We start from the raw sequence: 72,089 nt of genomic DNA, 5'->3' as shown, positions 1-72,089 counted from the left end.
AAGCCAGATTGCAATGACACAGGAGAATTAGTGCCTACTGAAGGGAGAGGACCTGTGAAGACAGTTTCAGGAATGTTTCCAGCACAAGCAGGTATCCGTGTGTCTGAATACACACAGGTTGAACCTCCTAGTCACACACTGTAATACGTCAAGCCACCCACAGCACACACTATGACTTTCTTTGCTCACGTGAGGTAAAAGGTCAGGAATCTCTGATGTGATGTAACTATAATGAAAGCAAGCTTTCTCCTTCCAAGTTCCTCCTCTCCCTCTCCCTCACCTCCATCCCTGGAATTAGCCATGGAAACCTGCCCTGCATTTGAAACGCCTGTTTGCGTTTGTGCTACGGTGTGTGTGTTTGCTTTCCTTCAATGCACTTTGATTAATGATTAAAACAAAACCATTGTGGCTGTTTTTAAGTGCCTCCTTCAGCAGGGAGGAGAACCTGCAGTAAGCCTGCTCTGGTGGCACAACTCCTACTGCTGCTGCCAGCACCACCCTGGACGTACAGACTACGGCCCCGCTCCAGGGCTGAGTCCTGTGAACTCACTGCAGGCCCTGCTGGGGACGCTTTGGTCTGCAAGTCCATTCACGTTGTGTTGGGAACAAGATTTTGCTTGTAACACAGAGATTTTTCAGTCGTAGTCCTCTGACTTGTTGGGGGTAATTATGGTAGGTTTCGCTTTTAATGATGTAAAACTGTTTTGAGCTCCATAGCAATGGGATGCTCCAACTTCAGTGGCTAAAATCCACTTCTGCTGCGCTGCCGTTTGGAAAGATGGAAGGAGGTACAGTTAGATTATGCTGCTTTAAAGGTTATAAAGCTCTTCTTCCTCCTGGCAATGACAATATTTGCCTTTCTGACTAAATGACTGACTTCTTGATGGAATAGCTGCTTTGCTCCTAACAGGAAATGTAAGTCACTCAATAAAACAAGTGTTTACAGTTATAAGATTACAAATGTTGTTTGTTTTTGTATTTTTTTTGAATGTATGAGATGTGTACTTGTCTTGATTGCCCGACTGGGCGATAAAAGTTCTCTAATCAGTTCAGTGAAAATCTTGATTGGTACAGGACTGCTGTAGTTGCTTCTTTGTAATGAGACGTAGCATCTCCCAAAAGGGTTTATTATGAGACATCTATAATCTTCTCAAGAGAAGGCAATTTAAGTGGTAACTGGTGGGAAAGAACATGCCATTTTCCAGTTCAATTCGCTTTGACCTTTGTCTGAAGGCAGGAAGTGGTGTCGCATTCCTACATCTGCTTTACATATGGCTTGATTTAAATGAGCTCCCACCTGACGTCTGAATCAGAGAATCAGAAAGCCGCCGCCATGCTTAGAGTCAGGCTGTGCTTAAAGAAGAGGCGCTGTACTACCGCTGAGCAAACCCCGTGCTGGAAGGAGAGGCTCTACTGTCACCCTGGTTCTCTCACAGCCCTGGAGAGGACCTGTAACCTCCTCTCTTCCCTGGTCTGGTGAGGAGTGGGGACGTGGGAGCAGTTCTCTGCTTCTGCGGGTTGAGCTCCCTACACGAGCACACCCTGAGTTTGGGCTCGTGCCCACAGCAGGGCACAGAGGCAGCCCCGGGGAAGGACAGGAGGGGGGGTGGGAAAGCCACCCGCTGTGTGCTGCATGTTTGTGGCATGGTGCGAGCCTGATACAGCCGCAGGTGCCGGCTGTACGCTCAGACCGAGAGGATCAAAATGGGATGGAATTGCAAAGTCCAGCCTTTTGTGAGCAGCACTCCATGACAACTCAGCACTGGCTTATCTAGAGCTGTTAGCCAAGGAGTGCCCTTTGATTCTGAAGCTGGAGCGTTAGCAAGCCAACTGGGCAACTTCAGCTGGGGCCAGGCTGGAGATTCTTCCTCAGAGCTGTCTCGGCTTCTTACCTTCCCTGAAATTGTTTACCAAGACAAGCCTTAAGCAATTTTTCTGGATCATGAATGTTGTTCTTTGGAGCTCCTTTTGATCTGCTCAGTGTGGCAAGGCAGAATAGTGTGCTGTACTGAGCTGACCATTTTTAATGCACTCTTCTCCCACATCCTGCAATCACACATGCTTATACTGAAGTGCTTCACGTTTGTCTTTGTCTCTCCATGAACCTACATTAAATCATAAAGATGAAATAGAATGTGTGTGTGTATATATATATATATTTTTAAAAAGCCTCTGTGTATCAGTATATATGCTTGGGAGAATTTTTGTCAAAACATTTCAATGTGTTTGTCAAAAATCAAGACGTTGAAAGAAATTTATGTACTTTAAACATATTCTTTGGTGGGAGAAAGAGTTGAGACAACAAATAAGTATGGGAACATTTCAAACTTTTCTCTGAATGCTAATGATGAGTAACAATAAATAAGAAAATATACTTCATAATTCCTTTTCTGTAATCACAGTATGGCTGAGGCTGGCAGGGACCCCTGGAGGCCACCTGCTCCAAGCCCTGCCCAGGCAGGGACACCCAGAGCAGGCTGCCCAGGGCCGTGCCCAGGCGGCTTCTGAAGATCTCCAAGGAGGAGACCCCACAGCTCTCTGGGCAGCCTGTGCCAGGGCTCCTCACCCGCACAGCGCAGAAGGGCTGCCTGGTGCTCAGAGGGAGCCTCCTGTTCTCCAGTTCATGCCCGCTGCCTCTTGTCCTGGCACTGGGCACCACTGAGAAGAGCCTGGCTCTGTCCTCTTTGCACCCTCCCTTCAGGCATTTACAGACACTGATGAGATCCCCCTGAGCCTCCTCTTCTTCAGGATGAACAGTCCCAGCCCTCTCCTCCTTTCCTCACAGGAGAGGTGCTCCAGTCCCCTGAGCACCTTCGTGGCCCTTCATTGGACTCTCCCTGGTATGTCCATGTCTCTCCTGTGCTGGGGAGCCCAGAACTGGACACAGCACTCCAGTGCCGAGTAGAGGTGATCACCTCCCTCAACCTGCTGGTAATGCTGGCAATAATTATAACAATTGAAATTCTTCATTTATTTTCACAAATAAAGTTATTTAGAAGGATGATATGAAATGATTTTTTGGATGAAAAGCATTTGACATTTATTTTTTCTGTGAACTTAAGCATTAAACCAGAATTGCCAGCTATGACACTCATGAATAAATAAGAAGTGATTTTGAAGGGAGATCTAGTCTGGATGAAGAAGGACAGGTAAGTACCCTAGAAATGGTATGCATTGCATAATGTTTCTACAGTCATAATCTAATACCTTGGTAACCATCCCTGCAGCACATCTAAAACATTTCAACCACACAGTAGTCATGTAATCAGTTTGTGTCACTCGAACCATTTCTGTGAGAAGGAGAGGGTCTTTGATTTGGGAGGAACAATATTCAATATTCATATGACATTAATTTTCCAGCTGTCACTGAATAGCAATGAGAATATTTTTCATGTAAAACATGCAAGCTACAATAAAATAATCAAAGTCTGATCTTAATGGGTGAAAAATTATATAACAGGTATAAATATGACAAACAAGATGGTAAATATCATTCCATTATAAACAATGAGTCAGGAGACAAAAGCAAAACACCTAAAAATGCACCCTTGCAACTACCTTGAAACTACCGTTTCCTTGACTAAGCTTGGCTCAGAAAGGTTATTTTCCTGTTAGTGGAACTGGAATCCAACTTTCCCTTTGACACATTATTAAAGGATAGTGAGGAGTGACACTAGTCCCCCTGTGTTCTTCTGAGAGTGTTTTGAAAGAATAGAGCAAAAGAAAATTTCTTAGAGCAACTCGTTCTGTGCTGCTTTTTCTCAAGTGTTTCTTCATCCCCACTTTCTGCTGAGAAGTTCAGCTCACGTTTGATGTGGTATCTTATCTGGAAACGTGGGGTTTACTAGTTGTGGTCATCCAACAGTAATAGCTGTTATATATACAAGACAGGCATTTTGAGCTACAGGTTACAGTTATCTAGGCCTGCTAATGCTGCAGTTTCACTGTCGTAAGTGCACCTGATGAACATTTCTTCCCCTTTTCACTGACTTAGAAAGGCCACGTTGCATTTGTATCACACTCATTAGGCATTTGTGACACCAAACTACCAGAAGTCAATGCTGGTGAAGTGGTTAGGGGCTTTTGAAGGTCTACCGAGCAGAACTGAAAATAAGCAAGCATTCAGCAACCTTAATAAGAGAAAATGGCCTCTGTTCTTTATTTTGATTTTCAGTGTGCGTGAAGTACAGCAGAAAAGCATTAAAATTACATAGATGTGAAAACATTGCTAATGATTTGAGTGTGAGAACCTCATGCTTTTTATTTGGTTGTTTAATGAAGTGTAAATATGACCTTGGGCCAGCAGTGTTTCTGTTCTTATCCATATCCCTATCTAATCTTTCAAAGCTAATCCATCCTACAACAAACGTGGAGACCTGCGTTATGGTGCAATGTGGAGAAAGTAAGACTTCCATGTAGTCGGATTTCTGCACAGGATCCGTTTCTCACCTAAATGACAGCAGTTTATCACTCCTGTTATCTTAAAGCAAACATCTACCAGCAAGCACTGAAACAGAAGTTTTCTCCCTACCCATGAAACTCTCAGGCTATGCTTCCCTGCTGACCGTCAGAATAGTTTGCAAAACAAGCTGTATAATATGCTTCATAGGTAGAAGTTAAAATATATACATACATGTTTGTTTCTTTTGTTAAATTACAGTATTTTTCAGTCATCTTCTTCAAGGAAACTGCACAGAGACCCAGGCAATTTGCCAAGTGGTACTGATGGAAAAGCCATCAGCTGTTGACAGCGGGCCTTCGGGCCTGAATTGAGGCCTGCTCCTTTTACCAAGATCAGGTGCATGGACACGACAGACGAACGGGATGTGTTTACTTCTTTCTTGGACTAGGAACACAAAGCTGACTGAAAATGTAGTGGGATTCTTACCTGGCATTGGTCTTGTGTCCCACTACAGGTGCTGATCTGAGCAGCCACACTGACTTTCAGATGTCAGACTTTCCCCACTGTCAGAAGGGAAACCGGTGTTATGGTGCAGGAGCAGCTGTACAATGTGTACAAGAAAAGCTTCTCTCTAACAAAAACTCCTGTGCTGTTCTAAACCAGACAGAAGTTTCTTGTGTCAGTGAGGGGAGGCAATCTTCCTTTAATGGTTCTTTTCTTTCTCCTTGCAGAGCTTCATTTGCTGAAAGTTATGTTTAGGGCTAATTTCTAAAGTCACTGTAAACAGACATAACGATTGTGTTTGCCTGTTTTCTCATCTAAACTCATCTACAAGCTACAGTTCGGAAACCACTACAGAAAAACAAACAAAACGTATCTTGCTGTTTACTCTGCAGTGAAGAGGAACTCCAGAATCTGGCAAAAGGCAGTATCAGCAAAAGGTGCAAAAGTATATTTGAAGTTCAGGATGTCACAAAAAGGCCAAAGATAATATTTAACTTGTGTTACATAAGCCAGCTCAGCTTCTTTACTGTGCACTTGCACTGTAATAAATAAACAGAATAAATATATGAAAACAGGAACAATAAAAATTTATTGGTTGAATAAAGGCTGAAAAGTGCTTTTCCCAGAGAAACTGAAGAAACTACAGTCATTAGTTTAAATTTTCCATGAGCTTACGTTAAGATAAAAAAAAATAAAAATAATGAGTAAATATATAGAGTGAAAAAGCCTGATGAACACTAAAAACCACAGGTTAATAAAACATATTAGGTCAGACAAACCTGATACTTAAAATCACTGTAATTGCATGTTTGTTATACAGAGGCATTCTGGTAGAAGTAATGCTTATTGATTGCAGAAAAGCACTTGATACGATACTGAATTATAAATCTTTTATCATTTGGTGTGTGAAATACAGGGAGATATCATAATGGGGTGAAAAGGAGACTGATCAATGCGGAGGAACAAAGTGTTGTATCACTGCATCCTCAGTGGGCAGAGCTGCTGCTGGAACTGAGACTCTTCTCTCATCCCACTTTCTACTGCCAAGATCTGGAAGAAAGGGTAATCGTAAAATGCATTTGTCCTTCCCTAAAATTCTGTTTCTGTCACTTTTTTTTTTTTTTAATTATTATTTCTTTTAGAGGAAAATGGCTGACAATTCATTACAAATGTATTTAGATTTATAATTTATATTAATTTGTTTGCCTCTTGGCACAGAGCTACCTCTGGAAAGTGCAGCTCAGGAATGGGAATTATACTTTGGAAGACTTTTTAACATTCAGAAAGTTCTGCTATGACAAGCAGAGCAGCTCTTCTTCCCAGTTGTTTCTGGAGCTGAACTTCCACACTATTTTGTTTAAAGAATCCCATAAAATGGGTGGTTTCTCAAACAAGAATGTTTTGATATTTCTACAAAAAACATGTTGTTTCCTGGCATCTTTAATTCTCAACTCATGGACTGCACAGAAACCAAAAAGCCCCAGTTTCAGGACAGTCCATATGGCAGCACTGTGGAGACTGGGGCATAAAAACCTTGGGAAACTTGCTTCTCCAGTGCTCCAGAAGCCCACTTTATAGGGTGTCAAGCAGTGGGAGTACCAGCACAGATGGGAACAACTTCCTGTGAGATTATGGCAATTTTCAGACAAAACTGACTTTCTTTTGAAGAACTGAGTGTGTGGAAAACAAATGTTCTAACGAAAATGAATGAAAAGGAATTGCTTTCCAGCTGAGAACATTCACAGCCAAGACAACTCAAATCTACTCTCCTAAATTGCAGATTTTATTACATCTACCTGAGAATACAAGAACTTCTGCTGTTGCTGAGCATGGTAAATCCCATGTAGCAAGATCTAGCTCCTTTTCATTTTTTTCCTCTTGAGACTCCTACAGGGTTCAATTTCTGCAAACAGAAAGGCACTGAGGTAAGGTGTGCCAGGGTATGGTTACATCAGCTCAAACTGAAATAAATATTTGAATTTCCTCTAGGAGATTCCCTGGCAAGGTCGTGAATGACTGTGAGGGAAGAAAAAAAAATATTAAAAAAAAAAAAAAAAGAATTTCTTTTAGGGACTCTGCCCTTTTTTTAATGCCAAACTGGTGCTGTCCTCCTCCTTGGAGAAGGTTGGTGATCCTATTTTAATGGATCTAGGATATTAGTACAAAACCCACAAGTGTATTTCTCATGTGTATCTAGTGCCTCTTCCTCAGCTGGTGTTTTTACAAGCTGTTTCTGGAAGATAAGTTTAAATATAAATCCTTGGCACAAGTTTGCTGGTTAGGTTCAGTTTTGCACAAGTTTTAAATGCAAGTTAGGATCTGGCTGTGTCATTTTTGAACATTTGAATAGTAAAAGTAGTGCCAAGACATACTCTTATGGGGAAGAGGTTGTTTTGGTATGGTTCTCTTCCACCTGGTCATAGTTCTAACTCACTTGTTCCAACAGTTGCTCTTATGGTACAGGTAGAACAAAATACTGTGGCAGCAAGAATCCTTCTCCTAGGCAGTTTCCAGGATTAAAGCACTGTTCCTTTCTGTCAACCATCTGTTTGGTTAAAATGGGACTTCCCATCCCACTGATGTTCTACCTGCCTGCTGGAAGAGCAAACCCCCTTCAACAGGACTGTACCCCCAGTGGGGTTCAGGGCTCTGATCACGCCATGGGGAACTGGCAGGGCGCTTGGACAACCACAATGCCTGGCTCCTGCTGGTCTCCCTGCTCTTCTTCCCCCGAAATGCATTTGAGAAAAGGGCAGATGTAAACTCTGACGGGGAAGGGAATAGAGAGAAACACCCACGAAGCAAAAGGAAAAAGTGTGGCTAATTGTGTAGTGTTAGGAAAAGAGTAAGGTAAGAGTAGGTAAACTCATAAAGTGAGCTTTCCTCACTGACTGAGAGAAGTAGTTACACTCTTTTTATATGTGTTTACTGTTAGTAATTTAGTGGCAAGTATTTTCTCTCCTGCACCTCCCGAACAATTGCAAAGGAAAATCACGTATTTGTTTTTTCCCCAGAGATGAAATTTTTATGGGCTGTTAAAGAATAATGTAGCTCTGTCTGTTAATATTGGACAAACAGATGGTGTCATCTGACAGACAGCTGACAGTGCCACCATAGTGGCAGCCAGCTCTACTTCTTCTAAAGCAAATTACTGAGGATAGCTACATAATTAGGAGACATGTGGAGTTCATACTCTAAAAAAACTAGTACTTTTGAGCCAACTAATTGCAAATGCTTTCACAAGCATTTTTATATAGTAACTGTTATTATTTACAAAGCCATGTACTTATATATATTTAATTCCAAACTCTTAGATTTGCTGAATATAATTTTTGATAGCCCCTGATGTTTGTTTTGGTAAGATCTCTGAACTTTGCTGGTTAGATAACTGGGATGAGGAATACTAAATATAATGAAAACCAGCTTTTGCTGGCAAAAAAAAAACTTAGTAAAGAAACTTTGTTTTCTTGGGTAACAGACAAGAATGACTGAAAAGGTAGACTATGACAGTGACACAATCTAATACTACTCATGTGATCCCACATGTAGTTAGTGACTATGCTTACTTTAAAGTCATGCCTGAGTGCTACCTATCTTCTGACCATTATGGGTAGTAGCCCATCCAAACTTACCCATCTGCTTGCATAAATGTTAGGAAGACATAAAGTATTCAAAATGAAAACAAGTCTTTTTTGAAGTTTAAGAAAGCTTCATCAAGAACCCTTATTCCCTTCTAACTCCGTGTATTCCCGATGTGGCTTTGCATGATCCGTTACTTTAATTTCCCCTTGAAAGCACATAATGGCAGGTGTGAAAATACAGCAATCTTATTGAGAAAAATTAGTACTATGAGCAGAAGTAATTTGTATGAAACGTCTCACTACTATACCAGTTTATCCTGTTCTGTGCTGTTTTTTTTTTTTTCTGTCGCTTTGTAAAATGTACTTTGGGACTCTAATTCTCTGTGTGAATTTCCCCAAAATAACTGTTATTGGTTACTGTTATTGTTAGTGTTTCAATTGTATTATACCTATTCTCAATGAGTGCTTCTGAACTTTAAGATATAGGGGTACAATAACTTCAATATAGCTTTTTTTTTGTTGCTGTTAAAAAATTACTGTGAATTCCACAGAGGCATTGTGTCCAGAAAACACTAATAACCATGTTTTCTTGGTTTACAGTTTAACATTCCTTTTCCCCTCCTCTGACACATATACAAAGAAGTTCATTATGCTGAATCCCCTGCAGTTACCAAGTATTCTGCAGTGAAGAAAGACAAGCTTTGTTAAGGAGATTATGGCTCTGGTGTTTTAACAATCTGAAATGTTCATTGAGAATAAATCTTAATTGGACTAAACTTTAAAGGCTTTTGTTGCTCCCTGAAAACAGAAACACCTGTAATATACAGGTCCTGGAAGAAGATGATCTGAAAAGTTAACAAAAATGTGACTTCTGAACTTCCCAGATGAACTTTTGCTACAAATTTCTATGGGAGTAATTTTCTATAGGAGTAATTTCTAACTGTAAGCTAGCACTAAGAAAACTAATTTGGTCAAGGCCTTTCATTTCTAGTAACCGAATTTTTCTGACTACTACAAGTGTTCCTTCTTCATCCCTGTGGCTCCACTGAGTTCCCATATCGAGACTGCTCACACACATAGGTGTTAAGGAGGAAAGCGTACGCTCTGCATGAAGGGAGCCAAAAGCAATGAACCCCCAAACATGGGCTGGTCTGCCTGTGTGCTCACCGGAGACGGTGGGAACCTCCAGGGGGCTGGGCAGGGGCAGGGGGAAGCAGAGCAAAGAGTATCAGAGAGTATTTCTGGCCCTCTTCCCCTCCAGGACCAGTGTGGAAGTGATAGAGGAGTAATGAAAACCAGCCTCTAGGAGTTTAAGGGAAGGAGCTGTGGTGAAGCTGGCTCTGCTGGATGTCTGTCCGTCTGACCGTTGTGCTCAGGTTCTCAGGATTTCTCTGTGCTGCTGGGCCTGGGGGCACTTCCCAGGTCTGGGTGTGTTGCCAGGCCGCATTCTGAGTACAGCTTATGACAAGGAACTTTTTTCTAAGCAGAAAATACATACGTGAGTTTGAGCTAGGAAATAAACTAGAAAATTAGGAGTAAGAACTATCAAAAATGCAAAATAGAGAAATGGTTAAAGAAGCCTTTATTTATTTATTTATTTATTACCAAAGAATAAAGATATATTTGAAGATACTACCTTGAAAATGATTTTTGACCCATCATGATTTTTACAGCAAGATCCTACCCCTCCTTGTGAACATAGATACTGACTTCAGCGACTGTTCAGGAAACAAAGCTCCAAGTAAGAGAAATCCAAGAGTTTACTTTGACAAACACAATATGAATGTTTTAATAAATACCTACGGTGAAATATAAACTGCAATATCCTCATCTTGAAGATGAGCTCTTGCTTCTCCTGTCTGCTTAAAGCATATTTGCATGGCTTCCATTACTTCCTTGATTTTTTAAAATCAAAGCATAGGTGAAAGCCAGTGGTGTGAATGGTTTGTTATCAGTTCTGTATGAATTTTCCTGTAGGTAATCCACTTCTTTCCACACAGTATGACGCCAATTAAATCAAAGTTCAATTTCTAGTTGTTATGTTACATCGTTAATTTCTAAATGATCCTAGAGACTTCTGATTACCCTGTTATGTTCTGTGAGGGATATCTCAGTTTGAGCATGGATGCTGGTGGTTCTGGGAAGCAAAACAACAATCCAGTTGCCAAACCAAATCTCTTTCCTCCCCTTCCAGTTCACTGCAGTGTCTTGCATGGTCACCACACAGTTCTCAGCCATTTCATTACATGTGCAAATTTTCCTGAGGAGATAAAATCGTGAGCTTATAGTTTACGTCTATTGATCCCAGTGACATTTTCTACTTAACAGGGTTTATGTCACTAATTTCTCTTTGTTCAGGCAGATTATTTAAGAACTAGGATTACTCTTCAATTGGTAAGACAATTGTAGATTTATCTATGTGCACTTTATGTTCACTCATCCAAGTCTTGTAGTCTTCATATGTACAAGGTTAGGCAGTGTTGTTGGGTGAGTTTGTCATCTGTATTTGTCTTGACCGTGTGTAAGAAGAGTTTTCAGGGCTCTATCTGTTGGTTATGTGACCGGATTCTCCAGTGTAGAGAGGAGCTGTTGAACGTCCATTTGACGAGAACAGCACAGCTCTGCTCTCCAGTGACTTTGCCTGTACCTTCATTATGTTTTTCAGTCTGTGTCAGAACAGACAAAAGCAATTCCGATTTTTACCTGGTCTGGTGAATGTAGGTTTAAAAAAAAAATCCCAACAAAGTGATGCTGTGACATTGTTTATATTGCAAAAAATGTTTTGTGTTTAGAAAGGCATCTCTGTAAGTAATTGTGGTCTTGCTATGTTCGAGGCAGAAGTGAAATCACATTAGGATTAGTTGAAAATGTAAAAGGCATACATAACCATGTGGCTTAAATTTTGACAATGTATCATCCTTTGTACCTGCTAATGTTCGTGTTAATATGGGAAAAGATAATTCTGTCTGTAATGGAAAAAGATAATACTTGCTGCCACATAATTCTCCAACTCATTTCAAAGTTACGCTGTAGATAAACCGCAATCAAACCCTGAAGAGTGTATAGCAAAAGTTTAAAAACACTTTTCGTCGTCTGCCAAAAAAGCTTCAGAATTACAGGAGATGTTTCATTTTGTCAGCCTTGATTACATGACATGTCTCTTCAGGACAGTTATTTCTGTAACCTGCAATTGAAGTGATTTTAAAACGTTTTCCAGCTATTAGAAGTTATTTTGTGCATTAGGTCAGGATTTCTCAGTCTCCAATTCTGTAAGGGCAATCACGTTAGGAAGGATGGAGAGAGACGTTCGGAACTGAAGAGTACCTCTTTCTCTTGTGATTGGGTTACAAAATTATAGTAATACCTTGAATGTGCTGAAGTTTGTATTGAATTCATTGGAGAAAAGATAAAGGAATTTGTGACAGCTTGTCATTAAGTTCATTTGCTATAGATGTATCTAAAACACAGGACTGCGAAGTTGTGCCAGGGGAGGTTTAGGTTGGATATTAGGAAGAACTTCTTTACCGAAAGGGTTGTTAGGCTTTGGAATGGGCTGCCCAGGGAAGTGGTTGAGTCACCATCCCTGGAGGTCTTTAAAAGACGTTTAGATGTAGCCCTTAGTGATATGGTTTAGTGGAGGACTTGTTAGTGTTAGGACAGAGGTTGGACTGGGTGATCTTGGAGGTCTCTTCCAACCTAGATGATTCTGTGATTGTGTGAAAGCAGGAGAAATGGTGATTTCATTTGGCGGTACACCGTTGCTCTCAAACACCAGACTTTAGATTTTAGCGATCAGAATTATCTTAACTTTATTGAGGCGCTTTCTCAGATAGAAAATTGACTTTCCAGGAAATCGTGAGCAGCACCGGAGAGCTGAAGCCTGACAGACACCGGGTATGGGCTGTTTTCACAAGGAACACAGGGCTGTGGGAGATGCGGTGGGGCAGCACGCACAACCACGGCAGCTGCTGCGTTACGAGGGGGGTCTCGGAAACACGTACGGGGCCCCCGCCTCAGCGCCCCGACCGTTGGCGAAGGCGGCAGGGGGGCTCCAACCGTCGCCGCACGCGCCTGCGCGGGGGCGGGGGGCGGGCCTCCTGCGCTCGCCCCTCCCGCCGTGCCGGGCCGGGCCGTGCCGTGCCGGGCAGGGCAGGGCAGGGCCGGGCCGGGCCGGGCCGTGTGGTGCCGGGCTGCAGCGGGCGGTGCGCTGGGGCCGGGCCGGGCCGGGCCGGGCCGGGCGTGAGCTGCCCCCGGGCATGAGCGCGGGTGGCCGCGGCGCCGCAGCGCGCTAGGGGCGGCGGCGGGGAGGCGCCATGCGGCTGTGCGGGGCGCTGCTGAAGAGCCCGATCCCCAAGCAGATCGAGTACTATTCGCGCTTCTCCCCCTCGCCGCTCTCCATCAAGCAGTTCCTCGACTTCGGTGAGTGACGGCAGGGGGGGACCGAGGGGGAGCGGCCCCCGCCGGGATGGCCCCGGCCCCGGCCTCCGAGGCCGCCTTAGGCCTCGCGTCCTCCCCTGCGAGGCCGCTGGGGGCCCCGCCCGGCCGCGCCTCGCCTCCCCGGGGGGACACAGGGGGCTGCCCCCGAGGCCGCAGGAGGGACGGCAGACGTTTGTCCCCCCCGTGCCCGTGCTTACAGCTGGGGTGTAATCCCCACCTGCTCGTGGGGATTTTGTGCGCTTTAGGCAGCTTTCCCGGTGAATAAATAGGTATTTCTCGTCGGGAGCACGGGACCCAGGTCTGGGAATGGCTGGTGTGGCTGTTGGGGAGCTGGCGTGTTGCTCGAGATCACAATAAGTTTCTCATATCTGGGTCAGAGGTTGCTTGGCTGCCGTCATCTGGCACCAGGGCTGCCTACATGTTGTTATCCCATGAATGTTGCCTGTGAAGTAAACATAAAGGTCACGCGTAGCGCCGTGAAGCTTAATATGGTGCTCCTCCATTCCAGTAGCACGTTGAAGGCAGGAGAAGACAGAAACGAGACCGTGGTGTTAAGCCACAAAGCGATTAAAAGTGGAAGCGGTTGCATGTTCATGGCAATGGCATTAGCAAAAGAAGGCTGCGAGTTTAAAGAGCCTGCACTGGGAGTGTTCTTGCTATGGTGTCTTAGTGACGCAGGGCTTTTATCATTAAAACAAAACAAAAACCGACAGCACGCCTCGTCCTGGGTTACTTCAAAAAGGGAACATGACTAGCACCCTTGCTTTCCTCCTCTCGTCTCTGTTCACGAGTCTGTCTTGGTCTTCCCCACGCATTCCTTTGCTGCTGTGTTTTCCCTACCCAACATTTATGCTGCTTGTGCCATGTCTCTGCAGCAGCCTAAAACCAGAGTATCTCTATTTTAGTCCTGGCACTAAATAATTCATTTCGCCATTGTCTAATTGAACGTTCAGTTTGTGAGTTGTTGCTGGGAAAGCACTGATATTTGTGAGGCTCTTGAGTTGTGACTAGAGGGCTGTAAATACTTCAGTTTTTATTTTATTGTCTTTGGTATTCTGGGAAAACATAATGTTTTGGTGAGGATTTCCACCATCCCAAGTTGTCCCTGCGGTACTACTTGCTGTTGGATATCTCTGCTGTGGCAACCTTTTAGTAATGCTAGTTTTTTTTAACATCATAGTATTTGTATTACTTCATGGTTTAAAAAATGTCTCCGTCTCCCCCAGGAGGAAGTAGTCCTATTTCTTCATTTTAAGCCTGATTTCAGTTAGTTGATATGACCAGAGTAAGGCAAGTATGTTACAGCCTGGCCAGTGCTGTTCTCTGGGTCCGCTCCCAGCTGCTGTCACTGGATGTGGTTGTGAAATCTGGTGTGTTCTTATGGTAAATAGTTTAGTGCGGTCATGTCTGAAGACTGAGAGAAAACTGTAATCTTTATCATTTAAAACCTCTGCAGAAAAGAAAGAAATACCTGCAGCTTAGGCTCCAGAGATCACCACGGGATGTTTTCAGGAGTTTACAAGATTAGTAGCTTACGCTGCGTCTTGCTAAAACTATCAGCTTAAACTTAGCAAGCCGTGTGGGCTGCTTACATCTCCACCGACTTTCTCTTTAGCGTGCATGTTTACTGAGGAAACCTGAGTAGGAAGATTACAGTGGCTTAATCAAATAGGTTAAAAGCCACACAGTTACTTAACTTGTTGAGGGTTTTGGATGTTTTCAAGTTTGACTGGAGACTTCAGAGGCCTCTGGGAGAAATTGGCAACAAAATGCCAAGGTGGTGGATGCTGGGGCAAGAACTCTGGTGCTGTAGGCATGGAAAGCTTGGACAAGACTCAGTATGTCAGGTAGCTACATTACTTCCGCCTGAGCTACCTGAAAAAGAATTTATTGGTGGCACAGGGGACAAGCTCTCAAGAGAGCAAATAGGCCAGGCTCCCAGAGTGTGACACTAAGGGTGCAGTTCAGCTATGTTTACGTGGCCTGACTGCTCGATGGGAAGAAGAAATTCTGGTCTTAGGCAGCTACCATAAACTGACTACATCGTGCATTTAAAAACTTAACGCAGTGCAACTTAAACTTAACTGCATTTAAAAGCTTAACTCAGTGCAACTACTACAAAAAACAGTTAAGCTACTTAAACTAACTCATTAACATGAAAAAAAAAGTGAAACAAAACAGAAAGCAATACTTAAAGCAGTGGCTTTCTGTTCTTTTTTCTAGCTGAGTCCTATTTGTGTCCCCATACCATGTTCTCCCCCACGTGATTTACTTTCTGTCAGGCGTGCAACTGTCCTTGTAGCAGCCACAGCTTTGTAAGGGGTGGCAGTGCCATGGGCTTGGGACCTCTGCGCCACAAACTGAGCACACGGTTTATACAGGCCTCTATAATTATTCTGGTCTAACCCCCCCTCTCCCCAACAGCCCCCCAAAACCTGGATTCACACGTGTACTTCTAAACTTGGTAGTTACCCTGGAAGTTATTTTGGTAGGCTTCCAAGTGCAGGCATTCCTAAATGGCACAGTTGCGATTGCTAAAATAGCTTTTCTGAAACAAGCTTCTAAATAGAGGCATTCAGGTGCGTGAGGCTTTGTACACTTTTGGGGTTGGACTGGTTTGGGGGTGTGGGATACCAGTACTGGAGATCCGTATTTTATGTCAGCGTTGATAGAACATCCTAATTTAAATTTGCTTCATCTGTGCAGAGCAAGCCTTATAGGACTGCAGGTTGATTTGGAAGAGCCAGTATTCTGCCACAGCAGCTACATACGAGGGTAACTGGGCAGTCAAGCACGTCTGGGGAAAGCAAATAACCAGTTGGGAGTCTCTGCTGGAGAGAGTGAAGTTTCTGTATTCAGCAGTGCCCGAGCGTCTGAAAAAGCACCCGGAGAGGCTTGCGCTCACTCCACCTGGCTTGCTAAGGGCTAGCTTCGAGCCACGAGCCTTACAGCCAAACTGTCACGGGGCTGTGCCCGAGCTAGCAAGTTCTGTGCGACTGCGTAGTTTGGGTCACGCTGTTGACAGTAAACAACTGGCAGTAGGGCTACTAATGAATGCTTCTTGATCAGAGCACTTGTACTGAAAAGGTTATTTACAAAATAATCGAGCACGAGTAAAGAGAAGTGATGTAAATTACATGCAATCCTTTGATTATGCATGAAAGATTCACTTTGGTTTGCTATTGCTGTTCTGTGAATGTACACTGGTAAACTATACTAACGCAAAAGCCTCACTGCTGCTGCTCAGGTGACGAAGTACCTGCGGTTTATCAGGTACTCCGTGCTTTTGGGGCTTGTTTAGTACTATAGCTGTCTTGGCCGGTTGGAGCTGCAGCCTTCTTTGCTTGAAGTCTCAGATCAAATGTTTTGGATGGATTTTGTAGCTGAGGTTAAACGTGCTTTTGGTTAGCTCTCTATGTGTATAGGTAAAGCTTAACAGAGTGGCACGCACTCCCGGCTGTTTGTCGTACGTTAGTGATCACAGACCGCATAGTTCTCGTGACTTTGGACAAAAATGTCAAGTATATACTTAAGGAAGAAGACAGCGAATCACGGGCTGAATGGGCTCTTGTTGGGGAACGTGGTTTAGGAAGTCCTGATTTCATTGGTTATAAACAAAGTGTCTGTGGCAACTGCTGCAAAGCCTGGCATTGAGGAGTATCACAAAGGCAGTAATTTTGCAGTCGTGCTGTACTGTGAACAACTGGAGCGTGCAGCAGATAATCACAGTGAGTACATGCCGTTTGGGTGCCGACGTGTTCTGGAGCCTGTCTGGAGGAAAAGACGAGCAATGGATCCTCCTCATTTTTAAATGCAATCTCTGGTATGAAATTGGTTAGCTTGTGGTCCCCATTAAACTTACCCGTCTTGAGGAAGCGTGTAGGCCTGTTCCAAACCTGGCAGGAAGAGCAGGCCAGGTACCGGTGTTGCTGTCAGGTGTCGTCACTTGTGTGTGCAGTGCTAGTTCAGATTCCTGCAGGAGTGTTTACACTTCATGTTGCCCTGTTGGCAGCGGGAAGGCATCAGCGCTGAAACTGAAAACATGCTTAAAAACAAAAAACTGACAAGGTAACGAGCAGACAAAATTTGAACAACAAGATAATGGGGGTTGGAAAGTAGAGATCGAAAGCAGCCTTATGTCTCTGAGCTTAATTATTGATCTTCTTTTAGAAGATGGCTATTATAAGATTCTTTTACACACAAAAGGCTTTTTTAATGCAATTTTAGTGGAGAGATTGGCTAAGACTTTCACAAAGTTTAGTGCTAAAAGGAGCTATAAAGTAATTACCTACTGCTTATTGCACATAGCTGCATTGCTCTACTGCTATCTGTGTACTCTAAGGCCTTGTTTGATTTAAGTGTATCTTCCAAAAAAAAGTCTTAACCTGAACGCTAGCCAGTGGTATGCTAACCGCTGAATCAGATCAAAAGATGAATGCTAGTCAGACATTGCCTTTTTTTTAAATCTTACTGGCTTCACTCCTGACCAGCAATTTTGTTACAGCTTTCATTGGTAGGTTAGGATCCTTTTGATGCCCAGATTTTTTTCTCTGAGGTATTTATACATTGTGTCTCATTTTTGGAAAGATAAATATATTCTTTACATGAGATCTTTCTGGCCTCACGAAAATACCATGGCATTAACTTCTTTGGCTTTTCCAGGGTTTTCAGTATTATTCTTTAGATATATTTGTCAGAGCTTTAAATAGAATCCTGCTCTGAGTTTTGCCTAGCGTTGGAATAGAATAACTTTCTTTGGCTTTGTTTTTGTATGGACAGACTAGCCTTTTGATCCAGTGCAAGCTGGATGGGCATGCTGAATTGTCTGTGTACACTTGTGCTTGGATTGTTTTGGGAGTATTGCTTTTTGGTTTTGTGGGCATGGATTCCGTCTGCACCCCGTAGTACAAAAAGGGGTCGTCTTTGAGTGGGCTGTAGCACAGCAAGTAGCTGGAAGCCTTTGTGTGATGCAACTGCTGTTATTTACAACCTGTTACTGTTTACAGCTCTGCCCCTCTCTGGCATGCAGTGGTATTCCCACACTGTCTGTAATACCAAAGCTTTTTATAAGGCCTGGTATCGATTGTTCTGAAGGTTCATAAGAGTTGTCCCAGTTAAATAATTTGGTTCAGCAGTCACTATTGACCTGTGGTATGGGAGAGAAAGGTTTTTTTTTTTTTTTCTTTTTCCTTTGGGGTTGTACTCTGTAGTATTAGCTCACGGTGCAGAATTAGATCAATTACAGAACTGTCTGTATCAGTCACTTTTGGAGGCTGTTTGGGGAGTGAAGTATGCTTGTTTGATAGTGACTTTTTTCAGAAATGGTTTGCTTTCATTAATCTTATGCTGCTAGCTACATTTTTCACTAGTTGAGTTCTGCAGAGTTCTCAAAAAATGCTAGTGTTGGTTTAAATTTTTAATGATTTTGATTATGCAATAAATGACTTCATTTTTTTAATCAGTAATTTAAACTCCATGTATTCTGAATCCAGTGTTTTAGTGTACTTGGAATACAGATTCCTTAAATTGCTGTGGACAGCCGAGCTGTCATATCCAGTTGTATTTAAAGCCAATTCCTAAGATGTGAGGAATATCAGATGTGTCAATTTCTGAAAGCAAAATGCTGATGCAGACAAAAGGTAAGAGAACGGTAGAGCAGCGTTAGGAACTGAAATGCTATTCATTAAGAAATCTATGTCCTTGTTTCCAGTTCTCGTGTGTGTATATATATATGTATAATGGATTGCAGTACAAATAACAGTAAAGGTGAAAACGCAAGGGAGAGAAAAGCAGAGAAAAAGATATTTTGCAGTAGTTAAGGAGAACATCGAAATACAGCATTTACCTCAGTGAAGTACGTAATGATAAAGACTACTGATTTCACCTTTGGTTTGATCTTCAGGAAAAGATAAAATAGTATCCAGGCAGCTAAGGAAAAAGAAGGAAATCACAACCCCTCCCACTGCCGATACAAATTTTGGATAAGCTGAAGTCTGCTTGGATCCTCTTGGCTCAGAGGATGGCAGCAGCAACATGCAAAGGCAGTGTTTGTGGGGAGCTGCCCGCTTTCTTTTGTAAATGCGGGAGGTCTGGTGCAGCCCAGCTGTTGCTTGGGGGGCTCGTGGCAGTAACCAGTGGTGATGGTCCCAGGGCTGTGGGATTGGACAAGCACAGCGCTTGCCTCTCGCGGAGAAGGACGTTAGGATAAGCCAAAAATTAGTCGAGTCATGTTGACTTAAATAGCTGAAAAACTGAACGAAGTGGTCGTGACGTAATGCCCAGATGAGCAGCAGGAGATAGCGGGGTGGTAAACAGTCAGTGCGCGTGGAGTAACTTCGAGACGTGCAGTAGGTGTACAGCGTCCTGCTGCGTTGGCCCAGCCAGGAGCTCAGCACCCACACAGCCGCTTGCATCCCCTCCCTCTTCCCCAGTAGGGCCGGGGGAGAAAATAGGAAGAGCAAACGTGAGAAAACTCATGAGCTAAGAGAGACAGTTTAGTAAGAGAGGGAAAGAGGAAGAGAAACAAACAAGTGGTGTTAAGGCACTCACCTCCTCCCACCAGTAGGCTGATGCCCCAAGTGGTGGTTGTCTTGGAAGACAGCCCCCCTAGGCTTTCTCTTGCTGACGGTGACGTTTTGTAGTATGGGACATCCCTTTGGCCAGCTGGGGTCAGCCACCCAGTCCTGGCTGTGTTCCCTCCTGGCTTCTTGCCCACCCCAGCCCACTCACTGGGAAAGAGAGAGCCTCGAAGCTCCTGGGCAGTAGCAAAAGCACTGCTGTGTCATCATCTCTTGTTTTGGTCTTTGGTCACAAATCTGAAGCACAGCACCGTATGGGCTGTTGTGAAGAAAGCTGACTCCGTCCCAGTCAGACCAGTACAAAATCTTTATCAAAATATTCCACGTATAGTCAACATTTCACCAGCAGCAACTAGTTTTCATGGTACTCTTCTGTGGATAGAAAGCAGTATTTCTGTGGTCCAAAACAATGTAATCAGTTATAGGATTTGGCTTTGAATTTAAGAATTGTTTTATCTAATTCAATACCTGCCACATTAAAGCAGCTTCTCTTGGTGCCAGTTATCCTTAATATACTAATGTTTTTTTTAAAGCTACCATTTTCCCAAAATTGCAAAAGTGTTTTGTAGACTACTACCTACCCTTCTTACAGCATGTTGATGTTTTTGTGCGTGTTCCTGGAGTCACTTAAGGGTCTAATTTTTCTTGTTGGAATAGTAGGCTGAAAGGGAGGGTTATTTTATTAAAGCGCTGAACTGTGACTCTGAAACATTTTTCTAATGCTCTTTGTGTGTTGTAAGAAGCTATTATATTGATCCGTCTGTTCTCTGAACTTCTGAATGTAAACGTGACATTCTCTAACACGTTGCTTTGACCTGTTTAAATTATTCTTTTCCCTGGGTGGAGGCCACGCTTACCGTGTACACGTGTAACTCTAGCACGTTAGTTTGCAGTCAGTGTAAAATAAATAACACAGTATTGTAAATACCTTCACTGATTTAATTCTTTGATGTCATACACTTGTGCAAATTTTTGTGGTTTTTATTTTCCAAAATTAGGCTTGAGACTGTGCAAATAAAGAAAGAGGAAAGGTTAAAAAATATAGAATAATGTTTTGTTATTTTTCTTTTACCTGCTAACTGCTGCTACTTTGTTCTATTCCTTTCTCAAGCATTTAAAAAAAAAGTGTAGATTGGGTAAATACATGGATTTGGTAACTAGTGGTGGCAAGGATGAGTCTTCTAATCTTTTTGTAACACGTTTTGTAGAGCATTGAGAGCATTTTGTAACAAGGTGGATAACAGCTTTGTTAACCTCACTGAGACTGAAGGGAAATTACACCATGTGTTATCAGTGGTATTTTTATGTAATCGGCGTTAACTGTGTGTCTTTGCTCATAAACTATAATTTTATTTATGCTGGTGATTTAGAGTAACTTTCCCTTTGGCATCTTGACTGGGACTAAAGAATAATGCAGAGATTTGTATTTTTCTGAAACATTTAATATTTTTCTGAAACAGTTAATGGGAATTATGGACATTTCCCCTAAGGGTTTGGGAGTAAGCTCTCAAAACTGAGAGCGAAGGGAGGCTGTTAAAACTGTGGAATACCCAGCTATGGCCTACAGTGTGAAATACATTTTTGTGGGAAGCAGAAGTGATTATAAGCTCAATGGTGCAAAATCAGTCCTCTCCATAGTCAGTTTATTGTAATCAAATATAATGGAAGAGCAAAAAACAGAATAAAGTATCTTTGGCTTGGTGTTTTAAGCCTCCTCTACATTAAAAGCTTTAAAAAACCAATTACCTTAAAAGAAGCATTAGCGAGATGGGGAGTGGGCTCTTCTCCCAAGCACCAAGTAATAAGACGAGGGGAAATGGCCTCAAGCTGCTCCAGGGGAGGTTTAGGTTGGGTATCACAGTATCACAGATTTCTAGGTTGGAAGAGACCTCAAGATCATCGAGTCCAACCTCCGACCTAACACTAAGTACTCCACTAAACCATATCGCTAAGCTCTACATCTAAACGTCTTTTAAAGACCTCCAGGGATGGTGACTCCACCACCTCCCTGGGCAGCCCATTCCAATGCCTAACAACCCTTTCAGTAAAGAAGTTCTTCCTAACATCCAACCTAAAACTCCCCTGTCGCAACTTTCGCCCATTCCCCCTCGTCCTGTCACCAGGCACGTAGGAGAACAGACCAACCCCCACCTCTTTACAGCCTCCTTTAAGGTAACTGTAGAGAGCGATGAGGTCGCCCCGAGCCTCCTCTTCTCCAGGCTGAACAAGCCCAGCTCCCTCAGCCGCTCCTCGTAAGACTTGTTCTCCAGACCCCTCACCAGCTTGGTCGCCCTTCTCTGGACTCGCTCGAGCACGTCCATGTCCTTCCTGTAGCGAGGGGCCCAAAACTGAACACAGTACTCGAGGTGCGGCCTCACCAGAGCCGAGTACAGGGGGACAATCACTTCCCTAGACCTGCTGGCCACACTGCTTCTTATACAGGCCAGGATGCTGTTGGCCTTCTTGGCCACCTGGGCACACTGCTGGCTCATATTCAGCCGACTATCAACCAATACTCCCAGGTCCTTCTCGGCCAGGCAGCTTTCCAACCACTCATCTCCCAGCCTGTAGCTCTGCTTGGGGTTGTTGCGCCCCAGGTGCAGGACCCGGCACTTGGCCTTGTTGAACTTCATGCAGTTGACCTCAGCCCATCGCTCCAGCCTATCCAGATCCTCCTGCAGAGCCTTCCTGCCCTCGAGCAGATTGACACACGCACTTAGCTTGGTGTCATCTGCAAACTTACTGAGGGTGCACTGGACGCCCTCATCCAGATCATCGATAAAGATATTAAAGAGGACCGGCCCCAGTACCGAGCCCTGGGGGACTCCACTAGTGACCGGCCTCCAACCAGATTTGACTCCATTCACCACAACTCTCTGGGCCCGGCCATCCAGCCAGTTTCTAACCCAGCGAAGCGTACGCCAGTCCAAGCCCCGAGCAGCCAGTTTCTTGAGGAGAATGTTGTGGGGAACTGTGTCAAAAGCCTTACTGAGGTCAAGGTAGACCACGTCCACAGCCTTTCCCTCATCCACCAAGCGCGTCACTTGGTCATAGAAGGAGATCAGGTTCGTCAAGCAGGACCTGCCTTTCATAAACCCATGCTGACTGGGCCTGATCGCCTGCTTGCCCTGCAAGTGCCGCGTGATGACCCTCAAGATAATCTGCTCCATGAGCTTTCCTGGCACTGAGGTCAAACTGACAGGCCTATAGTTCCCCGGGTCTGCCCTGCGGCCCTTCTTATAGATGGGCGTCACATTGGCTAGCCGCCAGTCAACTGGGACCTCCCCCGATAGCCAGGACTGCCGATAAATGATGGAAAGCGGCTCGGCCAGCTCCTCTGCCAGTTCTTTCAGTACCCTCGGGTGCATCCCATCTGGCCCCATCGACTTGCGCACATCCAAGCTCCGTAGCAGGTCGCCAACCATTTCCTCATGGATAGCGAAGGCCACATCCTGCTCCCCATCCCCTTCCACCAGCTCAAGGCACTGGGTATCCAGAGAACAACCGGCATTGCCGCTAAAGACTGAGGCAAAGGCGGCATTAAGCACCTCAGCCTTTTCCTCATCCTTAGTAACTAGGTTTCCCCTCGCATCCAGTAAGTATTAGGATTTAGGGTATTAGGAATTAGGGTATTAGGAGACTTTTCTTCACTGACAAGGTTGTGCGTCATTGGAACAGGCTGCCCAGGGAAGTGGTTGAGTCACCATCCCTGGAGGTATTCAAACATGTAGATGTAGAGCTCGGTGACGTGGTTTAATGGTGGACTTAGCAGTGCTACGTTAAAGGTTGGACTAGGTGATCTTAGAGGTGTTTTCCAACCCCAGTGATTCTGTGAAAATTGTGGGTCTCGCCGGAACACAATGCAGCGTTTGTCTTATCCAGTGTCTCCTATCTAAAAGCTGTGGAGCCTCTTCCCAGTGTAGACGCAAGTTGTGCTGCACCTCTGTCTTTCTCTGGGGCTACTCCCTGTTCGTGTCTTAGGGCTGTTACTGGAAGAGGAGCGGATGCTCTCTGAAAAGCCCCTTTCTCTTGGAGGCTGCTGGTTAGGGAGTCTTCGGGTTGTGTGGGTAGCTCAAGGCTCAGGAATCAGGCAGGGACCATGGTTTCTCCTAAGGCCATTTTGGTTCTTTGCCTCTCGTATATTGTGGGTAGTGCCTGTGAAATAGGCAAGAGAGCATGTCTTTTAAATGGTTCACCTGACTTCCAGCCTACTCCCAAATTGCCCTGAGGACAGACAGCCTTGGGCGTATGTGAATTCTTCTAAAAAACACACAAAAAAAACCCAGCAGCCTGTGGGTAATTGTTTGAGCACCTTTGCATTAAACTTTATGGATTGCTTGACTACTCTTTTCTCTCTTGGCAAGTGCTTGAAAATACTTATTTCATTAGAACTGAACGGTGAGCAGCTACATATTTTTAGATCAGGGAAGTTTATTTTAAAACATGTATGTACCTCTGTTAATTTGTGGTGTTTTATGTAATAACTGGTGCTGGCTTACAGCTGTTATGAGTGGTTTCCTGATGATCTGTTCCTCCTGAGAGACAAACATCTTCCCTCAAATCCCTCCTGTGAAGTGAAGGCTGTGGCTCTAAGTGCAGTTTGGCGAAGACTTTGACAGATCGGCGATGTATTGTTCACCTGACCCTTCATTCCGTCATCTGTTCCTGCTCAGCAGCGAATTAAGCTTCTTTCCAACAAAACCAATTCCACGTGAAGGACCGTTCACTTGCAGCCTGCTTTCTGGGGTTAGCAAGGGGCACGTCCTAGTATGCAGCTAATGGCATAATGGATCTGGTGGCTTCTTCTGTGTTGAGCTGTTCAGACACACTGATGACAACCATGTGAGGTTAAATATTTTGTACTTAACTCGTGTTAAAGTGAAAATCTGAACTGACTTAGCACCCGTGGTACTCATCTGTATGACCATAGTAATCAATACACATACGGGTAAACAAGCTGATGCTTCAGAGATTTTTTTAAGTAAGTGGAGACGAGTATATTTTTCTGTGTACAAATTGAACAGTAGTTATGATATTTAATTTTAAACTCCTTAAGTTGAAGTCTAGACCTCTGACTCATGAAGAGGATTTGGGATGATCATCTAGATAGAGAAATAAAGTCTAATGTGTTCTCATTAGTGAGCAGCTCCCTGAAATCTTCCTTTGGAATGGAAAGTGCTACAGCTGGCCTGGCAGTCAGAGTGCTTGAATCTGTTGTTAGTCAGATTGCCTAAATCAGAAATGCGTTATTAAACTCGGCTATTTCTGTACGCCAGCTCTGGTAAATTGTCCATATGATGTGACGCATGACTGCTAGAAAGCTTAGCTCAAAAGCTAACCGGCATGTGTGCTTGTTAGGTTGGGCGCAGTGAGCGTGCTTAGCACTGAAATGCCACAGGGCACAATTCAGTGGTCATACGGCGTTAACAGCTAACCTCTCATCTGCGAACGTAAATATTTTAGGAAATAGGGAATCCAGTTCAAACAAACAGCTTTCTTAGGGGCAGCCTGTGGTAGGGAGTGAGTGTCAGCAAGAGTCAGCATTTCCGATTACGGTGTGTGTGCGCCTTTTCCTCTTGCTTCATCATCCTTATTACATCTTGCAAAGCCCTCTCTTAACCCAAGCAAACAAACCCTGTGTGCTTTTTGTGGGATTGATGTTTTTAGTGGTTGGTGAGATAAATCCCTAGAGACAGTGCTGAAAGTCTCTATTCCTGTTTGGGAATAGGAATGATTTTGAAGTACTGGGTGGTGGTGTTTTTATTTTTTTAGCCACATCTGTTAGTGCTATGCAAGCATACTTTGTTTATCTTTAATATATAGTCTATGCTTCTGAAACGGTGTATAATCAGTGGAAATCATAGATCCTTGTTTAGCTCTATTTTACTAGTTTCAGCAGCAAGATCTTAATTTTAGCCTATGCTCATTCTGCTCTGATGCCTTGATCTTACTGCATCTTCTTTTGAAGATTTCTCTGTCCCTCCCTTTCACTTGTTTTGTTTGTCTATACAGGAGCTAAAAATACTCTGAAAGCCTAACAGAAGAGGATAGATGTGGTTGATCACTTTCGTTCCTGTTTTCCTTTAGTTTTGCCTTAGGAAAGACCCAAAAGTAGTTTCACAGGGATAGGAGGTGAAAGGCTTCTGATCTTGTTTTATGGCTTTTGAATGGAGCCTGTCCTCCCTGACATACAGCGGGTGGGACTTTCCTGCTTTAGAGCCTTACTGTGGTGTGGTGTCTGATGTTTCAGCTCAGTGTCAAACAGCCAGCGGAGATAACTAGACCTCTAGGTGCAGTGAAAAGATGAAAAAGCACTTTATTTATCCTGCTCCTGTCTCCTCTGTCAGGTAAGTGCCAATACTCAGAAACTACTGCTACTTTTATGGTATGAGCCGGGCAGTCCAGTACCTGGTAGGGACGTGGCAGCAATGTTAGGTTTATGAAGCAGGTGACTTTGATCACCATCCGTGCTCCTGTAGTTTGCTCTCACATGGGTGTGTCATGAATGGGGGAATCTGGCAGCTGAACTGAGCATTTGGTAATGTTCTGGGGGGACACGACTTCATGGTCTCTTGCTGAGTTTCTGCCTTCTTCTGGGGTGAAATCGAGATGTGTATGCGCCCTCTTCTGTAGCTTTCTGTATGTAACTAATCCTTTTGTATCCTTTTGTGATCTGAATCTTGGTCAGCACGGTATTTTGTTGGCAGTTTGTAGAATTTGTCAGAATTGAATTTGCATCTGCTGCATGTGTGTGAATAGTCTCTGTGTTATTTGTGCCTCCTGTTGCAGGATCTGGAACAAATGTTTTGTTTTTTTTTTTACTAGATCCAGCTTTGCAACAGTTGTCTAATTCCATCTGTACAATGGAAGGAACTGAAAAGACCCCGCTTCAGAGAGAGCACTGTCATGAAAGTTCATTCCTTCCAATTGAAAAAGATGTATATATTTTCTTCCCTGCCCACTACAGACATATGATCCCTAGAGCGTGAGTGGTGCTTGTTATCAATGCTGTATTTGTTCCCATTTCTTAGCACTACGGGTGAAAAAAAGATGAGGAGAAGACAGGAAAGAGAATAGTGAATGTTCAAAGTAGAGTTAAATCCCAGTGAGGGTTAAATAGAAAGATTAGTAGATAAACCTCTCTGGAAACACAACTCTGCTTCCTGAATTTCCCTCAGATTGAAGGTTTCCTGGTGATAATGTTGACATATACCCCCTCAAATGTTCCACTTTTAATCTTTATCCATCTGATGGTATTGCATTTGGAAGACTTTAATGCATTCAAGCCTGCTGTTATGGCCTGTGTAACTCTGATGCTGATAGTGTGTTTTCTTCATGTTTTCTTTTCTTTTTTTTTGCCCCCTCTGATACCCATCTCATTCATTAATGGTGTGGTTTGTTTTTGGTGGAAATGTTTTGGCGGAACACTTTTTCACATATAAGAAAAAGGATTTTAATGTTAGATGCCACCTTTTGGGTGACCTTCTCATGAAATGTTAATGCCTTACTGTTTTATTTAGGCAAGTTTACCTGTATTCTCAACTGAATCTGAAGTTGCAAGGGTAATCAAACCAGTTCTTCAGATGTGTCATACTTCATTGCAAAATCAAATGTACCATCATTTTTACCATCTCTTTCTGTCTGTAGTGGTTGCTGACTGCTCCAAATGCAGCCTTGTGGAGGTACCATTCCCTCTGCATCGTTATAAAGCACACCTGGCTTGCTTCTACCATGGAAGGATGTTCATTGAATGTTGTTCACTGACCGTAGTTTCACGTCAAGTCCGGGAGATCTGGACACTGCTTACCTCCCTGTTCGGATGATGTATCTTCTCTTTTGCCCTATGCTGAAGGCTGTATCTGTTCTCAGTTACACCAACTAGTACAAGAGCCTCAGGGCTCGCATCACAATCAGTTCATTGCAGATTTGAAGGTGTCAGAGGGGAGCATGCTTTCCTGTATGGCTTTATGGCTGACTAGTCTGGACAGGTGAGAGGTTCAGAACATTCAGGATGATGCAGCCCTTATTAAACAGCCTTTTTTTTAATTAAACATGTTTTTAAAGGCCTCCCTTGGTGACACTTGGCATAGCTTTTAGTTTTTTGCACTTGCTGTGCATGTAAAAGTAATCCTTTGAAGATGACTTCTTCCACAACTAAATGTTTAATGCTATCTTTTGTCAGAGTAACTTCTAATATGTAGCTTAATCTACACAGTCTCTACTTCATTTTTACTAACTCTGGCATGCTTCAGAGTTCTCATTTTCTACCTGTTTCTACCTTCTTTTTATGTGTAATCTTCCAGTTTAGTATTACTGGTGTTGAACAGAGTGGGTTATTTTTGTGTGTGCTTTTCCTTCGCCCTCTTTGGTCAAATTCTCAGCTAAGCTGTAAGCACCGTAGGCATGATCTGGGAGTTTCTTAATCAGATTGAAAGTGTAACTTTCATGAAGAATAGTAAAAATCTAGAGATAATCTAGACTCCTGAATTCGAACTATAGTCTGCCCCTTAGAAAATAATCCCTAGTAAGTGTTTTTCTACCATGAAGAGCTGAGCTGGGCTGCGATGTTCCCTACAGCAGCATAGACCTATAGCAAGAGGTATTCTGTAGAGTTATATTTTATGTTAATAAACATATAAGTTCATGAGATACTTCTCATTGAAGGAAACCTCTTTCAGTGCCTGCTTTAAGAACTTGACCTGCACATTTTTTCCCAATTAGAGCACCGAGGCTGAAGTATTATTCAATTGAAATGAAGTATCGCTGTATTCACAAACAGTGGAAAATAAACGTTGAGCACGTGCATGAAATTGTGAATCCCATATATCAAGTGATGTCATCTTGTCCTTTCATCATGCCTCTGTGCAGAACTGTTTTACTTTGACTAGAGGCTTATAATACTTCTATCTTTATTTTTCAAAAAGCACACTTGTAAATAATTTCGTTTTTTTGTGTGGTTTGCATTATCAAGAAGGTAGAGAAATCTAGTTTGCTTTGTGTGTCTGGGTGTATAAATGTATATGTATGAAATAAAACTGATGCTGTACACTTTAATGTCCTTTTTTGCTGTTTTGCTTGTGTTGAGCATCGATTATCAAGTTCAAGCTAATTCCTTCAAGTCAGAAGGAGTTTTGATGAAGTATAATGGATTCCAGAAATCACTTGCATACTTACTAATGAATGATTCAAATTTGCAATACTTCGAATATATCTGTCCTTCATTGTTCACAAGAGCCTTAACAAAGCAGAATATTGCTTAATTCTTCAGTGGAAACTTGGCAGAGTTCTTGTCTTCACAAAAATCAACATAGAACTTGTAAAAACTGAAATAATTGCAATTCCGATGCACTATTCTGAAAGATTTTTATTTTTCTAATGCAGAATCTTAGCTATCTGACAGCTTAGGTATGTTAGAAGTGGCATTATAATCTTTGCCTGCTCAACAGTTTGAGAGGAGAAACAGTTATTGCTGATGGATTTCTATACTCGCAAAAGTTTTTATCCTTCATTTTTATTTTTTCCATTAATATGTTCAGGACCATCAAAAATATTCAAAGAAAGGTTCTGGTGACTTTGTCTGGGCTTCTGTATTCTCACAAGTAACTAGACACCAGAGGGTGATAGGTCGAATGCTTTACTGAAACATTGCTAGTATAAGTGTAGCTAGAAAAAGTTGATTAAATAAACTGGATTCAAACTTTCTGTTTAGCTGTAGAGGATCCAAGACTTCCAGGTGCTGTGACATCTTGGGTTTTCTCTCTTCTCCAGTGTTTCTAATATCCCATATGTATCATTGGGAAATTCAAGTTCTTGCTTTAATTCACGGGTGTATCACAGTGTGGGGGCTGAACCACAAATTAGGTGCTAATATTGGAAACTTATGCTGCTCTCAATTTAAGGAAATAACTTCTTAGCTTTTAGTCTTGAAATTAGTATCTTCCATAATGCCTGACTTGCAGAGAATTTTCATTTTCTTGAAATACCACTCCAACACGTTTTCTTTAAAATTCTGCTTTAAAGTCTTTAAAAAAAAGGGGGGGGGGGGGGGGGGAGAAAAAAGTGCTTTCAAATCCTCTCCAATGTTTTACTTTTAGGCATTAAAACTACAAGTTGAACAAACAAATTTTTGTTGTGCTCCTTTGCTACTAGAGCTTGAAATCTAGAATTCAATTATTTGACTACCAAGCAGAAGCATATAGAACTGTCATTACTGAATCTTCGTTTAAAGAAGGTTAATATGCGTTGATATTGAAACATTCTTAAGGATGAAATGTTAACCTGGCCTTAATTCAAACTACTCAAACTTGCTGTGAACATAAAAGTTGCACAGAAATCCATAATTAAGGTATAATATTTTAATGGAAGCCAATCTATCATTCAGAGAATGTTCAGTCTAAAACTTTAAACAAGTCTTTGGTAGGTAAGCTGTTTTTAATTTAAACATACTCATTTTACTCAGACAAATGTGGGTGAAAAACATGAAGGGAGCAAGACAAAAAAGAACCTCAATCACTAGGACTTAAATACAGAGCATCTCAGTTCTTACTCTTCTGCATTTTTATTTCCTACAGTTCAGTGATTTGGTGATCTATGGGCAAAAATCCATGACTCCTCAGAGTTAGAAATGAATGGTAATTTCATATAATTTAACAAGATAGCGAAAAGCTGTATTTGCACCATATTGCTTTACAAAATAAAAGCAGCAGGCCTTCTATTAGTAGGTGATAACGAAAGCTGTATTCATAGCATATTATACTGCCACGCTAGCACTGTGCTTCCATATCATTACATTCTGTCTTGGAGTCTGCTGCTACCATTGCTCCTTAGTGCACCATAATTAAACAGCTCTCTGCCACAGCACCCCTTGTTTTGGAAATAAAGCTAATTGCAGTCCTTGATGCCTAGTCCCTAGTGCACTAGGGCATAGGATTACTGTATTCTTTCTTATGTGTGAATTCATACAGAGGTAAGCAGGTCATGACTTAGTGATATCTGTCTATTATTGAGTAACTTGTTGGGGGCTGTGGTGTATAAATCAAGGTGAAGTTATTCACAAGTTCTATTTTGCCCGTAACCTTGAGCGTGGCTTCAAATTGTGTTGAACTGAAACTAATGGATTGAAACTGGATGCAGGCTGTGGTGTTTAAGCTGAAAGCTTGTTTCTGGCAACGTGCAGACCTAGCTGGAATGATAACAAAATCAAGAAAGAACACTGTATGTTTTGAAAAAGGATCTAACAAAGCAAAAGTAAAGCCAGCTTATGAATATATATATATATATATATGATTGTAGTTAAAGCCTGTAGAAATGGGTTTACAACTTGCTTGAACACTGTTTCTAGGAAAACTCTTTAGAACTTGCATATGATAAATTATATTAAGGAAATAATATAGACTCAGATTTATTTTTTTTGCACTTAATAGGTTGTCCCTCTTTTTGACACATCTACTATTACAGGAAAACGTAGTATTACAGGAACTGCTGTAAGGAACAGCAGCCAATGAGCAACCATTAGGACACAGTATGTTTTCTGTTTCAAAAGCTGAAGGGTATCCAGTTATTGCTGATCTGAGCAGATAGTCATTCTCTCTGCCATGCACGTGCTGTTTGGCAAGCAGATAACTGACCTTATGCTAGAAGCTGAAGCAATGCCATGGAGGCTATCAGATAAAGCACGTGCAGCTAAGCAGACATTATTCTGACCACGTATCACAAAACAATGTACTGAGGCTATGGTGAAACAAGGCTTCAAGTTAGGCTGCAAATAGCACTTCCTTTCCTTTACCTGAAGTGACCATGCAGAGGGACCCCAAAATGCTCTGCACTTGAACACAGCAAGGCAACTCTCTGCAAAGAGACCGTTTAGAACTGCTGGGGTGGGACGGATGAAATAGAAATGTGCCCTTGCTTATAGGAGAACAGGACATTGGTCTTTTCTGCCAGTCCTGCTTTCCAGTCCAGCAGCTTTTGTTGCCTTCCTTGTACAAACTCAGGGACTGTGTCCTTGGAGGGCCTCCGTGCCCTTTCGCAGGCTGCCACAGGCTATGTGTTCTTGTTCACTTTTTCCTCATTCTCAGGGCTGCATTTCACTCCTTTTGCTTTTTCTTGCCTATGAAACAACCAAACTTTCTTGTCTGACACTCTTGGAAAGAAGCAGAACAGTCATTGTCTTTGTTCGAGTTTTTTTGCAGCCCAGAAGGTGTAGGGTGAGCTAGTCAAAGACGTCTCTCCTGTTGTCTGGCCAGTCTTCCTGAAGACTTGCAACATCAGACAAGTTGTGAACAAACAAGTGGCTGCCTCCTCTGTCGTGGGTGGTGCAGTGTCAAATGTCAGTGAAGGTGTGAACTCTGAATTCATTACAGTGCCTCAAGAAAGCAGCGATGTGATGTTGCATTTCTTCTAATTTTGTTAGGATGTGTTTTGCATTTTCACCTCTTCAGTTACAAAATAAGTAAACCAGGAGCAAATGTTTGCTGGAAGACCAGTTAGCAGAACTGCTGATACCAACAGAATGTAATGATCCACTGATCGGGGATACGTAGATGAGCAAGAAAAAAGGGAAACCCTAACCCTGCCTGCTTTTTCCCCCAAGCTTGTGTTACGTGGTTTGATTGGGAACTAATCCATCAATGCATGTTACCTATGCGAAGAAATCTCTGCTGTTCAGCTGATTATAATGGGACTGTCTTAAAAAGTATCGCATTGATTGTGCCAGTTTCATTGTACTCGAGTCTTCCAAATTGCAAGTCTTAGTGATTATGTGCCTTGCAGTGCTTTTAACACTTTCTGGTTTGCTTGAACATAATTTATAGCTCTTGTATTATGTCTTCACTCATAAATTTTGCAGGTGGTTGCACTGGTTATGATCACAAAAGACATTTACTGTCTTTGTGGATGAAAGCAGAATATTGGCTGTTCATTACAAGTAAAACTTCCTTGTTGTTGTTGTTTTATTGCTTGTTTTTTAATTTACCTGGACTCTTTGGAAATTGGTTTTGGTGAGAAACCTTTTCCCTATCTTGTGAAAAGCTACAAGGTACAAGAAGTGTGTCAAGTCAGGCCTAATCTTCCATCTGAACTATCTGGGCAAGAACCTTAACATCTCATGTTTTCAAATACTTGCGGTTAAAGGTTTATAGTTACCTCCAGTGACTGATTTAGCAGAAGAATACTGTCAGTCGTGTCAGTCTTCTGGTTTCTGTAGGGTAGCTCCAGAGAATTACCATTGTTCCAAGTCGGTTCCACAGCATAGTTGTAGTATATTTTGGTTCCCCTTTGTTTGATTTCTGATGGGGTTTTTTCTTATTTTCAATGCATTGTGCTGGATAATAATCTCTTAAAAATGAAAGTCAAAGATTCTCAGCTGCAGCTTTTCAAGACTATGAGCAGGGCACTTTACTTGCAGCTGTCTGGTGAGCTCCTTGTAGCCTAGTCCTAGGAGGGATGACCATTTTGTTGGTCTTCCCATGTGCTGCTGAAATGTTGAAGTACTTAGCAGGTCTGAGAAGCTTGTGATGTGAAATACCAGCCAGCTGTTGCCATTCTCTTTTGGTGCTTTGTTTTTATTCCTTGCCCTCCATTATATATGCATGTGTTTCTTAAAAGCTCACTTTTCTACTGAGGTCATACTGATAAAAGCTAGTATTTTTACAGTCTTATTTCCAACTAATATCACGTATTCGGTATTAGATGATCCTTATTTATAGGACGAGAGCTAGGATGATGCTATTACCCTTTATGCTGTAAGGCACTGATAAAAATGTATAGCATTTTGCTGTCTGATATAGCTTGTAGTGTGCGTAGTTTAGTAATGTTGCTCTAATGCTGTAACTATTGTATCTAATGCTCTTAAGATCATAGAGCCGCAGAATATCCTGAGTAGAAATGGACCCACAAGGATCGTGGAACCCAACTCCTGGTTCCACACCACACCACCCAAAAATTAAACCCTATGTCTGAGAGCGTTGTCCAAACGCTCCTTGAGCTCCGTCTGGCTCAAGGACACTCCTCATACAGCTTCCCCTCCAGACCCTTCACCATCTTTGTGTCCTTCCTTTGGACACTCTGATAGTTTTATGTCCTTTTTATACTGTGGTGCCCCAAACTGCACACAGTGCTCAAGGTGAGGCCGCACCAGCACAGAGCAGAAATGATCACTTCCCTTGACCAGCTAGCCATGCAGTGCCTGATGCATCTGGGGTATGGTTGGCCCTTTTGGCTGCCAGAACACAGTGTGCTGACTCATGTTTATCATTATTTAATGTTTTTTCAGAGCTTAGATATTTAATGCTCTTTCAGGGCTCAGAACTGCAGAAGTTAGTATATTTAAGCAGTCTAAAAGGCAAGTGCTTCTTTTTTTTTTTTTAAATAATAAACGTAGAAGTACTGTAATTTTTCTGTGAAAGGGATTAGAAAGGTTTGTGTTATGCTGGAATTTGCTGTAGCAGTATACATGAAAATTCTGAGGCCCAAGGAGTCCTGTATAGAATAATAAATGAGTATCTGTAAGTCATTTTTAACTGGGATGCTTTCAGCTGCTCAAGTTTTGTCTTGCTGTTATTTTCTGTCTCTCTAAACTTCAGAGTAGACACAAAGAAAAAGCTAGTAAATGGAATGAAGAGCAATCTCTTGATGCCTCTCATCCATAAAACCATTTCTTGCAAAACCAATGCGTTTCTCAGACCTCTGAAAGAATAAGGAGAAACTCAAATCTGAAGTTTTTCATGTGAGAGCGTTGGGAGGTGGCTGATATTGTAGATTTGAACCAGAGAGGACATAAAAAGCAATCTAAGGGGATCAAACTCAATCGGGGGCAGTAACAGACCTTTCTATTTTTCTCAGAAAGTTATCTGTACTTTGATACGTGTGCGAGGTGCTGGTGAGGATGAAGTCTAAGCACATGAATGAACAAAAATCAGATTGAGGCAGTCAGAAACTGAGCATTTAAAATAAGAATGTCTTTGGCAGATAAAAGGGGGTAAGCTCTAGGAAGGTAAAAGTGCCTTCCATTGTACCAAAGAAATAAGCACACAAAAATATATGTTGGGAGTGAGAGGGGAAGGGAAGGTGGGTACTGAAAAAAAAGTTGATTTTAAACGTTTTTTTACCAAGTGACTTTTTAATCTTCTGGCACTATCAAGTCTAAAATTTGCTGTGACATCTGTATGTTTGTTTTTTGTTCCCTGTAACAGGTCGTGACAATGCATGTGAGAAGACTTCATACATGTTTCTGCGGAAAGAACTTCCTGTGCGGCTAGCTAACACCATGAGAGAAGTCAATTTGTTGCCTGATAACTTACTTAACAGGCCTTCAGTTGGGCTAGTGCAGAGTTGGTAAGTTGTTTTTTTTTAAAGTAGATTGAGAAATTAGTGTAAAACTGATACTATATGTGGTGCTTTACTTGTGATTTTTTTCCTTCTGTCATATGTTAAGTACTCTAGTATGGGTCTTGGAGATAAGAATTTGCAAGTTAGTATTTTGAATAAAAACATACAGTTGTCTCCCAGGTAATTAGAATCAATTGATAACTCTAAAAAGCTATCTTTTAAAAAGCTCCTTACTGTGTTACACCCAAGACTTAAAATAGCTTGTTCTTTCCTGTTAATTTTCTTTTGTCGAAAGTACTGAAAACAAAATTAAACTTTGCATGTTCTTCTCATTAATAAGTTTTTAACAATAAAAACTGGTGTTCAGTGGAAATTATGGAACAGGATAAAATTCTGTTGTTATCCAATAAGTAACATTCTCTTATTAATAGTTGTGCATTATACTTAAGTAGTTTTTAACCGGACTGATGCTAAATGCTGCCATCTTCTCCACAGTAATTCATTTCTAGTCTACTTGCACATTCGGTGTATTTTGGAGACTACTGCCTTGTATGTATTAAAAAATGTTGTTCATAGGGTATTGATTGTTTCTTTCCCTACAAATACTTGAAGAATTTCTGTAAAAATAACTGTAAAAATACAACAAACTTCCCTTTGCGAATAGCAGCTTATCTACTAGGTACACGAGTTGCAATTCATGTTGGATTTTGTGAGTTTCAGTCATAGCCCGTGAGCCAAGAAACTCTGCATTGACTGTATATTGACTGCTGGGCTTGGTCTCATATTTACCGAACTTCAGACTTAGAAAGTGTAAAGTGGGATATGTGTTATTGTATAATTTGATTTAAATGTGTTTGCCTGCGAGAGGTAACATTGGCTGTCTTGATGACTACTTCAAACATAACGATTAAGTGCTTCAAATAAATGTAAATGCTGTGGAGCCCCACAGTAGCAATTACTTTGTGGCTAAGTGACAGCTTGCAGGGACTGAAGGTTTGTATCTATTCGATACTACCAGAAGCTGTTATACTAAGTAGAACAGAATGGATAATATCTGGGCCTTTCAGGCTTTTCTGATCTAGATTACTTGTGAAGCTGTCTTTGTGTTCATCTGTCTGGATTCCACTGAAAAGGAAACAATTTTTCTTTGACTATAGAGTATAATTCTTCTAGTCCAAAAATATGTTCTATGGCATATGCTTCCACCCTGCTCGTGCAGGTCTGGCAAAGGAATTGAATAGGTGTTTAGAGTGGGTGAACACTTCAGAATTTTTGGTTAGTTCCTTGAGGACTTCAGGTAAGATTATGGCTACAGTAGGTAGGGCTTAATTAAATCTGGAGCTCTTTGGAATACATGATGGTCTAAATCATACCTTTTGTGTGACAATGATGCACAATAGCTCAGCTGTAGAGTGATAGTTTTCTGTTAAATGGGCCAAAAGACAATCAGTAGAGTTAATGTGATGAACAGCTTCAAATAGATATCTGACTCAGTGTGTTCCTCTGATTTTGATCCTCAGTTAAGTAACAGCTTTTGTGGAAAGGAATATCTTCGTTAGGATTATGTGAGAGTATATTAGGGATTTGATATCAGAATTACTAAGGTAATCGTAGAATGTTGTTTTTCTGATTATAGATGTGGACTTTGAAGAGTTTATTTCCTATTTTTCTGCTTGGAGTTTAGATTTTTTTAATGTTTACCTGTAGATTAAAAGGCCTGTTAATATACCAGTTAGGAATCTTGGGCAAAATATAATCTATAAGTTAGGTCTTAAAAAATAAATAAACTAAGCTTAGGTTTGAGTGACCAAAAATATTAGGCAGTTTTGAAACATACGTTTTAACCTAAGCCTTAGACACACCTAGAGAGAGATCGCTGAATCTTATGTAAAATATGAATTCAGCTGTTCAGCTGCTTTGTGAACTTCTAAAATTGAGAAATCTCCTCTTGATGCACTTATTTTGTACTTAGACTTCTTCAGATCAGATTTTACAATCCTTTATTTTTAGTATGTCGTAGGTTTAGAAAGCTTGACTGTTTGTTAATATGCAAGCCAAAAAAAAAAGGTATGTTTGCCACAAGTAAGCAAATACATTTTGTAATACATTATTCACTGTAATCTGTTTAATTGCTGATTTCTTGTAAGTAGATAGGGCTTAATTAAATAAATCTGGAGCTTTTTGGAATATATGACTGTAATATACTTACCTTTTGCGTGACAGTGATATGCAATATCTCAGCTGTAGGCTGATAGTTTTCTTTCCAGTCACCAATGTAATGTGGTAGTATAAATAAATCACAATTACAATAGAGCCTTATGGTTTTAATGTGTTTATGACAAGACACCAAATTAGCTGGAGCTTTAAAATGCAAGTTTCCAGTGTATTCCTTAACGTCGGCCTGCCAAATAATTCAAAAGGCTCCTAATCCTTGTAGTATGTTTTATTATTCTTTTAAACTAGCGTAAGGTGGCTATAGATGGAATTTAGGTTTGGTGGAGTAAGAAAATAAATTAGCCCCACCTACTGTACAGCATGGATTCTTTCTTGTCAATCTTCTATCCAGCCAGTCAGTAAAATTCGGGATTGCATGAATTTCAGTCTCTTACAGGTCCCTCGGGAAGCAGTCTCAACCTGACACTACTGAGAATACGCTCTCTGCTGCAGGCAAGCCCTGTTCTTTCGGTCTTCTAATCCATTTTCATGGTCCTGCTGTAGGCACTTTGCTTCCTGTACCACACTCCTTGTCTGCACTGTGTAACAGGAGTTTTACAACTGATTGCTTGATTGCTCTCAGGAAAAGTGCAGTCTGTCTTTCTCCTTTCTGGATTTCTTAGGCTGATGTATGTGGCAATGAGGATAAGCAAGACAGCTGTCCTTCCTTTGTTCTATTTGGCTACTCATTTTCAAATCAAGCTGGCATTACCCACACGGTGAATTATGAACAAACAAACAGTTTTGAATTTCAATCTGCACAAAGCTAAAGCATTATCCCAGTCCCAGTTAGAATTTATAACTTTGCGTGCACATATGTTTTGCATGAATTAGCAAGAGAAGGAAGAAAATGAATGAAAATAATGATAATGCTTTTAATGTGTTTTGGCTGCAAAGCGGAGTCATTCCAAATAACAAATCAACAAGCAGCATGGTAGGGATCAGCAGCTTATTTTAGTTATTCAAAATTAATGGCCAACTTCCCGCTACTAAAGAAGAGGGCCTTTTTTTAGGTCAGCTTTGAGAGGACACTGTATCTAAAATTTAGATAGAATATGCAGAGTATGGAGTGTGGCAGAACTGCCTAATAAAGGACATGATCACTAACGTGATGTGGAGAAAATAGTTATGATAAAGCCAACGGATAAGGTCAGGGCTTATGAAATACCAAAAGTAACTGTGAAGGTGTCACAACGAGCTGCTACTCTGTCATATCTGTAATTCCTATTTTAATTAACCCTGATTTTTCTCTACTCTAGTACTTTCCTGGAAAGAAATATAAAATTCTATTTGTCTTCTTGAAAAGATACATTATAGAAATCATTAGCTTGAGGATTAATAATTATTTTCCTCTATTTTTTTATATTCAGACTATGCTAACGAATTTGTTACCATGGAAATGTGTTCTATCAATGCTTGGGTGTTAGAGATTCTAAAGGAAAATCTTACTGAAATACATGTGGAGAAAAAGTAAAGGCATCTTGCATTATTTTTTTATTTTTTTAAAAAAAAAAAGGCCAGGGAGGGTGGGAGTGGTAGTTAAAATTTGGAGTTGGCATTATGGGCATTTACAGTGATTTCATGTATGAAATGTAGCATTCTGGAATTATTGCATTTGGCAGACTGACAAGAATTCAGTCTACCTTGTGGCAATTAACAAAAGAACAAGGTTAGAGTGCTTGAAAACAGATTGCCCAGTGAGTTGTGGTGGATTGTGCTAGAGAAATAAGGACTAGAAAGACAACAGATTTGAAGGGCATAGGCTTGGATTCCTGCTTTTGATGACTCACTGAAAGTAGCAAAATATAACTGACACTTATTTCGTTTATTTTTTTGTAGATTGTGTTCTGTGTTGTTGTATTAATTTACTAATAGTATAGCAAAGTGTCCATTATTCTAATACTTCTCTCTTTTATTCTAGCTGGCTGTTAATTTTATGTGAACTGTGTTTAAAACATGGCCAGTTCTGCTTTCCAGTGCTTGATAAATCCTGTAGTTACCACCTTCAGTTACCCTTATCTTCCCCTACAGTTCTAATCAAAAGAAAATTCAAGGAAATAGATGAATTGTATGAAAAGGGAATGACATACTTTACACGTGCTAACTGACATAGCAGTATACTGCATTGCTGGCTCTGCGCTGATAGGTAAACTGTCCTATTGGTGGTTGTTAAGATAGTGTTGTGAGTTACTTATTACAGTTCATCAGGGCTATAAATTTCCTTTTAAACATTTTTACTTCTTAGTTTCTTCAGTTTGGGGCTGTTTGGGGAGAAGTAAGGAATGAAGGGATGTAAGCAGTTTGAAAAATTGTAAATTGCAACTAAAAAAAATGTACGGCTCTTGCAGCTCTGAGTTTTTATTTGGAAACTTGGGCTAATACACAGGGTATTACAACATCCCAGATTGGATGATATATAATCCATAAGCATTGTACAGTGGGTTAGATTTGTTTAACTTCAGGTTATGTCTTTTCCAACTTAATTTATTCTGTGGTTTGGAAGAAATAAACTGATGACATTTGAATAACTTCATATTGAAGTTAATAACCTTTCTTCTGAACTGGTCTCTCTAACTTGCTTGTGCTAATGAACTTGGCTTTCTAAAGTAATACCAATTTACTTCAGAATCAGACACATCTAAATACTGTTGCTAACCCTATATAAAGGAATAGCGTTGCCTATTTCCATAGGTTCTCCATCACCACAGAGATTAAAGTCAAACCACTTCAGTATATTGATACATTTACTTAGTTTAGAGCATTTTGTTTGTGTAATTTTCCTTTGTTTCAGAAACTCCCAGTTCCACAGTGGTGCTGTGTTGTGCCTGCAGCATAATGACCTTAGAAGCTGTTCTGCCTGCTGGTTCCACTGATGGCTAGTGACCATGTTTGGCAGCTTTTTTCTGGTTGAGACCTGCTTTAGTCTTTTTCTGACTGAGACAGTTTTCTGCACAATTACTTGCCCCATTAGAGGAGAGAAGCACTTGGCTTGCCCCTGCCTGTTACTCAAAGTGCTGATCATTCAACACAGGAGTAGTTTGACTACTCCAGGGGCAGCAGTCTTAAGACCAATGTGGCAATAAGCAAATAAAATGTACAGATCTCAATATAGCACACTAGTAGTAGTGAGCAGCCAATCAAATCCAAGTAGCATAAAAATCAGGTATCAGCTACATTCCGTACCAGAAACATTCATCGCTGTGTTACACACAGCGTCAGCACAGAATTGCTGATGTTCAAGATTCCTGGTCAGAGTTCTCTAGTAAAAAGCACCTGCTGTGTTGCTGCTTAAGTGCGGTTATTATCCTGCATCTTCAGAACCAGGGCGTTCAGGATATTGTATGATGGCAGGGGTCAGTAGCTTCCAAATAACCTTCTCTGACTTACTGTGCCACCAGAGAAGGTGTCACCTCTCTGATGATACAGATTTATTGAAGCATCTTTCATACGGGAAGAGCCTGAGAACACTGTATATCTCTTTGGAGATACTCAGAAAGATGTCTGGACTGTTCAGTCTGGAGAAGAAAAGGCTCAGAGGGGTGAATAATATCAGTGCGTATAAATACTTCATGAGAGAGAATGATGACGAGGGATCCGGGCTCTTTTTAGTAGTTCCCAGTGACAGGACAAGGGGCAATGGACACGAGTTAAAGTCCACGAAATTTCATCTGAACAGAAGAAAAAAACTTTTACACAGTGAAGGTGATCAAACACCACAAAAAGGTTGCCCAGAGAGGAAGTGGAAGGTACATCTGTGGAGTTACTCAAAACTCAACCAGACATACAGTCTACGACAGTCTGCTCTAGCTGACTGTACACAGGGGTTGGAGTAGAAGATCTCGAGATCCCTTCCAACCTCAAAGATTCTGTGATTTCCTTGGAAAGCTGAGTTGGAACCCAGTTCCTGGGAGGTAGAAAGAACTATTGTTGAAAAATATGAAAAAGCATATACTGAAGGTGTGGGGAAAATGGAGAGGGCAAGGAGAAGAAATACAGGCCTCCACAAAACAAGGAGGATGGCAACATAAATTAAAGCAGGAAGGGAAAGAATTTCAAGCCAGGAAGAAGACTTGAAAGGATAAGGAGTGGAGGGGTGGTTGTTGGCAAACTTGCTGATGCCTACAGCATTTGGACCTTTGTATAACATGAGAAACACGTATTGTGCTCTGCTTGTGCTAGAAAGCTTCACGGCAGTTTGTCCTGCTCATTTGTTCAGGTCATGATGGCTGTATTGTCTTTGACACATTTGGTGCTCATCCACAGCAGCTCCTAGTGTAGTTTCTTCTGAGAAGAACCTGATTTCTAGTGCCAAAACCACTTTCCAAATGTAAGCAGTGTTGATTAAAGGAGGATTATTGGGGAATTCATTTCAAAACCGTACTGCTGGTTTAGGTTTGGGTGCTGATGGAGACACAGTCATTGAGTACCAAGAGATCAACCTTTGTTCGAGGAACAGAAGACTGCTTCACAGTAATCAGGCAGGTATTTTCTGGGTAGATTGCTTTTCAGTGTAGAATCAAATATTTTGCCTTTTTCCCCCACACAAACAGATTTAAGGTAGCAAATATTTAATTACAAAGGAAAGTCTTAGCTTTCTCGTTTGATATGTTAAAACCCATAGCATGAGGGAACTACTCCAGCCTGACGGTGGTGGTCTTCTTGACTGGGTCAAGATATGTGGCTTTTTTCATTCCTAACTAAAGTGGCAAGAAAAGGCTGCCCCATGAATATCCTTTTCTTTGTATACCCAGAAAAACTCCAGAAATCAGTTTCCTCTTTGAGATAACCATGGGTTGGATGACTTAGGTATACTCTGAGCATCAGTCAAGGAAACTGAAAGAGATAATAAAGCCTGTTTGCAGAGGGTCATATATTCATTAGAGCTACAGGAAAATTGGACACAGGAATAGGCGTAAATGTTCCTTCTGCATGAGATTGCCTGGTTCATTGAGAAGTCAGAAGCTGATCTGAAATTCTGATACACTGCGTAGAACCTAAGCCCTGAATTGCCTCACTGCCCCGTCTGACACTCCCCCGTCTTTCCTTTTGGAGGTACTTTACTGGTTGATGCTGTGTTTTGCTAGTTGTAATCATTATATCTTTTTTCGTCCTTTACACATGATTAACTTGACTGACATTGGTTTGTATGAGGAAGATGATGTTGAAGAAAATGCCTTCAAAACAAAGGAGTGAGGGTGCTCATAGATATGTTCTGTGTTAGGTTTCACAGATGTAGCAGCAGAGCTCTGAAAGTAACGCTGTTTTTCTCCAGTGAGAATGAAAAGGGAGTGCATTTGAGGACACATTCTCAAAGGAGATTAATTCTCATTCTCTCTTTCAGAAACCCAGTCCCTCTTCCAGCTGACTGTCCTGATGATTCTTCCCCTGCCTGTCTGTCCTCCACATAGCTCTACCTATGCAGGGACCTTATGTACTGTTCAGTATCTTTCAAGCTGCTAAATCTCCCACTTCTCAGGAATGCATCTTCAGTGGGCTTTGGCTACACTAAGTTACTGTCTGTTCCCCAAAGCCATCCTAGACAGTTGCTTGAATTTGTGGGAGCAGCTGTGGTGGTGGTTCTGAACTGGTGCTTTTCTTCTAGTGTTGTAGAAGAACAGGCTTTAAAAAAATGCAGTGCTAGACACATCAGCTACCTGCCGAACTTGAAACTCACTGTTTGGGGGATTTCTGTAGTTATCTGTGGTGGTTGTAGTAGGCGGAAAATATCCAATGTGACAGGAGCTAATGTTACTGTACCGACCATGTTGAAAATATTACTCTGTGGAAAAATCCTTACTGTAGCCTAGGCTAAGATCAATTCAATCAAAGCAGTCCTGGACTGTTCCAGAAGTTTTGCATGATTTCCATGGACAAACTCGTTTCCTAACACTGTTCTGCATGATAACCTTATCCCAGACTCACAGACTGGCTGAGGCTGGCAGGGACCTCTGGAGGTCACCTGCTCCAACCCCTGCCCGAGCAGGCTGCCCAGGGCTGTGCGCAGGCAGTTGTTAAAGATCCCAGCATGTCACCTGCACAGTACAGAAGTTCTTCCTGATGTGCTCCAGTTTGTGCCCATTGCCTCCTGTCCTTGCACTGGGCGCCACTGAAAAAAGCCTGGCTCTGTCCTCTTCGCACCCTCCCTGCAGGCACTGACAGACATGGATGAGATCCCCCTGAGCCGCCTCTTCTCCAGGCTGAGCAGTCTCAGCCCTCTCAGCCTCTCCTCACAGGAAAGGTGCTCCTATCCCTTGTCACTCTAGTTGCACTTCTTGTCCTCTGTGTGTAGACTTCTGCAAGACTACAGTCATCGTCCACAGGGGGATTTTCAAAGACTACTTGTGCTCTGGCAGGGCAGTGGGGTAATGTTCAGTTTTCAGCACTTGATAGAACTGATCTCAGCTTTGTTGCTGTACAGGGTCTGGCTGGGATGGAGTTACCTTTCTCACAGCGGCCCGTGTAGTGCTGTGCTTTGGATTTGTGACTGAAGAGGTGTTGATGACACCAGTGTTTTGGTTATTGCTGAGCAGTGCTTGTACAATGACAAGGCTGTCTTTTACTTCCCACGCTGTCGTGTCCCCCACCCCAGCGAGTAGGTTGGGGGTGGGCAGGAGATGCGGAGGGGACACAGCTGATCTGAGACGTCCAAAGGGACATTGAGTATTACAATGTGCCATTGGCCTTAGTAGTAGAAGCTTAAAGAAAGGAGGAGGCAATCATTGTGCATGCTGAGGCCCTGCATCCTGGGATGTGGCTGGACATCTGCCTGCTGCTGGGAAGTAGTGAATTAATTCTTTTTGCTTTGCACTTGCAGCTTTTGTTTTCCTGTGAAAATGTCATTATCTTGACCTGTAAGTCTTCTCACCTTCCTTCTGGCTTTGCACCAGCATCAGGCAAGGAGAGTGAGCAAGCAGCTGTGTGGGTGTTTGGCTGTTGGCTGGGATCAGCCCAAGGTCAGATGCCTGTTCCCTGTCTTAAATCACTGCTCTTCATCACTTCTGTTGCAACTGTTGCTCCCTTCCCTTGGCCCCAGCACTTCTGATACAGAATGACAACCCTGGCATTACTTAAAACATTTTGGCTACACTTCATATCTAACTTTGAATGTTAAGGTCACTAGTAAAAGCTTTCATAACAAATTGTTACCACTTTTCTTAAGCTTTTTGCTTGCTTAGAAATATTGTTGCTTCTAATATGTTGTTCCCATAAAAATATGGTTAAGACCTTTAAAAACTCTTTTTTCCCCTGGAATACCCAATATTCTGTAGGTTGGTGAAGCTAGCTTTCTAATGGATTGGAGTTGCATTATGCTCTTACTAGGTTTTCTTTCTAATGCTTGGCATTACAATCTGATGCTCACTTTGAAATAACTCTGAAATAACTTCTCTCCCCATCAGTGTTGCCCTAAAACTGTGGCTAAACCGGGGCACTCACAGGTAGGATGCTGGTTTCATGGTAGGGGGTGCACTGCTGCTGAAGCCAATAGGCCTACCTGCCTGCTGTCTGCTTTCAGCTATGCGCACCCCCTGTGCCCTTTGTTTTGGGTCTGCCAGCTGAGGTAAGATCAGCTACTGATCCAGATTTAAATCCAAGCAGTTCCCAGAAGGAAGGGGGAATACTAATTGCACTGTCATGCAATGGCTGGGAGTGAAATGGTGATAGGGTAGCAGCACAGGGCTCTGGAGGGAGTCATCTGGACAGCAGTGCTGTCGTAAGTTCGGCTGCAACTTGAAAGCGTAGGGTGAGGTTTCGTAGCCTACTTATTAAGCTTTATGGTCATCTTTTCTCTCTTAAGCTAGCTTTAGACAGACCTTTCTATGAGTTGTTTTCATGTACTGGAGCAATAAAAGAGAACTATCTGGCTGACTGTTTTGTCATTGCAGCAACCTATAGTTGTTTACACAAACATCTGATTAGCAGTAGTATTACCCTAATGTAAGTGGCAGTGCTTAGCCAGGAACAAAGGGAGAACAAAAGGGAAGAGGAGTGACAGCTCCTTCTTCTGGTAATGTTGAAGCCCTACCTTTTATGTGGGTAATTCAGACCAAGAAACAGGTCCGCATTTTTTTTAAGCTGTAAAGCTACATCTGTATTACTTAGAGTACCTGCTTCAGGGAGGGGAACCTTGTCCTCAGGCCAAGTGTTGTGGAGTAGTGAGTGGTGTTTATACACTGGTGTTGGGTGAGTTTCCTACAGAGCGGGCTGGCCATGTTCATGTTAAGTGGTTGGTGCTTTCCCTTAAATCTTCTTTGGGGCCAGTGTGGTACCTCTGTGGCTCTAGGCCTCAGTAGTTATTTTGTTTGTGTTGGATGTCTGACCTAAATGCTGTGATTCATTTTCCTGAATTGTGGACTGTAGGGACATAAATGATAGTTTTTAAGTGAACATGATACATTATTTTGAGTTTTAAAAGTATTGTATTGTAGTTGCTTTGTTACAGTGTTGCTCCTCATTATAGCTTTTGCAGATGTCTGTGCTACACTACTGTTGTTTCAGATAAGGTTGTATCCTTACGACTTAAACCTAAATTACTTCTGATTTTTTTTTAAGTATTTTAACTCTTTCTTTATCTTCTTTGCGTGTTTCAGGTATATGCAGAGCTTCCTCGAGCTTTTAGAATACGAAAATAAAAGTCCTGAGGATCCTCATGTTCTGGATGAGTGAGTAATCTATTTCTTTGTGACAGTTTTTAATTTTTTTTTAACCATAGGATAATAGTGATCTTATTTGTAATGTAGAATTCATGTAGTGAAAGCTGAAATTGTAACCAGGAGCTGAATACAGGAATCTAAGTGCTTTTAACCAGCGTATTCTAGATTTATGCAGCCTGATAGGCTAAGAAATAGCATGAAATGCTTCCTCCGTGATGTTTTAGACATAAGCGTTATTCACTGAGCTCAGTACTCTGTTGTATGTAATGTATATTAACAGGTTGAATACTGAGAGAAATTTGATGTATCAATCATTGTTAATTATCTGAAAGGTTTTTTAATGGATTTCAGGTATTGATATTCAGCCACCTCATTGAATAATATTAGTTATGTTTTGAAAAGAAGGGAATATTTAATTTTCTTTATCAACGAAATAATATGAATGTCATCAGAATGTTTTCTAGAAATTTGTTCATAAAACACACAAAAACATATGCAAGTGAAAAGGTAGTGCAGCAGTATGCATATGCATCAGAGATTAAAGAAAAAATACGATTAATTCTGTAGTTAGCTTCTACTGTAAAGCAGTCAGCTTTGTTTGAAAAGATTATTTCTTGTAGATTTATTTTTTGTTGATTAATTATCTTCAGGTAGCTTGTCTTTCAAACTTGGGCTTCTGAATATTCTACCTGATCAGATAGTGTTGGAAGGAAGTGTTTTTTAAAACATTTTGCAGTCCAACAAACTGCCTGTCCTGTGCAAAAATGGTGTTTTGTCTTCACCTAATTGGTTTAATGTAACTGAATAAACTGTTAATTTCAGATATGTTAACTGATTTGTTAGCTTGAATAAGGGTTTTGTTAGGTAACGCTAGACAGTATGCTCTTTTGGTTGTGGGAATATTATCTGAGATCTTTTTACTTTTATTTTTTTAAGCGTAAACCAATGCATGCAAGAGAAACTCAAGAGCATGAGTACCCAATTGCCTGCATGGCAGAACTGTAGAAAGAGCCATAAGGATTGCAGACTGAATGAATGAACTGTAGTGCTATTGAACAAGGAGAAAGTAACAATTTTCTCAGTGCGAGTCCTAAGCTGGAATACTGTCTTCAGTTCTTGGTACTACCGCTAAAGAAATTAAAACACAGGTGGACAGTATTGATGGGAAAGGAACAAGAGTTAGAAGCATGGAGTTTGACCCCTGAGAAATGTTGAAGGGAGTCATTTGGACTGGCAAAAAAGATTTGAAGTGCAAAGTGCTAGAAGTCTGAGCGTACAAAAAAGAAGTCACTATAATAAGGGCTGATTGGTTACTCTAAATGAGGAAGTGGAGTATTTGAAAGAGGCTGATACTTGCTAAAGCTGAGACCTGTACACACGGCAAAAAGTACAGATGAATAATATTAGTGAGAACAAACTGAAGAAGACCGTTTGAGGAGGCCTTATGATAATATTAAAAAGCTTCTAATATTAAAAGCTTTTAAGAACACATTGGATATCTTTTCAGTGATGTTTTAGGCATGGTTATTCTGTACTGGATAAATTAGTTGAACATGTTGACCATTTCTAACTGTTACTTCGGGGGATTCTATATTTACGGTATATTTGCTGATGGGACAAGTTTTTGACTCTTAGCAATAAGAGTTCCTACTGTTTGACTTAGAGCATTGTGAGTAGAACTCAGTTACCAGAACTTCGGTTTCCCTTTGAGATGACAGAAGCTGTCCTGGACATTTGAGTGAGCCTGGCAAGCATAACAGGTCCCGTTAAGCCTATAAGATGCTGGGTGTGCAGATGGAGGCAGTGTAGTTATGAAGCTTCTTGTACCATTTTAGATGTTCTGTAGTTAGGTAACTGAATGTCGGTGTTTTACAGACTTCAGAGGTTCAAGGTAGTTTACTAAATATATATTTACTTATGGGGTATGTGAAAGATTGATCAACAGTTTTCTTGGAGATCTGTTTTTGGAGTTTGTTCACAATTACTAGATGTATTATGTGATTGTCATAGTGGTAATGGGTATTTCTGACATTGACATGAACTAATGTGAAATATTCTGTGAGATGTTCTATATCAGTATGATATATCAAATATGATGAACCAAATATTTACTCCATCAGTGTAATTTTTATTACAGTAATTGGAAGATGTCAGAAATCTTATTATGTGTGTTTAAGTACACGTAGTAAGGACACTGGGAACTTTTTGCTGCCTACTGAAGTCCAACTACTACTAAAGTCCAACTATACTTATTGTCCGAAAGACAGTAAGAGTTGTCTTTTACACTGAGTTTGGCCTATGAAGAGATGCAAAACCTACGTTATCCAATTAAAGACCAATTTATTCTTACTGATGATATTGAATTGGCTGCCTAAGATTAGGCAGATTTACTTTCCTGCTCTTTTGCCTGTCATCTCTTCCTAACTTTCTGAAAGCCATGCCATCTGACTGGATATGGAGCTGTAATTAGCAATTATTTTAAAAATTTTCTCAACAACTGTGTCCGTATTTCATTTGTAATAATCCAACAGATAAATCTAACAATTTCTCAACTTCTCTACCAGTGTCCCATGTTGCTGCTCTATAGCCCTGTCCCCTTTTTATGACTGTATGGTAGGAGGAAAAATATTGGGAACTCTTTTCAGTGACGCTTATATAACACTTTGCTTTTGTAACTTCATATAATAATGAATTCAGAATTTGACCCGTTATCTGGGACCTTCTGGGCTCTTTGTTAGCTGGGGTGGACTTAAGGTTCTGTTACAGCAGCTTGAGAGAGAAGAGAGAGCTAAAGTGCTCTTTTAAACACATTTGATAAACATAGATGTGCCCTTAAGGATCTGATCACAGTTCTATACTTGTCCTCGAATACCGTGCAGCAAATGAAATACTCTAGTGTCACCACCAACCAGCTTGTGCTGAGGGGCAGATGTCCCATAGTCCAGGTAGGTCTCAGATTTCCAGTGTCAGTCGCTTGATGGCTTGACTGTTGGTGTGGGTCTGAATCTTTAGAATGCAGAGCTTTAGCTTGCACATGATGAGTACTTTCTGAAGTTTGGGTTAGATGTTTTTTTATAGTAGTACAATTTCTACAGCAGGCAAATTGTTTTGTTTTTTTTTTTTTTTAGTTGAAAATTAAATACATGTGTCTCAGTCTTCAGAAATGAACTTGCTGCAGTTTGAAAATGTACCAGATACCTTAAAATGACCCAGGGCTACTCATTATACAAGTTTTTGTCATTCCAAGCGTGATCACTAAATCTTACAGGCTCCTCTTGGACGGAACAGAGCAATGCCATCTGCTTCAGTCAATAGTTGGCGAGAGGCAGCCTTGCAGACCAGGATTTACTTTCTTTCTAAATATTTCATGGCTTTTTGGTTTTCTGATACTCGTTAGCAAATGTGTGGATGTCTTGCTTAACCCTTCTTTGCACAGCATTTATCAGAGTCAAGCTGGGCTCAGTGTCTCCAGGATCATATGTCCTCAGGAGCAATTTCTAGCACAAGTAATTGCAGACTGATTCAGAGTTTGGACCTCTTGCAGTAGTGAGTTTTTTTGGTGGCAACCACCAGGCAGCATGGCTTTTGAAGGGTAAGATGCATGATGTACTGATGTTGGAGGTGGTTCTTCAATTAATGCTTTCTGAAATGGTGGAATGACAGCATTAGTTGAATGTAAAACTTCCCTCTGACTTTGTGTCACCTCTCTGCTCATGTGGGGAGCCTGCTTGGGTGTTCTCAGAGCTCAGGGTCTCCTTCTGAGGAATCCCTTCTTCGTATCAACATACAGGATTGTAGATGTTATCCATGTGTTGGCATAGCTGTTTGCTAAGCCGTACAGTGAAATGAGTTGGGAAACTGATCTAGTGGAAAAATAGTCCTCTTTCAACCCCATCAGTCCCTAAACTGTTGTGCCCTGAGGCCCACAAGGAGAGCAGTGCCAACGCAATACAGGGGGTGAACAGGTATGAGTAAGTGCAGGCTAAACCAATGCTAATGCTGAGTAATGGCTTCCCAGAATAGTCCAACTTACCTGTGCTCTTAGTGTATAAATTTGAGGACAGATGCTTAGTCATGAATTTTTCTGAACATGGGGAAAAATACTTCAAAGGGATTTTTCTGTCACAGTATTTCTGTGCTACAGAGGATCAGGGGTGCTTCAGTTTCTTCGTGTTCTATTGGTTAGTGGACTGGATGAAGACTTGCTACAATGTTGTCAGACCTTTCTGGAATTTTTGATAATAATAGTCAATATCTTTGCTCAAAGTACAGAGGGGTCTGGTAGGAAGTCTTGCCGCATTTCTTTCAAATAATGTGATTGCAGAAGCTTTAAGATAAGGTGCTCACATTTGGTAGAGTGTGTAAGCTGGCAGAAGTGTTTGGAACTCCCCGTGGTGTCAGTATGCATCCAGATGAACATGCGAAGGCAGAAGTCGCTTTTCAAAAACAGAAGGTTTTGTAATAAGTGGTGTTTATACGTACATTGGAGAGAAAAAAAAAAAAAAAGAAAAAACAAACACACCACATCCTGTACCCATGAGTTTCTTTTGATTTTTTTTTTTTTTTCTTGCTCACCCTGTGGTGGTAGAGTGTCAGAGAAAGTGTTCTGGAATCAAGAGTAACTGAAGTAATACACTGAATATGTCTATAGATAATGCACAAACATGAAACTTAGTAATTAAAAAAATAACTTTCCCTTGTGCAGCACAAAGATTAAAACAGCAATTCTGTTAGCAATTTGAAATAACTATTGCAGTAGATTGGAATAAGCACATGGTGTTTTGTTACTTAAAAATAATATGAAATGCTACTTCACATAGTGTTTTGCACTTTGAAAATAGTTGCACTTTTTAATAGGGAAATCTTTCAGTGTGTGAATTTAGTTCGTCTTTCTGGTGATTTTCAACTACCAGGTAGCTAGCACTTTTTAAAAAAGAGCAGTCTATCAATCAAAGTGTGTGTGTGTATATATATACATAATATAAAATGTCTGTTCTATTGAAAGGGATGTTTGGCTGTCTACACTAATCAGTTTTTCTTCAACCTTTCAGATAATGCTATCCATAAAATGGGCATAGCAAAAATTCCCTTTTGTCTTTATACTGTGTTTTTTAGAATTACTTTTCTTGCACTGTCCTGATAGATCAAAACAGAATAATACATATTACTGCCATTAGGGACTTAAAAAATAACTGTTGTGTTGACATTCATTAATTATCTTCACAGGAATGCATAGGCTTAATTTATTTAATAGCTATGGTAACAAACATTGTTTTGTTAATACAGAAGCCACCGAAGTTCAGTTGACTGAAATAGCTTCATATTAGTAATTTCTCTTCTGTCAAACCAACAGCATTATTCGTTGTAGTTTTGTAAATGCAAAACAGAATTTTTCTAGAGATTTATTGCTAAATAAAACTTTCAGAGCTATTTTGCAGTTCACTTTTCTCAGCCAGTCCCATGACCACTTAAGATTTTTTTATGTGGCTTCCTATGGTTTGAGTATAGTAAGCTTCAAATGCCTTTCAGGTGTATGCAGGATGGGGAGTGGGTAAGGAATGAGTGGAAGGAAATGTGTTATGGTTTCTGCCCCACTGCCTTGAAATTAGCATATATACTTTGATATGTTTGGTCATTTAAAAGCATCTACTTTAGGGGAACACTTGAGTGAACTCAGTTATCTTTGAAGATAGGGCAAGAGGCTGTCATATCATTGTAAGAGTGAAGAATTCCTTTACCGTGTGCATTTACACACTGAGCTTCAGCTATGGTTTGCTGGTCTGTAACGGGTAAACAACCCAGACCTTTGTTTGCCCTTCCAGCACGCTCAGTGCATTTGAGCACTTTAGTAGCAGGATATCTGCGAACAGTGTGCCCTCGTGGAGCACATAAGCATCATGTTGTATATATTGTGGGTAGTGGAGCTACTTAAAAATGAAAAGCACAGCTGTCTGCAAATAGCAGCTAGTAGAGAGTGCTGTCAGTTGTTATCTTTCAGATATAAGTGTTACTTCTCAGCTCTGTTTTAAGCCAGTCTTGTTGCTCTGAAACGGAGAGAAAGCATGAATAAAATAGCTAGGCAGTAGTCTTGTCTGGAAAGCTAATACCCGATCTCAGTGGTTATGGATCATAAAGGATCAAAATTTAAATGGTTTGTAAATTCTTTATTAAAATATTTGAAGCAGCCAGCAAGATTGGAAAGTAATAGGGAACAGTTGGTCTGTACTGTAAAAAATTTCAGGGAGATTTAGGCAGTTAAAACTTCCCCTTTTATATGCAACAAAATAGTGTTGAAAGACTACTGAATTGTTTGTTAATATATGGGCAAAAACTGGTGATCAGAACAAAGATGATGAAAAAGTATTAAATATTAATGCTACGTTCCTTTGGAGCTGGTACAGTAGAACTAATTTTAAAAGCTTGTCACTAGCTAAGCATATGTTTTACCATCAAACGATTGTCTTGGCTAACTGGTTGTGAACAAGAACGAAGCATGTGCTTTAAACGTGGTGACTAACTGGTAGTCTCTTACTTTTTGTGATCTTAGTGTTCTTTCCTTCCTTAGCTGGTGTATATTTTACTTTTGATGCAAATAATACATCTCTTTTCAGTATAAATCTGACATTTTTTAAAGTCAACTACGAAGCCAAGTCTGTAGATTTGCAGATGCAGACATAGCCCAACAAGACTCCCAGCTTTGTTTTCTTCTGAAAGCTGCATTTCACCATGTGTTTTCTAACAAGATCATGTAAACATTGTAGTGCTAATATCATTTAATATTATAGAATATAGCAGAACTGAGTAGCACTGATTTTTTTTCCATGTCTAGGCTTTTAAAAGCTATTAATATTTAAAGTATGTACGAGTTTGCATGTGGAATAAAAACGATGAGCACTTTAAAGATAAGTGTAGAGCTGCCTTGGCAGGAGAAACAAAAATCCCCCAAGCTGATTCAAGAGAAGTACTTTTTAAAAACAAAGGAAGTGGTATCCTAAAACTGCCCCTGTCTGCTACCAGACATCTGTCAGAGCACCGTTGTATGTGTTCTGCCATCCAGTGGTGTAAAAAGGAAACTGAACAGAAGTCATACAGATAATAATTACCTATCCCAGCATTCAAACTTCAGAATAGATGTCAGGTAAAGAAATGCATTCAAAAGTTACACTGCACAGGGTGAATTTTGGGAAGAAATGATGGAGTGTAAAATTTGTCAGGAAACTATATGGGGCAGTAAGGTACTATTTTCTGAGTTACCTCTCCAATCTGCCAGCTACCGTTAGTTACAGAGAATGAGAGTTACCGTGGTGCATATAAAAAGGAAATCTCTTGTTCTCAGTTAATAGCGAACAGATTTAGTTTGAAGGGATGTTTCGGGAAGGAATGATTCAAATTGAGACCCTAAAAATTTCACAGACCTTGTGAGTTAAGACTTTGACCTAATATTTCTCTTTAAATAGGCTTGTTTAGGTATGACTGTGTTTTATTTACTGGGTGGGATAGCAAATAGATAAAATGGTTATGTTGTGGAGAGCTGAAAACAGAAGTGAGAGATTGAGTTTAATTATACCTTTAACAATCTGTTTTTAATTTTGTTTCCTCTAGCTTTTTAGATGTTTTAATTAAAGTCAGGAACAGACACAATGATGTGGTTCCAACCATGGCGCAAGGGGTGATTGAATACAAGGAAAAATATGGCTTTGATCCATTTGTTAGCAGTAACATCCAGTATTTTCTAGATAGATTCTACACCAACCGCATCTCTTTCCGTATGCTTATTAACCAACACAGTAAGTAATTGCTTATTTCATGTTCAAGAGCTTGTTGCTTGTAAACCTGAAGAAGCCATAGCTTTGTTTTAGTATTTTTCGTAGTTGTGACTAATTCTTAATATTCTGTGCTAATTAGGTAAAAAATATACTGGCAACAGGTTAATATGGTACTTCACAGCTATCAGAAATGAATCCAAACCACCAGTATGCTTTATTCCAGAACTGTCAGGCTTTGTCAGCGTGGCTGTCACTTTTTAATCTTGCTGGCAGAGACAGCTTGCATAGTGTTACATGAAGTATTTTTAGACAACAGAGTAGCTATATTTTTCTGCTCAAATTCTCTCAGCATAGCTTGTAGAGTTGGCATTTATTTCATAATCAAATGTGAGGATGCAGAGATAATTTATGTATCTTTTTGCTTAATTTGTCAGGAAGTTATATAGACTTCCTTGCCTTTTAACTAATACAAGTTGAGTATTTCTAACTAAAGGTTTAAATTATATTCATTTTCTCCCTCTACTCCCTATTTTCTGTTTAAGAATAAATACTTGAATTAGTTTTCTTCTGTCACTGAGTTCTATTTCATTGCTTTATGTTGTTACTAATAAACTTTTTCATATTCATATTACAGAGTGAAAGGAGTTACTTGCACAGCTCCTATTAACCATTATGTGCAGCCATGCAGAAAGTGATCTATGTAAAGTTAAGATCAATCTTGATCTCTTAGCGTATCTTGTACCTTTTAGCACTAAAGCTTCATTGTCTGCCCAGTATTCTGCTTTTATGGCCTATTAGAATATGGGTGCACTACAGGTAATGGAGAGCAAAAGTGGAGTAATGCACTGTAAGGTATTTTACAAGTTGTGTGTCTTTCCAATAACCTTTTATGAGACTAGCAAATGCCATGCTGTCTCTGTACAAGTAGCTTTCATGTGCCAAAGCATGCAGTGAAATAAATACGCCATTTATTCTAGTAACTGGGCAGACAAATGATGAATAAAAAATTAAAAGGCTCTCTTAGGGTTGTAAGAGTTACAACAATAACAAAAGCTTCATCCTAATAGAATTCCTAGGCCAAGCGTGAGCATAACATGCATTAGTTCTGAAGTATAAAACTTACTTCATTGAACTGAAATGCCTTGTCCTGTGGTTGAAACTTTAAAAAGCTTGTAGATGCTTAATCTAGTACAAGTTCCCTGTGATAACCAATGTTAGTGATCCATCTTTGATGCTAAAAATTAATCTCGAAGCACTGAGAAGGACAATTGAAAAGTAGAGTTTGGATACAGGTTATATAGCTTGCACTTTGTTTCGTTATTGACACTGTCTCTTGTGTGGTTCTGCAATGTGCAGTGTGCCAATATATTAGCTCATCATTACTGGAACAGAAAAAGCTTTTGTATTTTGTCTTTTGCTTACCTCATACTGCCTCTGTTTCTTATCTGCTTAACTGCTAAAGCAGCAGAAAATCACTTCTGAAAAAAAGTGTAAAATCTTTCTGCGTCTTTGAGAGTTAAAATCTCTCAGTGAAGGGTCTAGTGAATGCCAGACCCTGTGCAAAAGACAGAGTGGGGAGCATACTGCCGAGAGCTTTCCTAAACAAGGATTCTGACAATTTGCAGGCGTATCTTTTTACAAAATGACGTGCTATTCAGTAAGATCAAGATATTATCAGATTTAAACTTTCTGTGCTGCCTCAAGCATAATAGACAAGTCACTGCTATTTGTTTTTCCTTTTAGCACTTCTTTTTGGAGGAGACATTAATCCTGCTCACCCCAAACATATTGGAAGTATTGACCCTAATTGTAATGTGGCAGAGGTGGTTAAAGGTAAGGAGACTGGGTTCGTATTTTTGTTGATTAAAAAACTCACAGTTTAGAATATGCATAAATGTATTATTCAGATACAGAAGACTGAAGGTGATTTTTATTGATTCAATGCACTTAAAACAGTAACCAAAAGAAAAAGAAATACCGAGAAATGGAAGCTCTGCAGTTGCTTACAATAAAGCCATGGCTTATTCAGAATTTCTAATGGCTTGGTAACTAAGAATGTTGAAACTTCTGGTATGTTAGCAGAAGCAGGGAGACAAATATCAGATTAAGTATCTAAATGTTTTGTTAAAATGTACATGCCTTTTTCCCCCAAAATATTTAGAAACAGGTTCAAAGTTACTACTGTTTTTGCTTAATACCAGTGCTAAAGAAATTTGAGAAAATGTGCAATTTTCTGATTTATTTAGTAAGGCCTTTAGGTAAAATGTTGTCAGTTATATGGATATTCCAGTGATTAATCTTGTGCATCTTACCACATCACAGCCTATTCTCTCTTGTACAGAAGACGTGTATGTGATGGCTGTACCTGAATGATCTGTCATAGTCTCACATGACGTTTTGTTTGCTGGATGTTATGCTTATAAGCTTTCTGAATGTTAGTAAATATGCATGAGGCAATGCTGTCCCCTTCAAGAATTCGCTTATTGAAGATTCGCACTCTGGGTGTATTTACAAATACAGCTTTTGCTGTAAGAGTGAATTCTTCCCCCTCTCCTTCGTTGCTATTTATGCAGTTACAAAAGAGGAAGAATGTGTTTTCGCCTTCACCTTTTGTCAGCTTTCAGCTGAAAGGGAAAACTTTGTCAGAATTTGGCCTGCATGACAGCTTGCTTTGTAATGTAGATGCTTTTTACTGTTAGCAGGGCTTCTTGGCTTCTAGCTCTTTGGCTCCAAGGTGGCTTTTTTCAGCAGTTCTATTTTCTTTTGATTGATCTTACTACTCTTTGACCTTGACATTTTATGTTACAGGCTTATTTATTTCAATGTTCCTTCTAATAGCAATCTTCGGATCTATTTTGATCATGAAATTCATAGGTGCTGTCTGCCATGAGCAGAGGAGTGCGTAGTGTCAGAAGGTGCTCAGTCCAGTTTTTAAGCTAGTAGCTAAAATACATCATCTGTATCTGAAGAAATATCCTCTAACAAAATGAGGACATCATAAACAGTATCCAGTGTTGTTTCAAAGAAACCAAATGTTCTTAAGGGCAGAGCCTGTCCATAGTCAGTGTAAGTGAGGCCATTTCATCTTCAAGGTGGTGGAGTGGTTAATTTACATTCTGTATCCTGTGCTAGCTCCAACATGTTCTGGTGCCTAGGTTGTATTTGGGGCAATTTGTTAGAGTTAAGGTGTTGGCACTCTATGTGGCAGCTACAAGCTCTGTAAGACCTTCAAACGTGAAAGAAATGACTAAAACAACCACGTCTTATTTCAAGCAGCTTCACCTAGTGTTGCGCCTCTAACTGCCTGAGGTAGGTCTTGGTATCTCACTGACTGTCCTACAGTAAGATTTGTTTGAGCTGAGAGCAATTCCCAGCTTTTTACTCGAACTGGCTTTTCAGATGTACTGATAGATCCTTCAATCCTGTTGCTGCTTACCTCCAGCCATGACATGAGGTGTGCCTTGAACCTTTTGGCACAGTCTCTTTTAAATAAAAGTCCTAGGTTTCTGCCAAAGACAGAGAAGAAGGGTAAAATTGAGACTGCTCTCTGACGCTGTTTTTTTCCTCATGAGTGGATACTTCACTGGATCGTGAAGTGATGGTGCCTTCCCCTTCATCTCAAGGGTGGCTACTTTGTGAAAATGGGTGAGTCTTACATTCGTTCAGCTTAGGGAGGCTAGGTGGATTTCTTTTTCAGAATCTCTTCATTCTCTTAAGTTTTGCATAGTGCCTGTGTCTGCTCTACGTCTGTATATTGAGGTCTTTTTCATTTATTACCACCCTATTATTGGTATGCTTTTCAGAGGCCTTGGTGTTTTTCACCACAATAAGGAATCCGACTTCTACCCCTTTGGTCCACATCTGATACCCACTTACGATGCGGAAAGTCTCTGAAATGTGCTAATATATTCTTTTCTCCACGTAGACAGCCGTACGGTCATAACAGCTGCATACCTGTCTTCAACTTTTGATGACTGAGTCAAGACTGTGGCAGTGCTCCTCATGCCCTTTTTAACTAAAGCACAATGGGATTATTCACAAGACCATCAAAAGTTCTGAGACAATGTTATAATATCGTGTAGGTGTAGATATTCGTGCATTTTTTTCTTAAGTTATGCACATCCCAGGCTGAGGTTTCCTGCAGAGCTTGGATATTAAATAGGATTTTGGTCTTTTTACTAGGGCACGTTTTATTGTGCTAATGACAGGACTATTTTAGAGAAGGTCTTTGAAGTTGACGGGCTTGATACAGATGATTCCTGTTGGACAGCTGACTTTGAAACGTTCTGGGGACTTGTTCAAGAACATTCCCAGCATTGATTAGCTCCATTTGACTAAAACTCAAGCAGCATCTGTGTCAGCTGTGTTTGATATGTCCAGCCTCGCAGATGTCAGAATAGCTGGTATAAATTTTTTCTAGTTAACAGGGTACATATATAGATTGTTTGTAGGCAGCGCATTTTGAAGTAGAACAATTAAAGGTAAACAAGCAGTCTGAGGGCTAATGATTTTACTTTCATTGTGCTTGTTGCGTTGCTGTAAGTCTTGGCAGTGACTTTGTTTTGTAGCATCACTTCGGGCAGGAGGAAGAAGGTAATTTCTAGGGCTGGATCAAATGCAACTGCTACAGTATCTTAGCAAATTTCTCATTGTCTATAGAACTGCACCATCTGTTCATGCGCTTGTTCCTAGCCAACCCTAATTATGAGGGGAAAAAAATCATTAAACCATTTTCATTAAGGTAACTTAAGCAGTGTAGTTGCACATAGTTGAGTTTGTAGTTTCTCTTTAGGCTAACATTTGTTGCTTGTTTCTGAGGTGTTTTTGCAAAGGAGGTACCAGTGAATATTTAGAACAACTGCAATTTTTTCAAACAAAAGATAACTTCAACTTTCTTGCTGTATTTTGTCAGTACGTAAAGGTTGATATGGACTATGGGCAAGCTCCTTGTTTTGGTTCAGTAGGAGAGAATGAGTAATCTTAAAGACTTCAGATTCTCCCCAAGATGACATTGAAAAGTTAAGTGTTGTAAACTGTATCGTGGTTGAAAAAATTAAATTGTGGTTGCAATGTCATCTTTTCTTTGATTTGGAGAGAACAAGTATTAAGTTGTGAATAGGACATGATAAATAAGTAGTTATTATGGTCTGCCTAGGTTTAGATCCTTCCTTTTTTTTTTTTAAGCCCTGAGCAGAGATGGAAAAATAGCTTGTCTCTAGTAATTTCCTGTTTTGTTTTTTTTCCAGACCTTTAAATAGAATTTGCTCTTTCTTGACAAACTGGCAATGAATCTATAGATAAAAAGGGATTAGAATGGATACCAGTTTCATGCTTGTAAACAGGCTAAAATTAGTGTTCTGCTTGTAGTCTTTCAGATATGGGATAAACTTTGCTAGTCATCTTTAGCTGGTTTTTCATAAGTTGGTGTTCTGTTCTCTCATTTTGTAGATGCTTATGAAACGGCTAAGATGTTGTGTGAGCAATACTATATGGTGGCACCTGATCTGGAAGTTGAAGAATTCAATGGTAATTGTGAAACTCATTTAAGTGATGTAGTTAAGAAAAAACATGTATGATATCTGTGGTTTCCAGTTTATCTAATTAATTGTAGGCTATAATTTGAACTCTGCAATCCTATATGCAGCTACTTTTCTTGTCCTAATGTGTCCCTATGGACACCTGGATTTCAGTTCATCACAATGAGGTTTATACAGAATGTTATCTGCTAAATTCACTATTACTTTAAGAAAAACAAAAGGTGTGTGAGAATCCTTGTGGCTGGGAAAGAAACAGGCCTGCCTCCTCATGTTTTAATGGAGCTGAAACTGATTTCATTTTAAAATACCCTCAAAAATTCTACTGTCAGTCCCTTTTTTTACTGTCAAAAAAAAGTCTTGAGTAATCCTCTCACAAAGTTTGGACAGCAGTCCAAGCAGAAGATGTTTCCAAACTTCATCAGAAGGCAAGGATTTGTAAAAGTCTCAGAAACAGAAAACACTCAAAATAAAATTTTGAATTTGAAAAAAATAAAATCTTGAATTTGGTGAGGCATAGGAGTATGGACTCAGACAAAATTTACATTAGTAAACCAGCAAGTTGCCTTACAACTAATTAAGCAGAATATTATTTGGGTTTTCACCCGAGCTTTTGGAAATCAGAAGACTTTGCATACCCTCCTATCTGTCAAAGTAGTATTTGGTATTATCATCAGCCTTCAGTGCCAAAAAAGGATGAACTTGACTCTGTGCATTCATGTTGATATCCACCTGCAACTTAAGAAGCATGGCTTTAGAGCCTTCTCTTCAATGTGAACTGCTGCTGAGCCTGACAGGCTGTGACTGTATAATTTAAAGTCAGTAGATAATTGAATGTTCAGGGATGACTGCATCTTGAGCATGAAAACTGTCCTGGAATGTATTAAATGCAGCTATATTAATTCCTGCCAGTCAGCTAGCACTCTAATGTCCAGAGCTGTGCCATGCCACACACCTCTGCTGAAGCACTAGCAACAAGGACAACAGTAGACAAAACAATTAAGTTACGTTTTGGAACAAGAAAATTGTGATAACTTAAAATGTATGGTACTCAGACTTTCAGAATGTATTTTCAATGCTTTAATTAAAGGAAAATGTTTATTTTTTAGAATATTTAAACAGTGATTTTTTTTTTAGTTCTAGGACTTCTTGTCCAGCAAATGTTTAAATATAACGTGTTAAGAAAAAGAAAAAAAATCCCACACAAGTGGGGAAAGCTGTCGTGAATACCATGTTTAGTACTAAATAACCACTGCTTAGTCTAGTTTTATATCTAAAAGTTTGCTGACATTGTCTTTTAAAAACATTTTGGAATGTGTCATTTAAGGTGATAGCAGTAACTGATTTTTTTTATGGATCATATTTTGCACTCAGAAAACAAAAACATTCATGCGTACTTCTCTTTGCCTATAGCTTCATGTTAATCCTGTAAGTAAAAATGCTTCAAGATACCGTTTGAAAAAAATCTTTTTTTTTCCAGCTAAAGCTCCAAACAAACCTATTCAAGTAGTCTACGTACCGTCTCATTTGTTTCATATGTTATTTGAATTATTCAAGGTAGGTTGCGCTTGTTAATATTTGGAAAGGGTTAGTGAACTTGCATTCCTGTTGAAATTGAGATTCTTTTCAGTGACAGTTCTGAAGTGTTATTTCAGTTTTCCTTTCTTATTTTTATCCCAGTGAAGAGTCTGAAGTTTTGATGAATATCAAGTTCACAACTCTCTTATGCCCTTGTATAATTTAAAAAAAATGAGTTTTCCCTCTTCTCCTTTTGGCCTTTTGAAGCTGATTAATTTAAACTAACTCATAATAGTCTTTGCAATGATGATGTATTATCTTACAATTTCTACAAGCTTGCTTCATTATTGCATGTGCCTTCTGTTTAAGAGCAGTGCATATATCTGAATAACGTAAATGGCATGCTTTGTCTTGTTTTTGTGTTTTGTGAATCACTGGAACAACAGTGAACATAGAACATGAGGGCTACTGTATCTTTGGAATAAGACAGGTGGTCTCTAGGTGGTGCAATTGAATAGAATTCAAGAAAAAAATTACATTTGGTCAGAATTTTTTCATAAATAATGGTATTTTGGTTTTGATTGCTGGCACTGGTCAAGCACGTTCATTTAGATCTTCCTCTTTTGCCATTTGTATCACTACTTCTAGAGCAGAACAGATGAGAATTAGTATACTGCTTGTTTATGCTTTGGCACAAGTCATGAAACAGTGTGAAATCAGTAAATTCTAGCAATAAGTAATGTTAATGTGTGATGGACTGCCAGTGGAAACTCTTTTAATAAATATGACAAAGTCAGAGTGATAGTCAGACTGTAACGTAACATTTTCTTGTCCTGGGTCATGTAGTTGAGAGCTTTTTCTCTGTAGTGCACATCAGTAGTGGTGTTCTGCAAGGTGGAGGTGAAGGATGCTGTTGTCCCTTACCTGATTTTGCACAGATTTTTTTTCCCTTGCTTTAGGTTCTCTTGAGTTTGTCATATATAAAAGGATGTATGATAGTTCTGGTGTAAACAAAACTAATTGGACAACTGGTTGTCTTGAAAGCACTCCTTGAATTTCTTTTAAATATGCCCTTTCCTGTCGTGCGTACAAGTGCAGGACAAGGTATCTAGATTCAACAAAATACATGCAAGTTCTAGATTGTAACAAAAAGCATATATGGTAAAGTTAGAATTGAAGACGCTTTTTTTCTTTTAACTTCAGAATTCAATGAGAGCTACTGTAGAGTTGCATGAAGGTAAGAGAGAAGGCTATCCATCGATCAAAACCTTAGTCACTTTGGGGAAAGAAGATCTATCTATTAAGGTAAGTACCTAAAGATTAAGTTTGTGTGCAGCTTAGTAACTGTTAGGTTTAAATAATATGACTTGTAATTTGAAAAGTCAAATTAAGTACTGTATGACTTCTGATACTTGTTTCATATTCATTAATATTTCTAAAGTCATTTAGGTAATTTTAATGTGTTTTGCAGTTTTTTTCAGAACATAATGTTTAAAACTAACTTTTTATTCCTTAGATAAGTGATCAAGGTGGAGGTGTACCTTTAAGGAAAATAGACAGATTGTTTAATTACATGTACTCAACAGCACCCAGACCTAGTTTGGAGCCCACGAGAGCTGTGCCTTTGGTAAGCAATTGTAATACATAATTAAATGTCCCTGAGCGCTACTCTGTCAATTTCCTTTCAGTGCAATTTACTGGATCGGATTTTCCATTGAACTAATAGTTTATTGTTAGCAATTCTATGCAGGTAAAACACATCAGGAGAAAACGAGGCTTGTTATCACCACTTAGTCCTTGGAACAGAAAATTGTTTTTCTTTGTCTTGACATTATATTCTTGGAAACAAGCATGTGTGCATAAGCACAATATTTTCACAGGTTAATGGACAGGATTTTTAGTGCTGTATTACCATGAAGGTGGATAACCTAAAGAGCTCCTCCTTGATGCATAAATTACTGTTAATCTGAGTTTATTGTAGGAAATGTATTGAAGAGTTGAGCCATGCTCTGAGCAACAGCCCTTGAGAAACCCCTCCTGGTAATGCACAATATATGGAACTTTGAAAATGATTCTGGTGTAAGTTATGGACTGTGAAAATGCATTTAAAAAAAATCTCTGATGTGCATGTGATATCATCACATTTGGTATATTCCTGTTCAGTTGGAGATCTCATGTGCTACTCTCAACTGAGATCAGATTTCAAACAAACAAAAAAAAAAAACATAGCTTCTAAATAGAGAATTATTTCAGTGCTGAATGTGTCTATTCTTTTAGTAGGCATGATTCTTTAAATTATTAGTAAAAAATTAACAAAACAGTTTACTAATCATTTAAATTGCACATTGGGTCATTCTGATAAAAAATTGTACGGCTGCTGTTCCCTCTGTTACCTTTGTCTTTCAACAAGTAGGTTAATACTGATATTGTGTTTTTATCTGTTCTTATTTTTGTCCTGTATTGTTTCTAATGTCTTTGGTTGGTTTTGCTTTTCATGCAGTCCTTTATCTTCAAGCATGTCAAGAAAAAAATATCTGGGAAGTTTCCTTTTCCTATTTCTCATCTAGCATGTTCTTGAGTGTTGATTTTTTTTTGGTACTTCTGTGGTTGAAGTGCCTTCAGGCAGCTAACATAAAGTGGTGCCAGAGGGTGTATGGCTATGCATTATTCTGATATAAGACAATTAACAGTGAATCGAAGGTTGAAACCAAATCAGAGTGGTTCAGAGGCAACAAAATTCTTTTTAGACTATAAGCAGAATCTTTGTGGTACTGTCTTAGACCACAGATTATAGCATCGTGGTATGTAAGTGTATTGCATTGTTTTCACCAGTGCTTGGTGTCACCGTGGTAGGTATGAAGCCCAGTTTTGTATCTACATTGACTTGACATTAGTGCTTCAAGGTTCCTCATTCTACAACACATCTCGGTAAAAAGCTTCAAACGGTACTATGCCTTTCATAAAATAATTAAAAAAAAAAATCTGCCTGATAAGTGAAGTGATAAGGAACAGGCCTTTTAATTCAAATATGAACTTCTTCCTTAAAATCAAGAATGGTGGAATCTTTCTTGATTGATAATCTGCCTTTGTTCTGTCTCAGTTTTGATCAGCAATTTACTGTAGGAGCCTACAAAGATTTCTTGAAACTTGTCCTTACTATAAACTTGCACCTTGATTGCCAGTTGTATTCACTATTAAAATGTCTCTGCCTTTGTGACTCTGATTGTAAAATGTTCAGATTAAGATTTACGCTGTATTCATTTTTTTCTCTTCATCTTTAGCAATACATTCCTGTATTTATTTCCTAATCTTCCAGACAGCTTACTTTGATTCGATGGCATTTATGCTTAGTTTTCTTCTGCTCTGCCCCATCCTCAGGCTTTTTTTTTCTTTTCAGTCTGTATGTCACTGTAGTCAGACCTGCAAAGTGTCCTCTCTTGTGAGCCTGGCAGCTTTTGCCCTGTGAATCTGACCAATACCTGCATGACTGAACATTGTGAATTGTTGAGCTTTTATGTGTGGGGTTCACATAGGAAAAATAAATAAATAAAAATAAAGAACTACGAGTCTGTGGCATACCTTTCCACTAAGAGGAAAAAAAAAAAAGGGCTTTCACAGTAAGGCTTGACATGTATTATGGTTCAGATCCAGTTATAAAAACAATTATTCCGTACTTTGTATATCAGTCTAAAAATAATGTTTGAGCAGAAAGGTTTCACATGAATGAGTCATCTTCAAAGTCTATGCAGAAGGAAGGCTTCTTTACTGCTTAGTGCCAAAGACCAAACCACTTAAGAATTACCATGCTCTAGAAGGTAGATCTGTGTTCACATGTCATTCTTGACTTAGGTAATACTCATAAACTAAATTGCAGTGCAGTGTAAATAGATGTATTTTTCTGCTCTAACTATCCCTCCTCTTGTTGTATGATTCCCCCATCTTGTTTATGAAATGTTTATGGACTTGGAGTGGAAGAGAGGGCTTGTTTTGTTGATTGGTGGAAGTTCTTTCTCGGTGTTATTGAAAATGTTTTCTTAATCTGCTGCGAAACCTTGTTACCATGGCAGCATTCTGCTTCTAGCAGGTCTTGTGCTCATCTGTGCTGTTATATGCGCAGTGGAAACGTTAGGAACACATGGTAATGTTTAATAAGTAGATTTTCTTACAGAATTTAATGATTCTCCCTTTGGCAGCATTTGTTTATGGTGGGAGAAGTGTGGCTTAAATCAGGTTCAATTAAACCTGCTGACACTAGTGACACTATCAATTTCTCATTTGTATAGTACATGCTATGATATTTAGTGAAAAATTGACCCTAAAAAGCTTTCTCTTCTCAAGGTAGGTGTGTCATTATTGACTATATTCTGCCCTCTAGGTTGAGCACAGATCTATGTAGTAATCGATTCTTGATGACAGTCTCTTTTGCAAAATACATCAAGGCTTGCCTTAACCAGTTACTCATTTGGCATCTTTTGTCTTCATGTTTCTTATAAATTACCTGCTTTGGAAAATAACCTGAAGACAGCAAAGGGGGGAAAAAAACAGGTTGTTTTTTTTTGAGAGTTGAAATAGCTATGTGGACCAGGACACAGTGTAAAAACATTTTCCTGGAAGGCACAGGAGACAAACCAGAAGTTGGACATGGATTTTAAGGAGGTGTAATTCTCCAGAGGGGGAAGTATAATAATAATTTTCCAGGATTGCTTGGTACTGCCCTTTACCTGAGTAGGGCAGTATGTACCATCTACAATTTGCCTTTTGGTTAGTTTGCTTTTTAGTTTTGGTAACATTTATTGTCCTGTCTCCAGAAAAGATACAAGTAAGCTTTTGGATCCTTTTTTATTTTAAGTGTCAGTAGGAAAAGATGTCTTTCTCTGCTGTTTCTGTTTCTCCATTTGCTCATCTGAACTGTTAAAGTTTTCATTCAGTGTGAGCAACTCTGTAACCAGTTAAAGGTCACGGCACTTAGACTTTGTAAAAAGGCAAAGAGGACAAAAGTTACTGTAGAAATGGTAGCTGACCTCAGGAGAATTTGTGATGGATACTGTAATACAAAGCTCTTTAATATTCACCCTCCTTCCCCAAAGAATTTCTTACAGAGTGACACCACATAGTGGCTGTATTACACTGCTCAGAAGTTCTGCTTCTTAGCCTTCTTTCTTTGTCTTATTTTGGGGCTTTGTTTTTAAGATTCAGGGAATGATTTTCACTTATTGCTTTCACTTATTTTCCCCTTATCATCAATAAGTCTAGTATTACATCAGTCAACTAAAATCTTTTACTCTCTCTGTGAATCCACGCTCTTCCCAGGTTCTTTCAGGTTGCCTTTGTAGAAATAGCATAGTGGAATGAGTTCGTCAGTTTTCTGAAACGTCAGGTGTGGAATTCTTCTTGTAACCCACCTTTTTGGAAATGCTCTGTTATTCTATTGCCTCGTATATCCTTACTTTCAAATGCTTGTATATCTGGAATCCTTCTGTTGTTGCTTTGGATAGCCCTGAAGAATTCAGGGGGATTCAGGTGAATAATCAAACAGTGATTGTCAGCATGTACCCAGTCATCTGAAAGAGATGGTCTGCAGACTGAAATCTTATTCCTTGGCTGCAGCGAGAGTCTTGTTTATTTTTATTATAACATCTTCTGGCAAGAGTGGGTTGGAAGAGGTGTGCACACCCTTTGCTGAAAGGGTAAACAATACCAAGGATTACTTGTCTTGTATTGCTTTGTATGTTGTTAATGAAGTTAACTTACTCTGAGGTAGTCTTTGGACCTCCACTGCATCTGTGGCATCTGTCAAAAATTTGGTATTACCAAAGAAAGAATGGAGTATTACATCAGTGGTAATCATAGCGAGGAAGTCATAGGCAATTGGCAGCTTTGATGATTGGAGGCAGCATATTCTGCCTCTCTGAGAAAATAAAAAATAGACAAGATAGAGAAAGAAACCTTCGTCGGGTCTATGTTTATTTTCCCTTTTTCTGTACTTAAGCTTAAAAAAAAAAAAACTGTCTAGGAAAAAAGATTGCTCAAAGCAGTGAATCCCAACTTATAGTGCAGGCCAAAGAATTAAAGGAAAACTTGAAGAGTAATTTGAGGCAAATCTGGTATTTAGGTATCTTTTATAAACAACAGCAGTGATCTGTAGCACTTTTTTAACCTTTCCTCATGTTTTTTCTATTCATTTTCTTGTTTTTCTAGGCTGGGTTTGGCTATGGCTTGCCAATTTCTCGTCTGTATGCTAGGTACTTCCAAGGTGACCTTAAACTCTACTCGATGGAAGGTGTTGGTTCAGATGCTGTAATTTATTTGAAGGTATGAATTTCACCCTCTTATAAGCTAGCAAGGCAGTGCAACTTGATCGCTTATAGCAGGCAGATGTTCTGCTTAATAACTGAACTTTCTTTTCACTCTTTGTTTTCAAATTCTTAATCACAATTTTCTTTACATTTTATCCAAATTAATTACACAGAATTGTAAAAACAGAACTTTATAAATGTTAACATTGACACTAATACTAATTGGCTTGCTTTAGATTTTTTTTTTCAGTCCTGTGTTAGATCTTTGCATTTTGTTAACCCATCATAAGTGCTGAATTTTCAAACAACTGTGTGATAAGAGAGAATTTTTGGATAATACTTTTTGATTCTATGAGTTTTGACTGCAGTAAAACTGAAACAAGAATTTTGATTAATTCCTGACTGGTACACTTTTTTTCTATGCAGTCCTTGACCACTGTGCAATAGATTGTTTTGAACCTGTTGTCCTTTTCCAGGAGTCAGGGGCTCTAAGCTAAAACTAACTGCTTGAATTTCATCAGGCAGTGTGAAAGAATATATTGTAATGTGTAGCTTGTGCACTGGTCATTGACTCAGTGTTACCTCTGTGCCTTGCTGCGTGTAGTGAACAAGCTGTGGAATCCTGCACTAACTTTGGTTTCTGATGGATTTAATCTTCTGTGTGTATGCGTGGGGGAAAAAGGCATGGTGTTTCTCAGAAGAAAAAAAAGGCATGCTAATGGACTGAGCTATTATTTCCAGATTTGTGTGCTGACTGAACCTGAATTTATTGGGAAGTTTGAATATTTAAAGTATTAACGACAAATCTCTCTGAAATGCTCCTGACCAAAACTTTTTCCTCTTGCTGCGTAGACACTACTCCATGAAAAAAAAAAGTTTTCAAGTTCTATTACTTTATTTTAACCTTTACTGTGACATAGTACTTCAGGAACAAATGGTCACAGCCGAAGTATTCTCAAGATAGTGTTGTGACATGTAACACTTGGATGATTAAGACACTTCTATAGTTGCTGCTTCCATATTGGAACGACTCCCCGGAGTATCATCTTGCTCTTTGTGTCTCTAAGTGATATCTTACTGTTGCTTTTGTTTTTCCGTAGGCCCTTTCAAGTGAATCATTTGAAAGACTTCCTGTTTTTAATAAGTCAGCGTGGCGACACTACAAGACCACACCTGAAGCAGATGACTGGAGCAATCCTAGCAGCGAACCAAGGGATGCTTCTAAATACAAAGCTAATCGATAATTTGCTACCTTTTGTCTCTGCTGGAGATGACCTCTGCATTCAGTATAAAGTCTCTGCTTTGTTCCAAAATCCTTCAAACCACAATAGCTAATTACTTCCAAACAAAGACCTAATCAGGGCATTGAAAAATAGTAAGAACAAAGTGATTATTGGGACTTACAGGAAGGCACTAAGCACGTTTGGTATGTGAACTCTACCTACTTCACAGAATACGCTTGGTTGCTTCAGTCATGCATTGACAAAAGGGATTGCACTGTGATTGCACCTAAGTACATAAAGTTGTAACAACAGATACTATTTTAAGTGCCAATTTTTATTCCAGTAAGGATTGGCAGATTGTGCAGAATCGCTTTTCCTGGTGAACAGTATCTTGGACAGCAATATGGTGTAAGAGAGAAATTTTAGTATAGTTAAACATATGCTTTGAAAATCCACTCTTTGCTGTGTTTTATTCTGCTCAGTGTCACCTGTTACAGAAAACCCCTTTGAGCTCTCTAGATCTTACATCTAATGAGCTTATAAATGCATAGTTCTAAAAAGGGTTGTACAGCTTTAAACTGATGCTTACCCCAAATTCCCAAAACCTTTTGTCAAGTGCATACAAGAATTATGTTGTTGTAAGACATTGGGACTTCCATGTTTTGGTATGCACCTTAATGATTCTCTTGACACAGAAACACAAATATATTTTTAAACATTTTTCCTTGTTTTAAGGAAAAATCATAAGTAGTTAGATCATCTCTCCATACAAAAATTCCTGTCAATGTGTGGGGGCAGGAGGTAATTAAATTTCGTGTTTACTGCCTGTCATCTTGGGGGGTGGGGAGGGCTGAAGGGAGAGAAATCTTAAAGCCAGCCAGTCATATTTGCCTTAAGAGTGTTGGTTGCTTGGAACCTGATTAGTTTAAAACCTGTAAATAGTTTGCAAAGTTATTTATATATTCAATGTCTGACAACAGTCTGGTAATCTGAATTTGTAGTGTATATAAAGATGTTGTACACCAGCTTTTGGAAAGTGTCATTGGTCTAAATAAACGAAACTGGAAGTATCATAGAAATGGGAAGGACAAAATATAGTTGGTACCGGATTTGAAAGAAAAAGAAAATTAAAGAGGACAAAACTGTTATCTCCTTAACTTTGTTGTAAAGGTTACTACTAAGTATTAGGAATCTGTTCTTCACCAAGTCTCTGCCAAATACTGTTTCTGCTACTGTGGCCTTTCAGAAGAATTTGTGAGGTTTTGAGGTTCTGGTGATGACATAGCCATGGGAGTAAAGGAGATGAGATGGAAACAACTTTGCACCTTCGCTTTCTCCTAGATGTTTTGATATTTTTTTGAAAGACATTGCAGATTTTAGCATGGAAGATGAAACATTTACTGAAATTGTGGGGGAGCTGTCTTTTTTTCCTCTCAATATTTACTTTTGTAAAGAACCAGTCTGTTAGTTAAACAGGGAAATGCAGAGTAGTTGCTAGATTTTAAAAAACAAAAAAAACCTTAGTTTAACATCATGATAGTACTTTGCACTTGCATAGCACATTTCATCAAAGGATTATAAGCAATAAATTACATGTGGACCCACTTCTTTCTGAAAACTCAGACTCCTGATCTCCCAAACCCGTGCTCTCAGCCGTCCCAGTCCGTTCAGGAATGTGTATGCACGTAGTTCTTGAGTTTGCAGGGCTCGAGTCCCTGTAGGCTTCTCTCCACTGTGAGCTGAAGTCACGCTGGAGCGGCAGCTGCCTTTAGCACGGTCTCTCTCGTGCGTGTCTCCGCAGAGTGCTGCGACACTGACACCGTCGGGAGGCAAGAGGGCTGCTGAGCGCTGCCCTTCGGAGCCCGGCGGGTGGGAAGAGGGGGCGTGCTGGGGGCTGCCCTGTCCCCAGCCTGACGTGCTGAATGCTCCCTGGGAAGTCTTCACAGGGCGCAGTGAGGGCGTAAGTGTGTGTGTGACCTCCAGAGCAATAATTTCCTACGGCTGTAGGCACGGCGGCAGGGGAGGCAGATGGATGTTCAAGAGGTGCGGCTTTGCTGCCGTGGCGGAATCGGTGCAAGTTGATGTGACTTCCAGCTGACGTTCCAGTTCTACTAAAATCTAGTCAGTTAACTTCTGCCTTCACCCCTAACTTCTTACTGTTTCTTGAATCCATTTCAAGTTGTGTTTTCTCTACTAAAAATAGAAATTTGTGATGAAACTAATACTTTCCCAGTTGCATGTGGTATTTTTTTCCTGGAACATTACCTAAAAATTACCTAAAACATTCCAAGGAATAAGACAGTTTGTGTAAGAAGCTGAAGTTCAGCTTTTGTTAGAAATCATATTTTGTAGTAGCAAGTCCTGACCTGGTGCTTCTTTTTGGCACCCTCCTTATGAATGAAGAGGAGAGGGAACAGATAAAAAGAGGATGCAAACGTATTGACTTTTTTTCATGAAGCGACTGTAAACAATGGAAGAAGCCAGCAAACAGAAGGTGAAGGTCTGTGGAGGATCTTATGTTGTTAGTCATTTCACTTTCTTCTCAAAACCAGTTGGTTGGCTTTCAGGACTAAAGCGTTGTAGTACTTGGGAACTGAAGTCCCCTGAAATGGCAACTATTTCCAAGAACTAAGGTATAAACTGTTCAGAGCAGGAAAGCAGAGCAGAAGGAATGCATTTTTTTTCCTTTTTCCAAAGCTTGTCCTTGGGCATTATGCTGAATGAGTGAGAAGCAGCATTGCTCCTCTCCAACCTTCACCAGGCGGCCTGTACTTTAATCGAGGTCTTTGGTATGCAATAAATTACTTACTTGTCCTCCTGCCACATCTCTACATAGGCGTATGTCTAAAAATTGTCTTTGGAAGCAAAAGCAGCAGACCTTCAAGAGTTTTACAATGGGTATTCCTGAAAAATGAGGGTGGATAGGTTTTTAATATGGCTAGTTTGCCTGCTGATCCTGTTCTTTTTCCACTTACTGCTACTTTTTGATTAGCATCAGTTATAACTATTTGCTTTAATATTTGGGGGCAGTTAATTCCAGACTTAATTTTCTGATGTTATAAAAGTTGTTTTTTTGTGGATTTCAGATGCGTGGCCTGCTGATGTTGTTGCAACCTGCTTGTCTTGGATTACAGGGCACAGTAAATAGGGAGGAAAAAAAGATGTTTTCAGTGAAAATGCTGTGTATCTTTTGTGTTTAGTGATCAACAGAAACAAATTTACAAACAACTTCTGTATGTTGCAGTCTAACAGAATAGCTTAGCTTTTTTTCCAGTGCTTATTTTTCTGGTGTATCTGTTGTGAATGTAATATAATAACGCCCTGTCTAGTTTAATGTTAATAGGCGGGAAGCCTCTCCAAACAATATACACATCTCTGCTCCCTGCTTTTCTAGGCTTTGTTTTGAGGTGTCAGCACTTGATGAGAAAGATGGTGAAATGGTCACAGGTGCACAGTCTTTGTCTCCGAACTCACTGTGATGGTCTGGAGTCGTACTGCAGGAGCCTTTGTCCTGCTGCAGTTTGTGCCACCTCTTGGGCACGTTCAGAACAGGTCCCTCGAGACATGCACAAATAATATGGATGTTAATTCTGATGTTCTTGGACAACTCAAGCTACTTTTTGGCTGTGTAAACTACACTTGTTGCTCCAACTGGATAATGTAATTTTCTTTCTCCTCGGTGGCATGTAGAATTTGTTTGCTTTGCTTAAACAGCCGTTCACTTTGTCCAAAAAGTAAATGGAGTGACTATTTTTCACTGTAGTGCAATCTCCTCTTCACCTCAAGGCACGTTAAGTATTTAGGGTGAAACCATGACCTCATTGATACGGAAAACATTTCTCCCCCTTCACCTTTAATAAGCACTTCTAGAGCCTTACATGTGGGGTGCTGCAAAGTGATCTTGATTGATATAAACCACTCTGTAGAAAATGAACTAAATGTTTATTGTTAGTATTTATCTCGACGATAACCACGTCCAGTTGTGAGGTGTTTGGTTAGTATGCATGTTTCCTTGGTTCCCCTACAGATGCTGTGGTTGCTGCTAGCTCTTCATCTCC

At 40.2% G+C, this 72,089-nt stretch overlaps 1 protein-coding gene and 1 long non-coding RNA gene across 2 annotated transcripts; both read left to right on the top strand.

The window, feature by feature from the left end:
- The first annotated feature begins 12,599 nt into the window (after positions 1 to 12,599).
- PDK3 (pyruvate dehydrogenase kinase 3) lies at positions 12,600 to 69,056 on the top strand. The gene is made up of 11 exons (XM_080587567.1): positions 12,600 to 12,906; positions 34,694 to 34,835; positions 45,632 to 45,703; positions 53,297 to 53,481; positions 55,204 to 55,293; positions 58,909 to 58,986; positions 60,475 to 60,551; positions 61,716 to 61,817; positions 62,029 to 62,139; positions 66,711 to 66,824; positions 67,909 to 69,056. The coding sequence occupies exons 1-11, from the start codon at positions 12,801 to 12,803 to the stop codon at positions 68,050 to 68,052; spliced, it is 1,221 nt and encodes a 406-aa protein (XP_080443693.1). The 5' UTR covers positions 12,600 to 12,800; the 3' UTR covers positions 68,053 to 69,056.
- Positions 23,136 to 33,864, top strand: LOC308193218. The gene is made up of 2 exons (XR_013949467.1): positions 23,136 to 25,849; positions 26,328 to 33,864. It is a non-coding gene; the product is annotated as an uncharacterized lncRNA (long non-coding RNA).
- Positions 69,057 to 72,089: the final 3,033 nt, after the last annotated feature.

This window comes from Anser brachyrhynchus (assembly GCF_964034855.1).
Source record: "Anser brachyrhynchus genome assembly, chromosome: 1".
NCBI classification, from domain to species: Eukaryota; Metazoa; Chordata; class Aves; order Anseriformes; family Anatidae; genus Anser; species Anser brachyrhynchus.
Note: the sequence above shows the minus strand (reverse complement) of the source record. Positions and strands in the feature narration are given on the sequence as shown.

Bases quoted from the DNA above. Each gene is read 5' to 3' on its own strand.
- PDK3 (XM_080587567.1), top strand. From the start codon at position 12,801: ATGCGGCTGTGCGGGGCGCTGCTGAAGAGCCCGATCCCCAAGCAGATC. The intron at 12,907-34,693 runs GTGAGTGACGGC...TCCCTGTAACAG, and splicing joins CAAGCAGTTCCTCGACTTCG to GTCGTGACAATGCATGTGAG. The intron at 66,825-67,908 runs GTATGAATTTCA...GTTTTTCCGTAG, and splicing joins ATGCTGTAATTTATTTGAAG to GCCCTTTCAAGTGAATCATT.